Source organism: Muscardinus avellanarius (genome assembly GCF_963383645.1).
Source record: "Muscardinus avellanarius genome assembly, chromosome: 19".
Classification (NCBI taxonomy): Eukaryota; Metazoa; Chordata; class Mammalia; order Rodentia; family Gliridae; genus Muscardinus; species Muscardinus avellanarius.
The window spans coordinates 34,845,470-34,915,563 of record NC_137805.1 but is presented as its reverse complement, the minus strand read 5'-3'; the positions used below and the strand labels follow the sequence as shown (position 1 = coordinate 34,915,563).

At 53.2% G+C, this 70,094-nt stretch overlaps 2 protein-coding genes across 2 annotated transcripts; one reads left to right on the top strand and one right to left on the bottom strand.

The window, feature by feature from the left end:
- Window positions 1–18,327: 18,327 nt before the first annotated feature.
- Window positions 18,328–22,930, top strand: PKIG (cAMP-dependent protein kinase inhibitor gamma; the record flags this gene model as incomplete). Its single annotated transcript, XM_080716562.1, has 2 exons — window positions 18,328–18,481; window positions 22,851–22,930. The coding sequence occupies exons 1-2, from the start codon at window positions 18,334–18,336 to the stop codon at window positions 22,928–22,930; spliced, it is 228 nt and encodes a 75-aa protein (XP_080572688.1). The 5' UTR covers window positions 18,328–18,333.
- Window positions 22,931–24,483: 1,553 nt separating this feature from the next.
- On the bottom strand, window positions 24,484–45,961 carry ADA (adenosine deaminase; the record flags this gene model as incomplete). Its single annotated transcript, XM_080716502.1, has 12 exons — window positions 24,484–24,497; window positions 24,874–24,970; window positions 25,803–25,932; window positions 27,356–27,420; window positions 27,570–27,671; window positions 27,765–27,836; window positions 28,305–28,432; window positions 30,726–30,841; window positions 31,609–31,752; window positions 33,565–33,687; window positions 37,736–37,797; window positions 45,929–45,961. 12 exons carry the CDS (start codon window positions 45,959–45,961, stop codon window positions 24,484–24,486), a joined length of 1,086 nt encoding a protein of 361 aa, XP_080572628.1.
- Between the last annotated feature and the right edge of the window lie 24,133 nt (window positions 45,962–70,094).

Genomic DNA, 70,094 nt, shown 5'->3' with positions numbered 1-70,094 from the left:
GAAGGCACCACCCTGAGGAAGGTGCGCTGAGCGGGTGCGGAGGCGCAGGTTCAAAGGTTCAAGGGCAGCTGCAGCCATTCAGCAAGCCCCTCAGCAACCTAGTAAGACCCTGTTTCAAAACAAAAAATAAGCCGGGCGTGGTGGCGCACGCTTGTAATCCCCCTGCTTGGGAGGCAGAGACAAGAGGATCGCGCGGGTTTGAAGCCAGCCGCGCTGGTGTAACAGACCCTGTTTCCAAATAAAAATATAAAAATAGGTCTGGGAGTGTAGCCCGGAGGTAGAAGGGCTTCCAGGAACCCCAGTATCACCAAAAAAAAAAAAAATAAATAAATAAAAAATAAAAATAAAAATAAGAAGGTGGGGTTTAGCTCAGAGGTAGAATGCCCATGGGTTCAGTCCTCAGCAATATGCACACACACACACACACACACACACACTCACAAAGGTACACTGAGTGAGGAGACACAGACTCAAGTCTTGATTCAGTCTCTAACCTGAGTCAAGTGGGGGGACCTTGGGTGATCCTCACCATTTCCCTGAGCCCTGGGCTCCCCACTTTGAGGATTAAATACTACAGTGCTTCTAAACACTACCTTCGGGATCTTTGCTGGATAATGTTTAAAGAAGACCTGGCAGGCTGAAGCCACATTCTGTAGTCTTCAGAGAGGAACTGTAAAGGGTCAGCCGGCCACATGCAGACAGCTGTCAGCGAAGCTCTGCTCCTCCTCGGTTCCCCTGGGCTCAGCCCCTTTGAGCTCCCCGCGCCCAAGGGCTGCCACTGCCAACTCTGAGTGTGCGTGCGCGCGTGTTGCTGGGGATTAAACCCATCGGCATTCTGCCTCTGAGCTACACCTCCAGCCTGTTTTGTTTTTTTTTTTTTAAGTTTGAAACAGGGTCTTGCTAATTTGCTGCGGCTGGCTACAAACCTGTGATCCTCCTATATCAGCCCTCCCAAGTGCTAGGAGTACAGGCGTTTTGCTACCATGCCGGGCTGAGACTATGGCTTTTGAGGTATTGAATCCAGCAGCCAGCCAGTCTTCCAGCTGCTCCAGGATCCAGTTCATCCTGGCTATGTGTAAAAAGGATCTAGTTCTACAGAGCCACCGGGAAGCTTAACTACGTCCATATGCAGGAAACACCGGCCACCAGGCTTGAGCATCGCATATACGTCCCCTAAGTGGTAATCATTCTTCTTACATTTCATTTCTCTTACATTATAAATAACTTAGTTTCAAACAAATTCTTATTTTATTATTGCTGTTGTTATGGTTTGCGTGGTTAGGAGGCAGAACGCAGGTGTTTTTTGTGGGGGGGGGGTGTTGCTGAGGACTGAACCCAGTGCCTTGTGCGAGCCAGGCAGATGCTCTACCACTGAGCCACACTCCCGGCCCTCAGATAGCTATTTTAGTCATTGCTTGAGCGTGCTGAGACTGTTAAGTTCCTATTTTGTCGTTTGGTTGGTTACGTTCATTTATGGGCTTATTTCCGCCGCGCTGGTATGGCTGTTGGCTGGCAGTTGTATGAAGACTCCAAACTGCAGGGTTAGCCGAGCGTGGTGGCACACACTTGTAATCCCAGTACTTGGGAGGCTGAGACAGGAGGATCGTACGGTTCGAAGCCAGCCTCAGCTACGTAACGAGTCAGTCCCCACATCAGGCTGCGGACTCCCCTCCTGGGCATGGTGTGTCTTACTGTTTTTGTATCTGTGGCATCTAGTCCCAAGCCTGGTGCACACTGAGCGATCAGTAAGATGCTGTTGAATACATGAATTAATACTGGGGAGGCGTTTCTGTTGGACGGCAGCCCGGTGAAGACTCATGTTGTACTTAGCAGATGTCCCCTAAAGAGCTCACTTACTAATGTTTGGGGCTGAGGCTATTGAGTCATGAGGGATGGATTTACCCGGGTGGTACCCAGGAGCCGGTAGGGTGTGGCTGGAGGGCGAGTCCCTGGCCTGCGGCCTTGGCGGTTACCTGTAGCTCCTCCTGCCCGGCTCACTCTCTTGTGGCCTCCATGCTGTGAGGAGCGAGGAGCGCAGTCGAGTTCTCTCTCTCTGCCTCCCACCACCATGCCCTGGGACCCGCGGTCCCCGGCCCCACATGGACCGAGCCTGAAACCCTAAGAAAATAAATCTTCTAGCAGCCGGGCATGGTGGCTCATGCTTGTAATCCCAGCATTTGGGAGGCTGAGACACAAGGATCGTGGTTTGCAGACAGCCTCAGCTACTTAGTGAGAGCCTGTTTCAAAATAAAGAATAAAAAAATAGGGCTAGGGGTGTAGCTTGGAGGTGGAATGCCCCTGGGTTCTATCTTCAGTACTGCAAAAAAAAAAAAAAAAAAAAAAAAAAAAAAAAAAAAAAGAAAGAAAAGAAAAGAAATCTTTCCTTTAAATGACGTGGTCAGGTCTTTTGATTATGCGTACAAGAGTGCTGACGGGAGCAGCTCAGTACCTGAAGAGATGATATCTTACTTCTTTTCCTTCTCTGCCGTGTATTTTGGGGATGCTTTTTATAGGATCCCAGAAGACCTGGAGAGGAAGCCCTGCGCTGGATGTAGCTAGGGATTGCTCTAGTCATCCACCGCCGCATAACACAGCACCCCAGCACCTCGCAGTGTCAAACAGCGGCAGTCATCCGGTCTCCCTCATGGCTTCCGTGGGCCAGGAGTTTGGGAGAGCTCGGCTGGGTAATTGTGGCTGGGTCTGGCGTGCAGTGCAGCTGACGCACAGGCCTGGAGCAGCGAGGGACCTGCAGGCCCGCTCAGCTCTGCATGCCGGTCGGCCTTCGCATGTGCCACCTCGTGGGCTCCTCTGGGCTTCCCCACAGCATGGCAGCCTCAGTTTCCAAATACAGCTCAGCCTCCAAAGGCAGGTGTCCTGCCTGAGCCAGGTGAGAGCTCGATGAGCCTCCTAACTTCATCTTAGAAGTCACACCGTATCCCTTGCATTGCATTTTATTTGTTAGAAGTTAGTTAGGAGCCAGGCGTGGTGACGCATGGTTGTAATCCCACCATTTGGGAGGCTGAGACAGGAGGATCACGGTTCGAGGACAGCCTCAGCTACTTAGTGAGGCTCTTCGCAACACAGTGAGACCCTGTTTCAAAATAAAGAATAAAAAATAGGGTTGGGGGTGTAGCTCAAAGGTAGAATGCCCCTGGGTTCCATTCTCAGTACCACCAAAAAAAAAAGTTAGTCAGGAGCCAGGCATGGTGGTGCACACCTGTAATTTCAGGGAGGCTGAGACAGGAGGTTTGCAGGTTTGAGGACAGCCTTAGCAAGTGGTAAGTTCCTCAGCAACCTAGCAAGATACTGTTTGAAAATAAAAAAAGTTGGGGTATAGCATGCACACACACACACACACGTTAGGGGTTCGGGTGTAGCTCAGTGGGAGGGCCCTTTCCTAACATACACAAGATGCTGGGTTCAGTCCCCAGCACAAGAGACAGAGACGTTACACTAAGGCCGACATTCAAGAGGACTGGATGAGTCTCCGCTCTTGATAGGAGGAGTGCCAAAGAATTTGCAGACATGTCTGAAAACCACAGAGATGGCCAGGTGACCCTTCATTCACACTTGCGACCCTCGGGCTGGTGGGGCAAGGGCCTGGCGCAGAGGCGCCCAGCCTGACACCGCAGTGGGAGCTCGGCCCGCCCTGGGCGCTGGGCAGGCCAGCTCGGAAGTGATCTCACCTGCTCTTCCTGCCCCTCCCTGCGCGGCGGATGGAGGCTGCCACTCTCTGCTTGCCTAGTGTGCGCAGGGCAGAGGCCTGAGGAGGCCAGCGTGCACGGCCAAGCTGCAGCCCAGCGGGCCCCTTCTGCTGCGCTCCAGAGACCTGCACACAGCACAGACTCTCGTCGACTAGGGAGCCGGGCTCACAATGCCAGGGCCCCGCTCTGTGTGAAGTGGTAACCCTGCCCTGCCTGGCATAGGGCTGCTCGGGAGTGAGGCCTTTAGACGTGGACACAAATACTTGTTTGTACTATCTCTGGGAAGTCAGATGCCAGCAACTGGATTGGGTGGCAGATTTCACAGGCTCAGCCCAGCATCACTGAAAAGACTCAGAAAAATTTTACTCCCGCTTACAAACCGAAGCCGGGGTTGGCAGATCATGGGTAAATCGTACCTGGGTATTTGTCTTGGCCAGCGTTGTAGAATGCTTTCTTGGGATTCTTTGCTTTCTTGACCTTCCTTCAGAAATGCCTTTTGTGTGTGTGTGTGTGGTGCTACTGGGGTTCCTGGAAGCCCTTCTGCCTCCGGGCTACACTCCTAAGACCTATTTTTATAGGTTTTTATTTGGAAACAGGATCTCATAAGCCAGTGCGGCTGGCTTCCAACCAGCGCGATCCTCCTGTCTCTGCCTCCCAAGTGCGGGGATTACAAGCGTGCGCCGCCACGCCCGGCAGAAATGACTTGTTCTGAGGCTGAGGACTGGGAAGCATCCATTCACCTCTTCTATCCTTTCCTTGAACCCAGGGGCATCGACTTCTGAGCTACACCACCAGCCTCTTTTATTTTTTACTTTGAAGCAGGCCATCACTAAGCTGTTGGGGCTGGCTTAGACCCTGCGATCTTCCTGTCTCAGCCTCCCAAGCACTTAGATTATAGTGTCACGCGCCTGGCCAATGGACGCGTTTTAACACGCTCTGAGCAGATACCAGACACAGTGGCGGTTCCTATCTGTGAGTTATGGCTGAGTAGGCTCAGTCCTGCTCCAGGCTCGGGGTGTGCTCTTGGGATTCCCTGGGCAAGCTGCTGATCCCCTGCGCCTCAGCTGCCTCTTCTTTAAAACAGCAATAGTGAAGCTCTGTTTTATAGCATTAGTTCAAAATTAAAAGAGATAATGCCCATAAGAGGCTTAGCACAGCCTGGCACGCAATAGGCCTGCATGAATGTGGGCTCTGATCAACCCCCACAGCCACGGTAGGGGATCATTAGGATCCCCGTTTCACAGAAATTTCATCCGCGGTCAGATGAGTCGTCCAGCAGCCTCGGGTTACAGCTGTAGGGCAGGGGCTGAGGCCCCAAAGCCCTTGCTGTATCCACCACATGGGCCTCCAGGCACCTGAGCCTGGGCCTCCTTGACATGCAATAGCGGGGCTTGAGGAGGGCAGAGCAGCCCTGCAGGTCCTCCAACGGGAACATTCCAGAAGCCAAAGCCCGAATCCCAGCTATCCACGTCAGAGGCTCTCAGAAGAGCAGGGTGCCAGAGACGCAGGCAGAGGGAGTCGGTAGTGGAGGCCTCGAGGTCAGGACGTAAAGCCGATTTGAGGAATGGAGAGGCCACTGCAGCCAGAGCAAAGTGGGCCAAGAAGAGGGTGTGGTTAGAGGGCTGCCGGAGGCAGGGCCGGCGGTGTGTGGCTTCGGGCTCCCTTGATGTGGAATGGAGAAGCCACGGAGGTTGAATGAAGCCGGCGAATCACTCTGAGAGCATCGTTCTGGCACTGCGTGGAAACCCGCCTTGGGCCGGGCTGTGGGGCTGCGGCGCGGGGCCCTGCAGGGGCCAGGTGAGACGGAAAGGAGCCTGGGTGGGACACGTGGAGGAGAGAGGTGGGCAGACTCGAGCTGTTTTCCAAGTAGAAACGACAGGGCCTGGTGACAAACTGTCGGTGGGTGGTGAGCGAGGAGGAGGAGCAGAATGGCTGCAGATTTCCTGCCCCAGCAGCCCGGGCAGGCGTGGAGCTGCACCGAGCTGGAGAGGGCTGGTAGGGCGATGGCTGCTGGCTACATGGATGAAGTGTGTTGTACTGACAAGGTAGCCCAGTGACACGCAGAGTGGGCGGTGAGATTCTGAAACCCGGAGCTCCTCAGAGAGGCCTGGGGCTGGGCACATGGCCCAGTGCTGAAGCACATTCACTTGCCCAGTGTACATGCGACCCTGACTCCCATCCCCAGCAACACACACACACACACACACACACACACACACACACACACAATAAAAGTTTATGCTGGGCACGGTGGTATACACCTGTAATCCCAGTACTTGGGAGGCTGAGGCAGGAGGATCACAGGGTCAAGGGCAGCCTCAGCAACTTAGGCCCTCAGCAACTTAGTGAGACCCTGTTTCAAAATAAAAAAATGAAACAAGGGGTGTAGCTCAGAGACAGAGTGCCCTGGATTCAGTCCCCAGTACCAATAAATAAATAAATAGCAAGAGAGGTGTGGGGCTTTTTGGGGGACATCAGCATCTACGACTTAGGGAAAGGGTAAGACCCTCCAGGGAGCAGGCAGAGATTAGAACCGGGGACCTGGGGAAGGAAATGTGGCAGAAAGGTCCCAGCAGCGCGCCTGCCTTGTGGAGTGGCCAGAGAGGTTGGGAGGCCCAGAGGGTGCGTGTCCGGAAGCCCCACAAGGAAAGCAGCGTGAGAAGCGGGAAGAGGAGGACGTAAGCTGCCCGTGGAGCCCTGTGGGCCCTGCCTGGCTCCTGTGCCCCGCCCTGCCCCTCCCTTGCCCCCTCACCATCGCCTGCCTGCGACAGGCTTGTGGGCTCCGGGCCTTCCCAGTGCAGAAGCCAGGGCCAATCCTCAGCCTCCAGGCAGAGCCTCACCCAGGGCTGCTCTCTGCAGTTTTGGGGGGTGATAGTGCTGGGCATGGAACCCAGAGACATTCTACCTCCAAGCTGTGTCCCTGGCCCTATTTTATTTTTTATCTGGAAAAAGCGCTTGCTAGGTTGCTGAGAACCTTGCTGCGTGGCTGAGGCTGGGTAGGAACCTGCGATCCTCCAGTCTCAGCCTCCCAGTGCTGGGATCACTGGCTTGCACCACCACGCCTGGCTTCGGGGCTGCTCTGAACGGGCAGCGGGCCCTGCTGTGGAGGGCAGCAGGCTGCTCCCTGGTGGCCCCACCCTGGGCGTGCCTGCAGCACTATAGCCTCAGTGCCAGCCACAGCAGGTGCGCGGGGCTCGGCCCAGCAGCCCTGACCTTAAACGGCTTCCTGGAACGTACTCCGCGTGGGCCTCTCTGGCTCTGGCAGCTCTGGGCCTCTCTGGCTCTGGCCTCCCCTCACAGAGAGACGCCGCTGCTTTTTGAATTTGGGAGCTGCCAGTTCAGTGGAGCCTGGTGTTTGCATCAGGTGTCCGCCGCCCTTTCTTCCCCTAGAGAAGCCTGACAGAATGTTTTGCCCACCCTGAGTTGTCCTCTCCCATGGGACCAAGTCTCCCTCTTGCGCTCCGTGTTCGCTGCAAAAGTCGGCCTGCATTCCGTATGCTTTCTGGAAATATTTAATTTTTTACAAAGAAAAAACACAGGAAATGACCTTTCAAGTACTATTTGGAAAACAATTTGCAACTGTAATGGAATCTGCTGGAGCAATGAGGGCTAATAGCTGTGGACTTGGAACAGACCATGTAGCTCTTGGCAGAGTCCAGGTCTCTTCGGTTTACAAGGCTGGAGAGAATGGTAAAACCCAAGGGAGAAGTGGCTTCCTGTGGGGAGACAGGGCAAGCGCCTGCAGCTGCTGCAGCTCGGACCCGGCCCCTGAGAGGCCTGGGCGTGCAAGGTCAGCCAGCACCCAGACCCCACAAAGGCCCCAGCCACCTGGGGAGGAGCCGAGAGCTTCGTTCTCTGCACCCCGAGGGGCTCAGGCCGAGACAGGAGGCATAGACTCATGGGTTCCTGGCTCTGCCTGGATTGCTCCCCATTCGCCTCTTCTGTAACTGTCGCCAAACCACTGTGCGAGGAGGCCATCCCTGACCACACAGCAGAGACGCCTCTCCTCTCCTCCGCAGCGCAGCCCGCCATCTGTCACGAGAGTCAACTACGTGTGCAGTGTCTTCTTGTGTCGGGTCGTGAACGTCTTGTTTGGTCTCTGGTGTGCGCCCCACGTCTGGCTCACCTCTGGGCAATACAGAAGGTGCTTGGTGAACGCTGAGCAAAGAAAAGGCCGGCCCTGGAGATACTTGGAGTGCGTCTGTCCACATTTATTACTCAGATGGAGAGAGGAAGGGACTGAGAGGAGGGGCTCCCGTTGGAGGGTAGAGCTAGACCTTTGACCTCCTGACGCAGGACCTCGTCCTTTGCTCCTTCTAGCCTGGGATCTAGAGCACGTGACTGACTCTCCATCCGCTCTCCACCACACTCCCATGGCGTGCTGGGTCTTCCAGGTAAATAGTGCAGGTGCCAGCCAGGCGCACTGCTTTTGCGGAACTTACAGTCCACTCAGAAGTAGAAGGCCCAAGCCGGGTGTGGTGGCACGCACTTGTAATCCCAGGATTCGGGAGGCGGAGACCGGAGGGTCATGGTTCACGGACAGCCTCAGGTACTTAGGCCCTTTGCAACTCAGTAATACCCTGTTTCAAAATAAAGACTAAAAAATAGGGCTGGAGGTGTAACTTGGGAGAAAAAAAAAAAGTAGAATGCCCAAAAGAACCAGATAGAAGTTTTGACCTTCTCCACCACCATTAAACGTAGAGTAAAAACAAAGGAGTCAAATGAAATGTCAAAAGGAAATTTTTGCCACCCTACAACTGGGCCATACTGCTGTCTTATTAGTTGTGCACTTCTTACGTTCCGCTGGACTCATCAGACTCTAAGCATCACTGTCTCAATCTGCACGAAGGCCCGTGAGCTGCGGGCTCTGCGCTTGTCCTCTTTGCTGCGGTCCCTCAGGGCTCCCGCGGGAAGCAGGAAGCAGGGAGGCTGGCTGCCCACGAGTGCCTCTGCCAGGACATGTTCCGCCCTGGAGGCTTGCAGTGTCAGTCAGGGGCTTGCTGGGGCCAGCACTGAGCAGGAGAAAGCGCCGGGGGCCGGGAATTAGGACCCTGAGATTCAAGAACCCTCTTGAGCCTCCGTCTCCCCAGCTAGGGAGAGGCTTGCTTGTCTGGATGAGCCTGTGTGCATAGGCCACTGGGAATAAACAGCGCAACCCAGAGAGGAGAGACTTACAGACTCGTGTGTTGGGAGGTGGTAGCGACTGTTTAGTGACAACGTTCTTCCATGTCAGTATGCATAAACAGATCTGCCTTATTCTGTGTGTGTGTGTGTGTGTGTGTGTGTGTGTGTGTGTGTGTGTTCCTGGGGATTGAGCCCAGGGCACTCTACCTCTGAGCTACACCCCCAGAACCCCTTCTTTTAGTTTCATACAGGGACTCACTAAGTTGCTGAGGGCCTCACTTGATTGCTGAGGCTGAGGCTGTCCTCAAACCTGTAATCCTCCTGTCTTAGCCTCCTGAGTGTATGCCTGGGATTACAGGCATGTACCACCACACCTCGCTGAGAGAATTGTTTACTAATCTCAGAGGAAGGAAGACATTTCTAAGTATGTTCCAAAATCTAGAAACCAAAAAATTAAATATGGATCAATTTGAATATAAAAAATGTGTGTTGGGATAGGAATTTCAAAAATAAAGTCAAAGAACAAATGATAAACAATTTAAAAATACTTGTAGCCAGACATGGTGGCTTATGCTTGTAATCCCAGTTCTTGGGAAGCTGAGACAGGAGGATCACAGGTTCAAAGCCAGTCTTGGCAACTTAACCTGGCTTTCAGCAACCTAATGAGATCCTGTTTCCAAATAAATAAAATCTAGCTGGTGGTATAGCTTGACAGTAGAGTGCCTCTGGGTTCAATTCCTAGTACCAAAAAATAATAATAATAATTCCTCTTAAGGCAAAAGACTAATTACCTCAATATAGTAATAACTCCCACAAATCAATAACAAAAGAGACCTGCAGTCGTCTATTAGAAAAATGAGCAGAATCCAGGGATGGTGGCTCACGCTTGTAATCCCATTACTTGGGAGGCAGAGACAGGAGGATGGCAGGTTTGTGGACAGCCTCAGCTACTTAGTGAGGTCCTCCACAACTTAGTGAGACCCTGTTTCAAAATAAAGTATAAAAAATAGGGCTGGGGGTGTAGCTCAGAGATAGAATGCCCTGGATTCAATCCCCAGTGCCACAAAAAGAAAAAAAGAAGGAAGGAAGGAAAGAAGGAAGGAAGGAAGGAATAAAAATGGGCAGAAGCCAGGCATGATGGCATGCGTTTATAATCCCAGTACTTGAGGGCCTGAGACCAGAGTATGGCGGGTTCAAAGACAGCTGTGGCAACTTAGCTAGGCTCTCCGCAACTTGGTGAGACCCTGTTTCTAAATAAGAAATAAATCAGGCCGGGCGTGGTGGTGCACACTTGTAACCCATGCACTTGGGAGGCGGAGACAGGAGGATCGTGCAGGTTCGAAACCAGCTGGCTTCCAAGACCCTGTTTCCAAATAAAAAATATAAAATAGGTCTGGGAGGCCGGGCGTGGTGGCGCACGCTTGTAATCCCCGCGCTTGGGAGGCAGAGACAGGAGGATCGCGCAGGTTCGAAGCCAGCCGCGCGCGCTGGTTTAGGAGACCCTGTTTCCAAAATGAAAATGTAAAAAATAGGTCTGGGAGTGTAGCCCGGAGGTAGAAGCGCTTCCAGGAACCCCAGTACCACCAAAAAAAAAAAAAAAAAAATAGGTCTGGGAGTGTATTCCAGAGGTAGAAGGGTTTCCAGGAACCCCAGTACCACAAAAATAATAATAATAATAATAATAATAATAATAATAATAATAACAATAATAACAATAAATCAGACTGGGGTATAACTTGAAGGTAGAATGCCCCTGAGTTCAATCCCTAGAACCCCCCTCCAACACAAAAGAAAAGAAAAATGGGCAGAAGGATTTGAAGAAACAGGAGACGTGTCCACGGAAAGATGTTCAGCTTCACTTACAGGAATGACGCAAACTAAAACAACCAGATATGGCTTATTTCACATTATAAACAAAACAGAACAGCGTGGTTAAGAATATAGTGAAACCAGCCGGACATGGGGGCTCACGCATGTCATCCCAGCACTCGGGAGGCTGAGACCGGAGGATCGCGGTTCGCGGACAGCCTCAGCTACTCAGTGAGGCCCTCTGCAACTCAGTGAGACCCGGTTTCAAAATAAAGAGTAAAAAAATTGGGCAGGGAGTGTAGCTCGGTCAGATACCTCTGGGTTCCATCCCCAGACACACACACACACACACACACACACACACACACACACACACGCACACACACACACACGCACACCACGAATATAGTGAAACAAGCCGGGCACTATGGTGCACACCTGTAAATCCTAGCACTTGGGAGGCTGAGACAGGCGGTGGCAGGTTCGTGGGCAGCCTCGGCAGTTTAGGGAGGCCCCCAGCAATCTTGTGAAACCCTGATTCCAAATAAAAAATAAAGTCAAATAAAATAGGGCTGCTTGAGGCAGAATGTGCCTGGGTTAAGTCCCCAGCAGAGGAGGAGGAGGAGGAGGAGGAGGAGGAGGAGGAGGAGGAGGAGGAGGAGGAGGAGGAAATGTCTTTGGGCCTTGGTGTTCATTGAGGAAGAGGAGGAGGAGGAGGAGGAAGTGGTGGCGGTGGCGGCAGAGCAGCGGCAGCAGCAGTGGCCTTTAAGATATAATTAGGCCAGGAGGGCCCCTGCCTTGTGACCAGGACAAAACCCCCCTGTGCCCTCTGCCTCTGCCACAGGCCCAGGGCCCTCCGCCCCTCCAGGAGCATCCTGCAGGAGCCGCCTTGAGAGCCACAAACAGCCCACCAGGCGCCAGCGTGGCTCTGGGGCTCCCCAGCCTGCAGAACTGTGAGAAGGAACCTTCCCTTCTTTACAAATGATCCAGCCTCAGCTATTTTTTTGTTTTGTTTTGTTTTGTTTTAGCTGCACAAAGTGGACTGAGACGGGCATTTAAAAAAATCTCTCTGGAGGGAAATTTGGCAATACTACAAAAAAAATCACAGATCCTTTGATGTGGGAATTTTACTTTTAGGGAAACAATCTCAAAGCCCATCCGTAGGGAAGTACGGAAATCAGTCTACAGCAGGGAGAAGGCAGAATATCATGGAAGCCAAAGAACAACTTAGTTCCATAAGGACTTTGGGTTTGTTGCCAGTGTTTTTATAATGTTACAATGGTGTCAGGGTAATTTTGAGATTGTTTCTAAGACCTACACACACACACACACACACACACACACACACACACACACACATTTTTGGTGGTACTGCGGTTCCTGGAAGCCCTTCTACCTCCGGGCAACACTCCCTGACCTATTTTATACTTTTTATTTTATTTTTGGAAACAGGGTCTCTTAAGCCAGCGAGGCTGGCTTCGAACCAGTGCGATCCTCCTGTCTCTGCCTCCCAAGTGCGGGGATTACAAGCGTGCGCCACCACGCTCGGCTCTAAGACATATTTTTAAATGAAAAAAGCAAGATGGAAAATAACATTTTGTTTGAAATAAGAGAAAAAGGAAGGGAAGGAAAGAGTGGACTACCTCAAGAAGGTGGGTGAAGGCCGGCTGCGGTGGCGCACGCTTGTAATCCCAGTATTTGGGAGGCTGAGACAGGAGGATCGCAGCCTCAGCTGAAAAGGGCTTGCCTTGTGGAGGGTGTCTGGGGCAGGGTGGGAAGGAGACTGAACGCTGTGTCTTTCCTTTTGTATCTTCTAAGTTTTATTTAAAAATTAGGTACTTACGGGCTGGAGAAGTAGCTCAGTGGTAGAGTACTTACCTAGCACGCAAAGCCCTGGGTTCAATCTCTAGCACTGAAATTAAAAGAAAATAAGTAATTTAAAAACAGTGAGTGCTCGCCGGGCGTGGTGGGCACGCTTGTAATCCCCGAGCTTGGGAGGCGGAGACAGGAGGATCGCGCTGGTTCGGAGCCAGCCTCTCTGGCTTAAGAGACCCTGTTTCCAAATATAAAAATACAAAATGGGTCTGGGAGTGTAGCCCCGAGGTAGAAGGGCTTCCAGGAACCCCAGTGCCACACACACACAAAAAAAAATGAGTGCTTTCACTATAAGATTTTTATAAAATAAAGAATATTTATTCTTTATTTTTACTCCATTTAGTTAAATATTAATATGTGTGATGGTATGATTGAAATTTTTTCATTTAACATACATAAACATTTTCTCATGTCTTTAAAAATATCCACAACATCATTTTAATACTTGAATGGCGTTTCATTTGGATAAAATTAATTAAATGTGCAGCTATTTTTCTGTGTCCATCAGGACACTTGGCATGTCTATTGGGAGCTCATTTTGGTGTCTTCAATATTTTGCTTTTTCTTTTTTTCTCCTGGGGATCGACAGGTACACTCTACCCCTGAGCTACACCCCCAGCCCTATTTTTTATTTTTTGTTTTGAAACAAGGTCTCACTGTGTTACTGAGGCCGTCCTTGAACCTGTGACCCGCCTGTCTCAGCCTCCCAGGTACTGGGATTACAGGTGTCCACACACCCAGCTTGGTAGGTTTGTTGTTGTTGAGGGTTTTTTTTTTTTTTTTTTGCATTTTAAATGACACTATGGTGAATATCTTTGTACCTTTATCTTTATGAAGTTTGGACTATTTTCTTAGACTAAAATTACTATAAGCTATTAGAAAATTATTATAAATTATTATAAAATTAGTATTTCACATCCCAAGGATGTGAAAAAAGTTGAAGTTTCTTGATACATATTGTCAAGAAACTTCCCGGGAGAGGTGCTGGTAGTTTACACTCTCAGCAGACCATTGTCCAGCATAATTTGCGACTCTGAGGAATCTTCCTTTTATCTCCCCGTTTGCTGTTGACTGTAAAGAGCAGAGTGTGAGTGAAGAAGCTTACCAATGTGAAAGGAAAATGAAGTGCTGGCCGGCGGCGTGCTGGCACACGCTTATCATTCCGGCACTTGGGAGGCAGAGACAACGGAGAATCACAGGTTTGCCGTCAGCCTCAGCTACTTAGTGAGACCCTGTTTCCAAATAAAAATTTTAAAAAAGAGGGATGGGGGTATCGCTGGGAGGTAGAATCCCCTGGGTTCAACTCCCAGCATAAAAAAAAAATAAGAAAGAAAGCGAGGAAGGGAGGGAAATTCTGTGTTGTACCTTGGCTAGCGAGCTCCCCAGGCCCTCCTCTGGAATCGCTGTGGCCCCGGCTGGGCGGGTGTTTCCCAGGATTGGGCTTTGAGCTCGGCAGAGTTCCGTCTCTGCCAGGAGAGGCAGCTTGTAAGGGCACACAGTGCCGGGCTGGTCAGAGCCCCAGCCATCTGCTGCAGCCTGCGGCTGGCCTTTAGATGACAGGGTAACTCCATCCCTGGGGTCAGATGCTCGAGATACCAGACCACCAGCAGGCGGCGCTCTGCTGCGCAGAGGCCTTTCCCAGGGCGCCACCCTGCACCCCCAGATCCCGCGTGGTGGAGAGGAGGGATGGATGCAGGGACAGATGGAGAGGGCGTGGCGCGGAGCGCATCTCGGAGCCTCTGTGGGGGCGGGGTGCAGTCAGAGCGCTGGCCCAGCCGGGGTTGGGCCTTTCAGTTTGGTATGGTGAAAATGCAGACCAGAATCCCTGCTCTCAGGAAGCTGGCTTCCTTTCTTTCCTACCTTCTTTTCTTCCTTCCTTCCTTCCTTCCTTCCTTCTTTTCTTTTTTTCTTGTTATTTTAGAAGTAGGTGGATTCCAAAAACACACGTATTTCCTCTCCTCTTTACCCAACACTCGTCCCAGTTGAGGTGGAGTTATCCAATAAAAAGTACTTGATGCCTTTTCAACAAGCTTTGGCTTTGGGGTTCATAAAATTGGGTAAGAAATGGTAGATACATTCCACTACATTTTCAAAAGCGTCACCACTCCTGCGTGTCTGTGTCTCTGGTACTGAAGGTCCAACCCAGGGGCGCTCAACCATTAAGCTACATCTCCCGAGCCCTGGTTCTAAATTTTATTTATCTATTGACAATTTTATTTATTTATGGTACTGGGTATGGAACCCAGGAACATTCTACCTCTGAGCTATAGCCTCAGCCCTATTTTTAAAAAATTTTTAGCCGGGCGTGGTGGTGCACGCTTGTAATCCCAGGGCTTGGGAGGCTGAGACAGGAGGATCGCGCAGGTTCGAAGCCAGCCTCAGCTACTTAGCGAGGCTCTCAGCAACTTAGTGAGACCCTGTTTCCAAATAAAATATAAAATGGGTCTGGGAGTATAGCCCAGAGGTAGAAAGCCTCTGGTTTCCACCCCCAGTACTACCAAAAAAAATTTTTTTTGTGTGTGTGTGGTGCTAGGGTTGGAACCCAGGGGCATTCTGCCTCTGAGCTACACCCCTAACCCCTTTTTTAATTTTTATTTTGAAACAAGGTCTTGCTAAGTTGATGAGAGTCCCACTGCCTGCTGAGGCTGTCATGGAGCCGACTTTCTAACTGGGGCTCCTGGAGGATGGCGTGGCCTGCTCAGAGAGTGCCGCCTCTCACGGGCAGCCGGTGGACTGTGACGGAGCCCCTGGACCTAGCACCCCATGAGTCCGCTGAGACTGAGTCGTGCTTAGAAACTTAACTCAGAGGGCGGTGTGGCCATAAGCAAGGAAGAAAACACAAGCGCCTGCTGAACATCATTACTTAGCATCCGCGTCATAATTCGTACTTGTTATTGCTCTCTTATCAGTATTGCAACAGGCCATTCCCTGTCCTGAAGCTCTGAGTGGCTTCCCCAGAGGGAGAGGGCTAGAGTAAAACTGTGACCTGCAGAAGGAACCGCCTGTGGGAATTCCTTTAGCTGGGGAGCGGGAGCGGGCGCAGCTGAGAAAGACAGGCGGGTGCGCCATCTGCTGGAGCTCGGGGGAACTGCCGCGCACAGAATTTTGGCCCTGCCTTTAAAGATGGGCCGCCAGAGGCCCAGGGAGGGGAGGGAGGGGTCTTCTAAAGAGTAAGCTATACAACACAATTTCTGGTGTGCTCCCCCAAATAACATATTTTTGACAATGGGTATCAAACTCAGGGTCTTGTGTGTGCTAGGCAAGCGCTGTACCCCTGAGCCATACTCCCCCCCACCCCCACCCAGTAATTCCTAGACATAAGTGGTTCTTTTCTGTTTTTCCCCTAGTCTATATTATCAGCCACCAGGGCCGTTAGCCACTGCCTGGGCACCAGGAATTTCTAATGTCATGTCTTCCCTCCCCCTCTCTCTTCTGAGCCCAGCCCCTTTGCTGGTGTTCCTGCTCCGCCTCTCTCTTCGGAGGCTGGGGCAGTGGGAGAGACGGGCCGGCTTCCCGGTGCGCTCTTCATCTCCACCTCACCGCCACTCCCCCGCGCCTCCTCCTCTGTTCCCCATTTCAGTAGCACACCACCGTCCCACACCGCCCCCACTTACTCACGTCAGAGTAAATTCCCCACCAAACACTATTGGTTGGCTCCAGGTGACACCTGGGGTATGTCTCAGCACTGCACTGCCTAGCCTCACAGGAGTGTGCGTGTGTGTGCGTGCGTGTGTGTGTATTAAACACAGGGCCACTCTCCCTCAAAGCTACACCCTCAGCCCTATATTCTTTCTTTTTAATTTATTAATTTATTAATTAATTTATTTATTTATTGGTGGTCCTGGGGTTCCTGGAAGCCCTTCTACCTCCAGGCTACACTCCCAGACACCTGTTTTTTATATTTTTATTTGGAAACAGGGTCTCTTAAGCTAGCTGAGGCTGGCTTTGAACCTGCGCGATCCTCCTGTCTCTGCCTCTCAAGCGCAGGGATTACAAGCGCGCACCACCATGCCGGACCTTTATTTTATTTTTTTAGCAAGACTCCTGCTAAGCTGCCAGGGGCCTCACTAGGACGCTGAGGCTAACTGAGAACCCGCAATCCTCCTGCCTTAGCCTCCCAAGTGCGGGGATTACCGGGGTGCACCATCACGCCCAGCTCACCGCAGCCTCTTCACTTCCTCCCAGGCCTGGCTCTACCTATCTTTGAAAGTGCTCGGCTGCCCAGTGACCGCGAGGGACCAGGTTTTGGATGCAGTGTGGCCTCGGCCACCCCAGCAGCGTCCTCTGTCACCGCCCTCCCCACGCGCCAGGCTGCTGGCTCTGCTCTTTCTTGCTCCGACCCTTCACACATGCTGTTCCCTTCCTTGCAACACGCTTCCCCTCACTCTTTGTCCACGCACTGCCTGTTCACTGTGGGTCTCAGCTAGAATGTCACTTCCTGACCAGCCCTGGCCAGGTCCCGTCATCTCCTGAGGCCCTGAGCTGGTGGTGATGAAGCAGGTCCCAGACAGTTTGACCACACTTCCCGCAGACTGCAAGTGGGAGAGGGCGGGACCGTGGCCGACAGGCTCAGTACCACCCTGCAGCTCCCAGCCAGTGCCTGGCCTGGCGTGCCACTCTGACCAGGCGAGTGCTTACCAGTGTTAGAAATAAATGTCCATGCGTCGTAAGAAAAGACACGTATTCTAAAGCAGCTCGGCAAGGGGCATTCTTCCTCCGAGCTACACTCCCAGCCCTATTTTTTATTCTTTATTTTGAAACAGGGTCTCACTGAGCTGCAATGGGCCTCACTAAGTAGCTGAGGCTGGCCATGAACCGCCATCCTCCTGTCTCCGCCTCCCAGGTACTGGGATTACAAGCGTGCGACACCACACCCGGCATGGCAGGATGAATTTTACTATTTGCAGAAAGGGATTCTGCCACCAGTGAAGTCAGCATGAAGAACACTGTGGTGGGATGCTTTGCTTCCAGCGCTCTGCTCCTATTGGTGGGAGCGCAGCCTCACAATCTTTACGCTATTGGCTGAACGGGAGGCAGGGGGAGGGGTTGGCACTCAATTTCCAGAAAGTGCAATTTGTACAAAAATACAAGCACGCATAAGGTTACACAGTAGCAGTTCTACAAAATGGAGCCTAAGCCAGGCTATTCCTTTGATAGAAAAGATGTAAGTATATCCTCGCATCAGTAACTTTACTTAGAATAAAGGTGACTGTGTAACCCCAGTACTTGGAGGCTGAGGCAGGAGGATCACAGGTTGCCGTGCCGGGCGTGGTGGCGCACGCTTGTAATCCCAGTGCTTGGGAGGCAGAGACAGGAGGATCGCGGGTTCACAGTCAGCCGCATCTACTTAGCGAGGCCCTTTGCAGCTCAGTGAGACCCTGTTTCAAAATAAAGAATAAAAAATAGGGCTGGGGGTATAGCTCGGAGGTAGACTGCCCCTTGCCGAGCTGCTTTTGAACACGTGTCTTTTCTTATGACGCATGGACATTTATTTCTGACTACAACCTCAGCAACTTGGCAAGACTCAGCAACCTAGTGAGACCCCAGTACAACAGCACAAATTAATTGATTGATTGGTTGATTAATTACAAATAAAAATAAAGGCTGAGAGCATAATTCAGAGGTAGAATGTCCCTGAGTACGATCGACTTCTAGTACTACTAAAAAGAGGGGGGCGAGTGTGGGTTCTCAGTGTTGGTGGCCGTCGGGTGGCGGGTGCCTCGCTGTGTCCTGTGCTCTCTGCTGCCCACGCTGGGGACAACAGTGAGTCTCACCTCTGCCCTCCCGCCCCGCAGGCCTCAGGAGCAATGCGACAGGCGTGATGGAGGTCGAGTCCTCCTACTCGGACTTCATCTCCTGCGACCGGACGGGCCGTCGGAACGCCGTCCCCGACATCCAGGGCGACTCGGAGGCTGTGAGCGTGCGGAAGCTGGCTGGAGACATGGGCGAGCTGGCGCTCGAGGGCGCAGGTCAGAGCCAGCTCCCGGCCCTGCGGCCTCCCCACGCCCTTCCGCAGAGGAGCCGTGTTCACGCCAGGCCTGGCCCATTAGTCGCAGAGTCTGGCCAGTCTGAGGCCCTGAGGACTCTCTGGCCGGGCATCCAGTCTGCCCACAAACTCCCTTTCCCTCTCCCTCCCATTCCACAGCCACACCCCTGCCCAGCCTCCCTGCACCCACTCCTGCCCCCGCCCCTCCTTGCCACCCTGTGCTGTGTGTGTGTGTGTGTGTGTGTGTGTGTGTGTGTGTGTGTATGTGTGTGTGTGTGTGTGTGTATGTTAGTTACTGGGTACTGAACCCAGACATTCTCCCTCCAGCCTACACTCCCAGCCCTATTTTTATTTTATGTTTTTTATTTTGAAAAAGGGTGTCACTGTCCTCTTTTCTCAGCCTCCCAAGTACTGGGATTCCAGGTGTGCACCACACGCCAGCTTGTCCAGTGCTTTTGCTCCCCAAGTCCCTCAGTGGAATCTCACTGAGATCAGAGCCAGCTCTTCAGTGCCCTGCAGCATCCTGCTGTGGCCCAGACTGGCTGCCTGCTCTCAGATTCTCTCTCTCTCTCTTCCCCTCTCTCCCCATCCAGTGCTGTGGCTGCAGTCCCCTTACCTAGGCCCACACCCAGAGCAAGTAGGGCTCCCCCACAGCAACGCACCGCCCCAGTCACGTGACTCTCAGCAGGTCTCATTTGTGTGTGTGTCGCTGCTTCAGGACAGCAGGGCCTCTGTTCTGTGTGGCACAAGCCGGTGTGGTGGCCACAGGCGGAGTGAAGACCTAGAAAAGGTTGCCTCCAGCACCCAAGTGTTGCCTAGGGCACCCTGCCTCCTCCTCCTTCTCCTCTTCTTTTTCTTCTTCTTGAAACTGGGGATTAACCGTGGGGGAATTTTACCTCCAAGCTACGCCCCCAGCCTTATTTTGTTTTTGATTTTGAAACAGGGTCTCACTAAGTTGCCAAGGGCCTTGTTAAATTGCTGAAGCTGGTCTCGAACCTGTGATCCTCCTGTCTCAGACCTGAACCTGTGATCCTCCTGTCTCAGCCTCCCGAGTGCTGGGATTACAGGTGTGCACCACCACGCCCAGCTGCTCCCTTGTCTCCCTCTGCCCTCCCGAAGGACGTTGTTTGTTGGCTCAGCCCTGGGCCCTTGGCCTTCCTGACCCTGCCCTGGCTGGGAGTTTCTCCTGCTGGCCTAGCACCACGGAGACCGCCTCTGTCACGCCCCTTCCCACAGTGCACTGCAGCCTCGAGCCGTGGGCCTGTCTCCTGCGCTGCCCCAGGCTGGAGCGTTTGGTCCCTGCTGCTCTGAAGTGACCTACCTGGACAGAACAGAAAAGACTTTCTTGTTATAGATGGGCCAGCTAAGGCCCGGAGAGGTGGGGTGGCTTGCTCAGAGTCCCCCAGCAAGTCAATACAGTTAGCACGACAATTTCTATGCCCCAGAGCCAGCCCCCGGCCCCGGGAGCCGCACCCCGCCCCTTGTCTGCAGGTCTGTGGGCTCTCCCCTGTGGCCTGGCCAAACTCCTTACCAAATGCAGACGCCTCCTTAACTAGAGCCCGGCTCCCTGCTCCAGCCTCAGCGTCCTTCCCAAGTGCCCCTCATCCAGACAGAGGAAAGTCCTCTGGTTCTCAAAAGCCCCCGACAGGCCGTGGCACCCGCCCCCTCTGTCGCCACAGTCCATTAGCACGGCGCACAGGCGTCTGGCCCTCTGCCTGGCCCGTCCCTCGGGGGCTGTCCACCGCCCCGCTGAATGAGCGGCCTGCTCAACTGTGCGGCCGGGCAGGCCGCCCGGAGCTTCCTCAGGCTCTGCTTCCTTCTCCTCAGCTCTGGTAAACCTGGCTCTCTGTCCCCTCTGCCTCCGCCATTGTGGCCGCCCGTGCGTGTCCCCGGGTCTGGCTCGGGATCCTTGAAGTGTCTAGGTACGTGCCATTTCCCTGCCAGGGTGACTGACAAGAAAGAGACCCGACAAGCCAGGCCTGGTGGTGCACGCTCGTAGCCCAGTACTTGGGAGGCCGAGTGGAGAATCGCAGGTTCGTGGCCAGCCTCAGCAACTTAGCGAGACTCTGCTGTTTCCAAGTAAAAAGTGAAATAGGGCCGAGGATGTGGCTTAGAGGTAGGATGCCCCTGGTTTCAATCCCAGCACAAGAAAGGAAGGGAGGGAGGGGGAGAGAGCCAGAGAGACCACAGGCAAACTGGGCCAAACCAGAGACCTGGAGATGGCACTGGCACGGAGGCAGGCAGGGCTCACGGCAAGAGGCGCCCAGGCAGCCGGGCCAGGCTTGGTCTAGGACTCTCTGGGGCACCGGGCAGGCGCCATCCCAGGGCCCCGAGGAGCCTCCTCTGCCCAAAGCTCCCAGGAGATGGCGGGCGGCCAGGGGAGGGGCTGCAGCCCTGGCCCGCTGCGCCTGTGGCCTGTGTTTGTTAACACTCCCCGGTGAAGCTGCGTGGTAGCCTCCAACTAGCCTTGCTAGAACCTTCGGTAGGGAACAGATGTTTCCCTACTTGCCTGTAATGAGAAATGGCGGGCCAGGCATGGAGAAGTGAGTGCCCTGCCTGGCTGCCAAGTGTTTTCGAATCCTGCTCTGCAGCTGGCTGAGGGAGGCCAGGTGGGCTTGGAGCCTTCTCCCTGGCCAGGGAGCGCCGAGGCTGCAGAGGAGGGTTGCCGAGGCCGAGCCATTCCCACATGCCAGGTGACCGCGTGCGGCCCTAGCCCCCGGGGACTGGGGCAGAGGTGTCGCCACCCTGGCTTTATACCTCAGGAAGCCGGGCTCTGAGGGATTCGACGTGTGAGATCCCCTCGTGCAGCAGAGCAGAGGTTGCGGGACTTAGAGAGACTCTTCCTGCCTGTCGGGGCCAAATAAGGTGTCACAGGTGGAAACTTTGCCAAAAGTACAGCCTAGTTAAGTAGACCTCCAGAGGACCGAAGGAACCTTCTGGGACCCGGCCTTTGTTCCCGGAGCAGGCATCCCGGGGAGGGGTGGGCCAGGCTAGGCACAGAGGTCAGTGCAGGCTTGAGAGCCAGACAGCAAGCCCTGCACACACCGCCCACCATTGCTAGCGTGTGTGCCCGCCGTCAGCGAGGCGGTACAAGGCTTTCAGAAACACGAGAGTGCTGCGGTTTGCAGGAGGGTAAACGTAGAGGCGGGGTGGGGCCCTGGCTCTGCTCTCCACCCCGCCATCTCAGGTGGAGCAGTCACCCTCTGAGCCGCAGTTTTCTCACGCACAGCGTAACCTAATCACACCTCCAAGTTGCTGTGAGGACTGTGAGAAAGTGTCCACCGTCCAGACCCGGGCGCTCAGAGCAGGGTGGGTTGTGGCTCTCCTGGGTCATAGGAAAGCTAAGGGAAGTGTAGTCCTGTGGGGCTGGAGCTGCCCTTGGCGAATTGTAGGGCACCCGGTGACAGTGCAGTGTCGCTGCAGTTTAAGACCCGCATTGTGGGGCTGGAGGTAGAGCTCAGAGGTGGAGCGCCTGCCCACCTTGCAACAGGCCCTGGGTTCAATCAGCACCGCAAAAACAAACAGAACACTCAAAGCCGGAGCTCTGCACACAGGAGGGACGCTGGGACTGGAGGGCCTGGAGGGAGCCCAGCGCCCCCCGCTGGCTGAGTGGGTGATGGCAGGGCCTGCCTGTCCCACTTTCCTCAGCGGGAAGAGAAGTTGGGAGTCAGGAGAGCGGCTCACACCCACCACTGGGCAAGTCGCTGTGCTCTCAGCCTCCCCACATCCCCGTCCCTGCGCAGGTTTCTGGGAGGCTGCCAGCAGTGTGCTGGGTTAGGGTGTGTCTACACACACACACACACGTACATGAGGATGTGCCGTGGGCGTCCATGGGCCCTGCTGCAGGCCACACCGGGCTCTCCCCAGCTGGCCTGGTTCCATGCCCTGTGATATCTTCTAAGAACAACTCCCTGAGCCCCTACTGCAGCGCGGGGTACATAGCATTCACCATGTCCTTTGGGGGAACCTGCACACATATTTTAATCTCCCTTTACCTAGTGCTTTTAGCACTTGTCCACAATCCTGGCCTGTGTGTGTGTGTGTGTGTGTGTGTGTGTGTGTGTGTGTGTGTTACTAGGGATGGAATCAGGGACATTCTACCTTTGAGCTATACCCCCAGACTTATATTATTCTTTTATTTTGAAACAGGGTCTCACTAAGTTGCTGAGGCTGTCTTTGAACCTGTGACCCTCCAGTCTCAGCCTCCCAAATACAGGCATGTGCTTAGTTATACCGGCAACACTGCATATGGTCTCCGCTCCGCAGGGCTCGCTGCACTTGGAGCGTGGCTGGGCCCTTCAGCCCCCACCTGTGCTGTACGCTGGTGTCAACGTGCCCTCTCTCCTCCCCAGAAGGACAGGCGGAGGCGAGCACCGCGGACAAGAAGGCTGGTGGCCAGCCCGAGGGCAGCGACGGGACCACCTCATCCTGAGTCAGACCTTGCCCCCAGAGGCTGGAGGAGACCTGCTGTCACTCCCGGAATGGGAACCCTGGCGCTGGCCCAGCGGCCTCTTCTCTGAGCCAATGTCCCAGGCCAGCCAGGCCAGACTGAGAGGCCCCCACTCTGGGGCAGCCCTTGGCCCCCACCTGCAGGCCCCACAGCCCACCGCCTCTCGCCCTGCCCAGGTACGCTCTGGAGACCTGTAACCGGGATGTTATTTATTCAGCTGGTGCAAGTGCGGCCAGGCCCTGCCACCGGGCAAGCAGCCCTGCAGGCATGCTCCGTGCAGACGGCCTGCACGGGACCATGCCCTGGCACCACCGCCTTCCCAGCCCCAGCCTTCTGGGGCAAGACCTTCTTAGCCCTTTTTTAAAAGATACTTTTAAACTTTGTAAAAAATTTTAAACCTTTTTCAGCAGAGAGGGAGGGAGCTGACAATCAATTCACTTTCCTTTGGGAAGCCGTTTTAAGCTCATCTCTGACCATCTGTGCAGCTCTGAGGTCCCTCGAGCAGCTTCTAGATCCAGGTTTTGGGACGGGATTTTGACCCAAAACTCACTGATCAACTTTCTTTGTCCTTTCCACCAAGACAAATGACACTTAGGCCCCAGGAAATAAATGCCGATGATTTGTGTGACTGGTTTAAGATGATTTCCCTCTTACCCTGTAGAAACAGAGCTGGGCTCTGTTTTCTAGAGTGTGTGGGCAGCTGGGCTCCATCACACCCAGGCTTCCGGAGAATGCGCTACCGAAGAGACCTGGTATTCCATGGCGGCTGGCACCACACCCAACACCCTGTCCTCTGATGGGTCCTCCTCAACCTCACCCTCTGTCACCCCGCCCACAACTTCAAGAACTTGGAAGGAAGGTTTCCACCAAGCTTGTAATCCCAGTACTTGGGAGGCTGAGACAGGACGATTGTAGTTTCAAGGGCAGTCTCAGCAAGTAGTGAGACTCTCATTAGCTTAGTGAAACTCTGTTTCAAAATAAAAACATAAAATAGGGCTGGGGGTATAGCTCCGAAGTACAATGCCTCTGGGCTCAATTCCAAATACCAAAAAAAAAAACCTAGGGAAATGCAGAGTAGAGGGGCCTAGAGTAGGAGAGCCTCTAAGACAGCCCACAGGAGAGGCCCCATCTCCCCTGGAAGAACCTGGGGCTCCTATCAACAGCCACCCCGAGCACTGCGGCCTGACCTTGCAGGCTCCCGGCTTACCCACGCGAGCCACCTGGCCCGAGACTACAAGCCCCACTCCACGGGCTGCCTGACATCAGCCATGGCTGCTTTATTAGCACCAGATGTTGAGTGTGAGTCACCTGGAAGGAGGGCTCTAGAGTTCCCCCCTCCCCGTGCCCAGGGCCTGTAATCACAGGAGAGGTGTGGCCACGTCCAGGTCTGTGGGTACAAACGGGCACGCAGGCTTCGAGAGCAGCGGGAGCCGTTCGCTCCTAGTCTTCCTGGAGGGAATAAGGTGTCACTTGCTCCCACGAGGCTGCGAAGACGCCATCCACAAGTGAGGCTCAGGCAGGTGGCCACGCCGCCCTCAGGGGTCCCACTCTGCTGGTCAGGTCAGAGAAGCAGAGAGATCAGGACACTGGAAATCACAGAACCCCAAAAGCAGAATGGAACTCTCTTCTACACCCCAGAAGGAGGGAGCAGAAGGAGCTAGGCCCTGGCCCAACGCCCGCAGCGTGGAGATGCCCAAGACACCCAGGCCGCCGGGACTGGCCTTCACGGTCTCCCCCCAGGCCAGCCTCTCCAGACAGCAATTATACAGAAAATAAGCAAACCAAGTGATAGGCCGCCGCCAGCCGGGCCCTGGGCGCAGCCAGCGCAAGTTCTTTGTGCTGTCTGAGAGTGGAAGGCTCTTGCTAAAAGTGGCCGAGGAAGCCAGGTAGGAGCCAGGGCAGAGCACTGCCGGGCGGGGACGTACCAGCCGGGAGGGGCATCTTATAGTCTCTGTAGAGCCGGGCCAGGAGCTCCCTCTTCTCGTCTTCTGGGAGGAAGCTGGACTTCGCTGCATTGATGTTCTAGAAGGGTCGGAGTGGCAGACAGTATGGAACCAGAGCGTGAGGAAGGGAGCCCTGGCCCCAGTGATGAGTGACGGGCCGTCCTGTTTACGGGATGTGGGCAGTGGACTGCGGGGTGGGGGCTGCCCCGCATCACACAGCAGCAGTGCCAGACAGACCAAAAGGTTTCGTGGCCCTGTGTGTGTTACTAAGGATCAGACCCACTGAGCTATATCCCCAGCCCCTTTTTCTTTCTTCTTCTTTTTTAAAATTTTTGTACTGGAGATTGAGCGCAGGGGCATTTCTACCTCCAAGCTACCCACCCCCGGCCCTTTTATTTATTTATTTTTAATTTTGGAACAGGGTCTCACTAAGTTGCTGAGAGTATCGCTGAGTTGCTGAGGCTGGCTTCGAACCCCAGTCCTCCTGTCTCAGCCTCCCACGTACTGGGATGAGAGGTGTGCACCACCACCTCCAGCCAGGTCCCGTGTTCTCAATGTGGCACTGCCTGGACGGGGATGTGTGGAGGAGCTCGGGGAAGCCTTTGGGGGCAGGGTGGGCATGTGGGGCCAGAGGGACCCTGCAGGGACCGATCCGCACACACCCCAAGGCCCAGGGCTGAGCCTGAAGGGAGCAAGCTTTCCCAGCGAGGCACAGCTTTCTGGGGAGAGGGATGTTGGAGGGCGTTTGACCCAAGCAAAGGCTGGACCCCGTGGCACCAAGGCGTCTTCTCTCTGGAGGACGTCGGCTAGCAGGCCAGCTCCTCTGTCTAGGAGGCGCAGGCCCTGGATGTGAGCTGCAAGCTTCACACTCCCGGGGCTGAGTCCGGGCGGCGCAGCTCACACCCACTCACCAGCCGCATGAACTCGTCCTCGGTGAAGCCCATGCTCCGCTTGGCCATCTGGTAGTCAGTGTCCAGGGTGGACTTGAAGATGAGCTGGTCGTCGGAGTTGAGCGAGTAGTTGGCCTTGTCATTCTTGAACCTGGGGAGGGTGACAAGAGCTCCTTTTACTCTGCCACGCTCACTGAGCACGGTTCCTGTCGCCCCACCGCAGGCCTGCAGGAGCAGGCTCTGGTCCAGAGGAGGAAACATATTCAGACTCGGGGACTTTGGCTAAGGCCACCTAACTAGCAGCTCGAGACCAAACCCATCCCACCGGCCCATAGCCAGCAAGGTGGAGGAGGGCCTGACGTGATGAGGGGGCTGGGCACGGCCAGCCCAGCCCGCGACCACCGTCCTCCAGCCGTCCCCTCCACGACGGCGCTCCCTCCCCCCGGACCTCAGTCCCCTCACCAGGCTTTCAACACACCGTGGGAACTTCTTGGCACCAGCAGCCAGCAGTTAAGTCTGGTGGGTTTCCGCCAGTGCTTACCGTACTTGACTGTGTAGCAGAATCGGACACCTGTGTGCTCCTAAAGCACCTTTGCTAGATTTTCCTGACACCACACTTTTGGTTTTCCTCTGACCTGTTTCTTTCTGCTATCCCCTGGATGCCACTGTCCCTCTGAATTCTGTCCTAGGCCCTCTGGCTCCGCCATTTCCTGGGGGCACCCCCCCCCCTTTGGTCCTAGGGACTGAACCCAGGGGCCTTCTGCTTCGGAGCTACACCCTCAGCCCTGTTTTAGTTTTCATTTTTGAAACAGGATCTCACTCAGTTGTGGAGGTACTTGCTAAGTTGATGAGGCTGGCCTCAAACCTGCAATCCTCCTGTCTCAGCCTCCCACATTCTAGGATTATAGGTGTATGCCACCGTGCCCAGCTTCACTTCTCCTCTAACCACCTTGTTGGTGCAGATGACTTGAACCTTTCCACCTATGAGCTGTCCTCGCGTGTCAGCAAGAACCTCCACTCAGCTGACCCACAGGCACCGTACTCCGTGTTTCCAGGCCAGCCTGAGGACCCCTTGCCACCGGAAGTCACATAAGATAGGCCAGCGCTGGCCTGGCCACGTCACCCCAGGTTTTGCTGTCTGTATCCTGCCTTAGGAAGGCAGCTTTGCACTCCTGAGGCTACACCATGTCCCAGGGCTCAGTCACGGGGCAGAAGGGCCCTTGCCTGGCCAGACTGCAGGACAGGGACAGGGGAGAGTGGGAGACATGCTCCAGGGAAGGGCGTCAGGTGGCGTCGGAGCGCACCAGGGGCAGGCGGGGCTCCTCTTCCCCAGTCTCAGGAAGCAGAGCTGGGAGGCGCAGGAGAGTGGCTTCCCTGGGGGTAATGTGCAGTTCTGCCGTGGCTGAGGGAGCTGTAGGCCCCCTACTCTGCTAGTTAGTGGTCGATGACCTTGGTCCAATCCCAGCACATCTGAGCCTTGCCTGCTTCCCTAACTTTTCCCAGGCCCTGCGTTTCCTTCCCATCCTTGCTTTCCAGGAACAAGGCTGAGCAGGTCTCACGGGGCCAGGCCTCACCGGACGACTGCGTGCTCCGTGTCCGGCTTCCAGGCTCCTGTGAGGTAGCTGGACCAGGGGCAGACCTGCAAGAGGGTGTACCTGGCAGGGCGGCCCAGGCTGCGCCCGCTCCCACCCCACCCGTGTGTACAGCCGGCTGCCCGCCGGCCGCCCCGCAGACTGGCCTGACCCCCGGGCTCCCGGGACCGCCGGGGACCCACTCCACAGCACTCACCTCGAAGTGCACGTTCTCCTGCAGCAGCCGGTGGTAAAGGGCCTCGTCCTCCAGGGTGTGGTAGCCATGGCCCACCCTTTCGGTCTTGAGTCTGTCCACGGCCTGTAGAGAAGCAGAGGGGAACTGAGCCGGGGGAGCAGGGGTGGGAGGAGGCAGGAAGGGTTTATAGCTCATAGCCGGGGCCCACGCTCTCACCTCTCGGACCACCTCGGCCGAGCCCACCTCCCCGGCGTGGACGGTGCGGTGGATGCCGTTCCTCATGGCCTCCTGCAGGGGAAGCGCAGGTCAGGGAGGGCCTGCCTCTGGCTGTTAGGGCCTGAGTTTGGCAGGTGTGAACCATCCTTACCCCAGGCATGTTCACAGTGGTACCTAGCACACTGATTACAGTTACCAGGTGTCAGGAACTGTTCAAAATGGCCTATGTAAACATTGCTAATATTCGTAAGCATTATAATACCCATTTTACAGAGGGGAAGCTGAGGCTCAGGGTAGTTAAGTAACAAGACAAACAGGAAGTGTCGAACCAAGGCCCAGAGAGTCCTGCCCAAAGTCACATGGCGAATCACAGACAGCAGGCTCAAACACAGGACTCCAGCACCACGGGAAGCCTTTCTTCATACTCAGCCCTGAGCCCCCAGCCCCAGCCAAGTCACACCGGGGAACCCAGGAGGCCCCAGGCTCCCATCTGTGTGAGTCCCACCATGGGCTCACCCGGGGCCGCCCCCCCAAACTTGCCTCGTAGGCCTCCAGGTGCTGTGGGAAGAAGCTGCTTCCCTTGATGGTCTCGTCGCCAGCCAGGTCAATGCCCACCACAGTCTGCTGCTGGTACTTCTTGCACATCGCCACAACCTCGGGGGACCAGCCTGTGGCGAGATGCCCGCCAGGGGTCCGTCAGCAGCGCCAAGGAGCCCGGCCTCTGAGGCCCAGGCTTGCTGTGCCATGCCCCACCGAGGCCAGTGGGCCCGGGGTCTGTCTTCATATCCTGCAGCCTAACCACATGGCCTTTGGCAGATTGCTCTGCCCAGAGCCTCAGATTCCTTCCTTCCAGGGAGGACACCCCCACTCCCCTGGGGCCTGACAGGGCTCTGCTGAGGCCAGGAATCAAGCACAGAAGATGGGGCCTGAGCTCAGTAATGACAGAGGGCAGTTCCCCCACCCAGGGCCCACAGCACTCCTCGAAGAGGAGGAGATGGTCTAACATTTGGTCTATTTTATAGCTCACACTGGCATTTATTACAAAACCTGTCGCTAATGTCTTGTGCACTCCGAGCCCATAAAGTTACCATAATGTGTTTACAAAGGAATGCGAGCCGGGCGTGGCGGCCACACTTGTGATCCCCGCGCCTGGGAGGCGGAGACAGGAGGATCACGCGGGTTCGAAGCCAGCCTCAGCTACTTAGTGAGGCTCTCGGCAACTTAGTGAGACCCTGTTTCCAAATAAAATATATAAAAAAAGGGTCTGGGAATATAGCCCGGAGGTAGAAAGCCCCTGGGTTCCACCCCCAGTACCACCAAACAAACAAAATAAAAACCATACAAAGGATGAACAGACACAGGCTTTGGGACCACATGGTCCGGATTCAAACCAGGGATTTGTGTCTTCTGACTGAGGAGCTAGAGGCTGCATCGTTCTCAGCCTCAGTTTCCCCATCTAGCAACTGGGAATAAACAACGGGAGTCAGACCTCACAGGCTGCTTCCAGGGTCAGATAAAACGCATGCGAATCACTGCCCAGCGCGGCCCTGTTGGTTGTCACTGACCCTTGGCTTTGTTCACACGGATCCTTGGGGTAGAGGCAGGAGGTGCGCCAGCCGTGACAAAAGAGGGTGACAAAGTGACAGAGGGTGACAAAGGCGCGGGGAGGCCCAGGGAGAGGCCTGACTTGCCCAAGGTCACATAAAGGGGCCTACCCGGAAAGCTCAGGCCCCAGGGATCTGATTGGGGTCAGCGACAAGGGAGCAGGGGAGACCCCCGAGTATTCTCAGAAGTTAGACCCAGGCAGAGGGTCCGTGGCCCGACAGGGTGAGCCCGGCCCACGGGCTCTCAAGGGAGGACCGGGCTTCAGTCATTGTGTTGTTGTCTTGTGGTCCTAGCAATTGAACTCAGGAGCATTCTACCTCTGAGCTACATCCTCATCCCTGTTTTTGTTTTAATTTTTTTTATTATTTTTGTGTGCAGAACTACAGATTGAACCCAGGGGCATACTACATCCCTAGCCCTAGTTTATTATTATTATTATTATTATTATTATTATTATTATTATTTTGGTGGTACTGGGGTTCCTGGAAACCCTTCTACCTCCGGGCTACGCTCCCAGACCTATTTTTATACTTTTTTTTTTTTTTTTGCGGGTCTGGGGATGGAACCCAGGGGCATTCGAGCTCCGAGCTACACCCCCTGCCCTATTTTTTTATTTTTTATTTTGAAACCGGGTCTCACTGAGTTGGCAGAGGGCCTCACTTAGTAGCTGAGGCTGTCCGCAAACCGCAATCTCCAGGTCTCAGCCTCCCAAATGCTGGGATTACAAGCGTGCGCCACCACGCCCGGCTATTTTTATACTTTTTTATTTGGAAACAGGGTCTCTTAAGCCATCACGTCTGGCTTCAAACCTGCGCGATCCTGTCTCCACCTCCCAAGCGCAGGGATTACAAGCGTGCGCCACCACGCCCGGCGCTCTAGTTTATTTTTGAAACAGGGTCTCACTAGGCTAATGAGAGTCTCACCACTTGCTGCGGCTGGCTGTGAACCTGCGACCCTCCTGTCTCAGCCTCCCAAGTACTGGGATTACAGGGATGTACCAACAGGCCTGGCTTATTTTTATTTTTGAAACAGGATCTCGCTAGGTTGACAAGTCTCGCTACTTCCTGAGGCTGGCCGTGAACCTGCGATCCTGCCTCAGCCTCCCCACTAACGGGGCTACAGCCACGCGCCACCAGGCCCCTCGTCGTCCTCAGTGGTTTCCAATTTTCAGGCTCCTTTGGTGTGGGGCTTTCTACAGGTCACGGGCCGTCAAGGCCTGGTCTTCCTGGGGAGGGGGAATGTGTTTCCAGGCCAGCCCGCAGGGCCGGTGCCTTTGGGGAGCCCCCGGATCCTGCCGGTATGCTCGGGGACTCCAGCGGAGGGACACAGGGAGGCCGGCCGGCGGGGGTCACTCACTGGGCTGGTGGCGCATGCAGCACAGAATGGACCGGGCCTTCACCTTGAAGTCCTTCTCCCCTTCCTGCAGGCCCTGGTTCACCAGATCCACCACCTCATCCGGCGTGAGGTCCCCTCTGTGTGGGAGAGGAGCAGGGACGGCTTGAGGCCAGGGAAGGCCTGGGGACGACCCTGGGACTGGGGCTGCGGACGAGGAACTCTCCCTCGGACCCACCTCCTCTGGGGAAAGGCTGGCGACAACTGGGCCCTCGCGCCCCCTCCCAGCTTTCTCAGGGTGGCCGGGACGCTGCTGGATCCCAGTGTGGGGGTGTCAACATAGCCCTCCACACCCTGGATGCAGACCTGTGGGAGCCAGGCAGGGCAGGAGTCTCTCTCCAGCTATAGGAAGGAGCATGGCCCTTAGCGGTCGCTGGCTGGGCAGGCTAGCGTTCCCAGACAACAAGCCTGTGTCGGGAGCTACAGGCTGAGACGCAGCATGCGCTTCTGCCCAAGGGGAAGCGCCGGCCTCGAGGTGAGGGATGGGAGCCGTGTCTCCTGGGCCAAGTAAAGCCATCTATTTTTTTTTTTTTTGCAGTACCGGGGATGGAACCCAGGGGCCTTCTATCTCCAAGCTACACCCAGCCCTATTTTTTATTCTTTATTTTAAAACAAGGTGTCACTAAGTTGCAGAGGGTCTCACTAAGTAGCTGAGGCTGACTGTGAACCTGTGATCCTCCTGTCTCAGCCTCCCAAGTACTGGGATTACAAGCACTGACTGCCAGCCCAGGTTAAGCCCATTTTTCTGAGGCCATGGGCCAGATTGCGGTCAGGGCTCGCAAGAGTCCACCCCTCTGGCCTCAGGGTCAGGCCGCCCAGCCACCCCCCCCCCAGGGCTGCCACTCACTCGGCCTGGTTCCAGGGGATCGGGTCCACTTTGGAGTTGGCCAGCAGGTGCGGGCTGTAGCGCACCTCCACGTAGACCACGCCCTCCTTGGACTTCATCTCCACAAACTCATAGGCGATCCTCTTGATGGCCTCCCGGCAGCCCCTGGGAAGGGGAGAGAGAGGTTGGGGACAAGCCCCGGGAGCTCCGGGAGCAAATGAAACCTGCCCCTATGCCTCGAAAGCCACCCTCCTGGGACCTGCTGGCCAGGATCCCAGGCCCTTGGCGGGTCCTGCCATCTCTGCTTCCAAACCCCAGGCCCGCTCTCACCGCCATGTCCCTCTAACTGGCTGTCTCCATGTCTGACCCTACTCTGTTCTCTGCACAGCAATCTTTTAAAAATGTAAATAAGAGCTGGGGGGGGGTAGCTCAGTGCCAGGGCACCTGCCTTGCCTGCCCAAGGCCCTGGGTTCCATCCTCAGCACTGCAAAAAGAAAAGGAAAAAACCAAACCAAACCAAAGAAACAAAAAGAAACCAGCACATATATGTTGCTCTGCCCTGGGGTCCTGCTGGCTTCCCACCCTGTGACTGAAATCCCACTCCAGGCCCAGCCCAGGGTGCATAATCAGGCCCCGCTTGCCTTCCCCACAGTAATAGGTCTGGTGGCACACACCTATAATCACAGTACTTGGGAGGCTGAGACAAGAGGATTGCAAGTTTGAGGACAGCTTCAGCAACTTAGGGAAACTCTCGACAACCCAGCAAAATCCTGTTTCAAAATAAAAAATAGAGCCGGGCGTGGTGGCGCACGCTTGTAATCCCCACGCTTGGGAGGTGGAGACAGGAGGATCGCGCAGGTTCGAAGCCAGACGCTCTGGCTTAAGAGACCCTGTTTCCAAATAAAAATACAAAAACTAGGTGTCTGGGAGTGTAGCCTGGAGGTAGAGGGGTTTCCAGGAACCCCAGTACCACCAAAAAATAAATAAATAAAAAATAGAGAATAGGTCTGGGGACATAGCTCAAAGGTAGATGTCCTCGGTTCAATCCCCAGCCTGCAAATAAATAAGTAAATAAAAATAAAAGGGACCAAGGATATAGCTCAATGGTAGAATACCTCTGGGTTCAATGCCTAGTACCAAAAAAAAAAAAAAAAAAGTAGTGAGAGAGGGAATGCACAGGTGCCCGACCTGCTGCCAGTTCAGGAGCAATTAGCAGACTCGTTGGAGCACACCTGTAATCCCAGTACTTGGGAGGCTGAGATAAGAAGGTTGAAGGTTCAAGGACAGCCTCAGTAAGGTAGCAAGACTTTCAGTAACCTAGAGACCCTGTCAAAAAAAGAAAAAACGAGGAAGCTGGGCATGGTGGCGCACGCTTGTCATCCCAGCATTCGGGAGGCTGAGACCTGGAGGATCGCGGTTTGTGGACAGCCTCTGCTACTTAGTGAGGCCCTCTGCAACTCAGTGAGACCTGGTTTCAAAATAAAGAATAAAAAACAGGGCAGGGAGTGTAGCTTGGAGGTCAAATGCCCCTGGGTTCCATCCCCAGACCCAGGAAAAAAAAAAAAAAGAGAAGTGCTGGTGGTGAGGCTCAGAGGTACCCAGTACCACGAAATAAAGGGGGGAAGCAAGTAGTTTCGAAGCATGCGGGGCTCGCTGAGGACAGTGCCGGGTCCATCCCAGACCTTATGGCACTGCGGATGGGCCAGGAGGCCCAGGTCAGCCTGCCCGTGGTGCTGTGACTCCACCCAGCAGCCTGGAGCTAGGAGCCGTGTTCTGAGCTTCCACATTCTGCACCTCTCTGCAGATGTTGCCAGGGTTTCTGTGCATCAGAAGGGACAAGTGAGGCCCAAAGACGCTGGAGAGATCTGCTGCGGTGAGAGCCCGGGCTGGGATGGCCAGCACCTCCCGCCACCCAGGGCTGGTCCTCGCTGCTGCGGGACAGAGGCTGCCCCAGGGCGGAGGGTGGGGTGGACTCACGCAATGGTGGGCATGTAGAGGTCAAACTTGGCCAGGAATTCCGGGAGGGACTGCGGTTTGTCCATGCACACAAGACTCTGCAGCTCCTCCACGGTGTTGGCCGGGAGGGGGATGCCTCTCTTCCTGGGAACAGAAGAGTGAAGTTGGAGAGCCCGCCCAGGGCAGGGTCGGCCTGGCCATTGAGGGAAGATGACTCAGGAGCCCCTGCAGGAAACGTGGGCTCCTCCCAAGACAGGTGGGAAGGCTGCGGTCCAGGGCCCAGAGGACCAGCTCTGGAATCCTGGCCCCACGCCACAGCAAGTCAGCAAATCTCATGAGGGCCAGGCAGGGGTTAAAGGGCATTTGTGTGAGTGCGCGTGCGTGCACACACACACACACACACACACACACACACACACACACACCCTCCATGTCTCTGGTGGCTGATGCCTGGAGATATAGTATCCCTCAGGGCAAGCCCGAGACTTCCTCCTCAGCCAGCCCCAGGGAGGGCAGAGCCAGCTGGTCCTGTGGGTTATCAGGACATAACCATAGTCTCACAATTCCCGGGGCAGGAGCCAGAGCTGGGACTCCCCCTCCACCCACCACCTGGTGGCACATCAGAGTGGCCACTGCCCTAGCATGCTGGGCGAGGGTGGACGGCAGTCCTGCGTAGGGCCCAGCGAGCTGGCCAGCCAGCCCAGAGCTCGGTCCCCTCTCTTTCCCAGCACAGGCCGGACCGAGGCAGCCTGCCAAGGACAGCCCCTCTGGCTTGGACCCTTCCTTTCCCCGGAGCAGCTCTGCCTCCCCACAGCTGGCCCCAGGAAGCAGATGTGAGCACAGGCGGCCTCCTTCCCCAACTGCTCCTGCCTCCTACCCCCTCCCCCGCTTGGCCCCTGTTTAAAGCTGGGGGGGCTTCAGTTTCCCCACTTTTAAGATAAAAGGGGCACCCAAAGAAATGTTCCAAACCTGAGAGAAAGCCCACAAGGTAGCATATGCCTTTAATTCCAGCAGTTGGGAGGCTGAGACAGGAGGATTGTAGGTTTGAGGCCCAGCCCCAGCAATTTAGTAAGGTCTCCCATCAACTCAGTGCGACCCTTTTTCATAATAAAAAGGGTTGAGGGTGTAGCTTGGAGAAAGAATGCCCCCTGGGTTTAATCCCAGTAACAGAAAAAGAGACAAAGGTACTCTGAAGAAATAATGCAGAAAAAAAGAAATTTTAAAATTCTAGACTGACTAATCTTAGTATAGGGAGATTAGTCAGTCACAAAAAATAAGAAATCAGATGCTTTCCCTAATATGTGAAAGCTAAGGAGAAGTGGGTCATAGGAGGAACTCTAGATGAGAAAGGAAATCCTATAGAGGAGCAAACAAGACAACCTAAAGGAGGAGAAAGGAGGGGGGAAGAAGGAAATTCTCTAAAACACACAATGTACTTAAACATATCGAAGTCAACCACTAAGCCAAGCAAGGGAAGGAGGGATGGGGAGGGAATGGGGTAGGAATTGGGTAGGGGTTAAATTGGTGATGTGTGCATGTATGTACACACAAGTTTTTTACCCCAATAGGATGTATGCACCAATAAAAAATTTAAAAAAAATTCTAGAGTGAGCCAGGCATGGTGGCTCACATTTATAATCCCACTACTTGGAAGGCTGAGACGGGAGGATCACAGGTTAGAAGCCAGCTTTAGCATCTTAGTGAGCCCCCCACCCCGATTTAGTGAGACCCTATTTAAAGAAAAAACAAACAGGGCTGGAGAAATAGCTCAGAGGTAGAACGCTCCCTGGGTTCAATCCTCAGTACCACACACACAACGTTTTTTTGAATTAAAAAAAATTAAGAAATGAATACCTTTAACACATGAGAAGATATACCGCATCCTTGAAACAAGGAAGTTCCTTGTTAAAAGGGGGCCATTCAGCTGGGCGGGGAGGTGCACGCTTGTAATCCCAGCATTTGGGAGGCTGAGACAGGAGGATCATGGTACATGGACAGCCTCAGCTACTTGGTGAGGCCCTTTGCAACTCAGTGAGACCCTGTTTCAAAATAAAAAGAAAAAAAAATAGGGCTGGGAGTGTAAGCTCAGAGGTAGAATACCCCTGGGTTCCATCCCCAGTACCACAAAAAAAAGGGGGGTCTCGCTGGGCATGGTGGCGCACACTTGTAATCCCCATGCTTGGGAGGCGGAGACAGGAGGATCACGCAGGTTCGAAGTCAGCCTTGCTAGCTTGAGACCCTGTTTCCAAATAAATACAAAATATAAAATAGGTCTGGGAGTGTAGCCCGGAGGTAGAAGGGCATCCAGGAACCCCAGTACCACCAAAAAAAAAAAAGGGGGGGGTCTACCATTCAGGGGCTGGGGCCATAGCTGTAGCTCAGTGGTGAGCGCACGCACAGGAGCCTGGGCTCCATCCCCAGCATGGGAAGGGGGGGGCAGTCAAGTGTTTCCCTATGTAAATGCCTGTACCCTAAGCCCCCATGAATAGGCCTCCTTCCCTTTCTGGCAGCTCCAGTCCCTACAGGTATCCAGCAGACACCACCGAGGTCACCCTGGTGCCCCACAGTCAACCAGGCAGCTCTCCATGGCTCCTCACCAGGGTCCTGCGGGGTAGCGGGCGCTGCAGGCCTGGCATGCAGGGACAGCCATTCCGTGCCTGTTTACCCCCAAGGTCAGCCTGCTCCAAAGGCCCCTCGAAGGCTGCGTCCGTGTGCCCGGCTTCTGCAGAGCCCGGGGGGAACACGCCATCAGATGGTCTTAGGGCACCGGCTCTGGTCCAGCACTGTTGCCAGGGACAGAGGCAGCAGCTCGGAGCAGTACAGGGCAGGGTAGGGGGCAGCTTCAGAGAACCCGAAGATTCAGACAGGACTATGAGAGGCCCCTAGAGAGGGCCAAACCCCAGGAGCTGAAGGAAGAAGAAATGGACGAGGACGGGGTCGCTGGATCAGGACAGGGTGTGGGACGGGCCAGCAGCTCCCCTCTCTGTCCCCGCCTAGCCACCCCGCTCACTCTGCAGTGTTTCCAGGACCCATATCTCAGTCCCTGCCTGTGGACTCCAGGTCAAACTGCAGCTGGCACCTGCCAGCTGCCACACGCCCTCGGCAGGGCCCACCGAGATGGCGGCAGAAAGGGTCAGACACGCTGCCCTGCGCGGGTGGCGCCCTCCCCTCGCTGCACCCCACCCTGCCCAGGCTCCGTTCTTGTTCCCACTAACGAGCGCTCTATGACCCTTTAATAGCACTGTGATTAGATCCCATCTGGGTGTCCCACCCCCAGGCTCTCACTGGGGCCCTATGGCGAGAGTCAGCGGTTCCCGGGGGCAAAGGACAGGCGGAGATAAGGCCGGAGCCTTCACCCCGCTCACCCCAGCCCTAAGACCCGAATTAATAATATCACCAGGTTTATGGGGGCGCTTAATGTGCATTGGGCCCTGAGCTCAGCATTTTATAAACTTGACTTCACCGAAACCTCTGGCTGCGGGGTTAACAGCTGGAGACATGGCTGGAAACACACCTGGACTCACACTGCTGCCCCGAGCTCGCAAGGCCAGTCCACCCCGTCTAGTTCCACGCTCTCTACTGAGACAGCAACAGCAAGAGTATCTGTCTCCTGCCACAGCGTGAGGAGCCGCCGGGCCACCCCGGGGTGCACCCACAGGAGCCTGGGTTCCCCGGGCAGTGCAGGGTGCTCATCTGCACGGCTGCATACAGACCCCAGCAGCAGCAGCAGCAGCCCCGCGGGCAGGAGGAGGTGGCCCGGAGTGCGACAACGTGGGGACAGCCTGCTGATGGAACTGTCGCGGGGAGCCCGGATAGATGTGCCTGAGCCGGACACGCTCCCAAGGACACCTAGTTCTGTCCCGACAGACAGGTACCTGCACCTGAGGGGACTCTGGCTTGCGGGACAGAACGACCAAGTTTGGATCCGGAGTTGAACTCACAAGGAAGCCGAGTTCTTCCAAATTTCAACAATGGGTCTGGCGAGTAACTAAAGGATCCTGGAGCGCCGGGCAGCAGAGGGGGCGCTGCGGGAAGGCCCGAAGCCCGACTCCATTACAGAGGCCAGCGTCAGAGGGTCCCCACGGCCGCCTTCTCCTGGCGGGGCTGGCTTGGTTCCAGTAGAAATGCCCGAGGAGGCCGGGACCCTGTACTTGCTCGGGGGCCTCGGGGGCGCTCTTGCCCAGGGGCTCACCTGCTGTAGTAGAGGATGGTTTCAGGCTTGATGGACCCATCTAAGTGGACATGAAGTTCCACCTGCAGGGGGCAGAGGGAGGGGAGAGAGAGATTCATGGATGGCTAAAGGAGCTTTCAGGAGGTTAATGTGAACCCTAGCCATGAGGACCATTGGTCACCATTCCCTGGACGCTGACTGTACGTTCCGCTAAACCCTTTCCATACAGTCTTGTTTAATTATCACCCATGGAGTGGATTCAACTGTTAACTGTTCTCTCTTTCACAGTGGAGGACAGTGAGGTCCAGAGAGGTTAAATATCTTGTCCAAAGTCACACAGCAAACAATGGAAAGAAGAACTTAATCCCGGGGTGTGTGTGTGTGTGTGTGTGTGTGTGTGTGTGTGTGTGTCCCCTAATTTATTTTTAGTTGTAACAGGATCTCGCTAAGTTGCTGAGGCTGGCCTTGAACCTGTGATCCTCATATCTCGGCCCCCCAAGTACTGGTATCGCAGGCGTGCACCGCCACACCCTGCCTATGACTTCGTTCTTAACCACAGTTGGGAGTGGCAGAACCATAATTCTAACTCCCAAGCACAATTCTAGAGCTCGTGCTCTTAACCATGAGGCCAGCCAGGGTCCCGTGGGAGTTACCAGCCTCCATCAGGCAGAGAGGATGGACCACGGACTTCCTTAGCTATCATGTGTGTCTGGTCTGTGTTTCAAAAATCAGGCTCCACCAGCACGGGGAAGCACACCTGTAATCCCAGGACTTGGGAGGCTGAGACAGGAGGATCGAAAGTTTGTGGCCAGTCTCAGCTACTTAAGGAGGCCCTCCACAACTTAGTGAGACCCTGTTTCAAAATTCAAATAAAGCCGGGCGTGGTGGCACACACTTGTAATCCCCACGCTTGGGAGGCGGAGACAGGAGGATCGCGCAGGTTCGAAGCCAGCCTTGCTGGCCTAAGAGACCGTTTCCAAATAAAACTATATAAAAAATAGGTGTCTGAGAGTATAGCCCGGAGGTAGAAGGGTTTCCAGGAACCCCAGTACCACACACACAAAAATCAAATAAAAAATTAAATAGAACTGGGGGTATAGCTCATTGGTAGACAACCTCTGGGTCAATTCACAGCACCACAAGAAAAAAAAAAAAATCAGGGTCCAAGCCAGGGGTATAGCTTAGGTATAGCATGTGTGTAGCAGGTGAAAGGCCCTGAGTTCCATCACCAGCACAATAAATAAATAAATAAATAAATAATAAAAACACGAGTCCATAAATAAAAATCAGGCTCCATTCTCAAAAGCAGGTGTGATTCACACCCACCAGCTGTCAGGAATCAATACTTGATAACACCAGGTCTTTCCAGAGCTCTAGAGAGGGGACTTGGTACTGGGAGATAGCCATCTCCTTTTCCTTCCACCAGCTCGTCTGGCCTCCTGGCCTCTCTGGAGAGGAATCCTACACTCCCTCTCTGAACTCATCTCCGAGAGGCTGACGCACAGCTGGACCAGCATCTGACAGACCTCAGGAAATCCTCCTGGAGCTGCAGTGAGCAGGAAGCAGCCTTCGTTACCAACAGATATTTGCCACGTGCCGGGGAAACACACCGAGTCCTTGCTGTCAAGAGATGGCGAGCAGATAAGAGAGGCCCAGGGAGCTGCGGTCACCGGGCATCACCCGACTTCACATGCTTGTGGGTGGCAGAGCCAGGGTGAGGACCCAGGTCCTGGACTCCTCCACCAGATACTCCCGGATCTGACTGAGGCTCACGGCAGTCAGGGGGGTCTGGTGCCCAGTCAGACCCTTCTCCCCAGGGCTCTCAGCACCCCAAAGATGCCACTCTATTTTCATTTCACCCCACTGAATTTTTGGCTCACGCCTTTCTCTCTCCTTCCTTTCTTTTCTTCCTTTTTGCGGAACTGGGGATTGAACCCAGGGGCATTCTACCTCCAAGCCACACCTCCAGCTCTATTTTTAATTCTTTATTTTGAAACAGCCTCACTAAGTTGCTGAGGCTGGCCTTGAACCTGTGATCCTCCAGTCTCAGCCTCCCAAGTACCGGGGATTACAAGTGTGCACCACCACGCCTTGCTTCCTTCCTTTTTTTTTTTTTTTTCTTTTGTGATATCAGGGATTGAACCTAGCTAGAGGCAATCTACCTCTGAGCTACCCCCCCAGCCCTCTTTTACTTTTTATTTTGAAACAGGGTCTCACTACATTGTGGAGGGCTTTGCTAAGTAGCTGAGGCTGGCCACAAACCTGCGATCCTCCTGTCTCAACCTCCCGAGGCCTGGGATTACAAGCATGGGCCACCACGCCCGGCTCATTTCTATAACTTATCCGTCTCCCCATATCAACTTCCTGAGCGCAGGGCCCTGGTCTGTGGCGCCCTGTTGCAGATTCTGTGCCTCCCACGGCACCTGGCACGGAGAGCTGTGCTCTACACGTGTGACCGTTTTCTCTCCCCGGCCCCCCCGCCCTGAGTCAGTGACACCCGGTCCTCTCCCTGCTTCCAGGAAGAGGCTGGTGAGCCCGTTGGGCTGGCAGAGAACACAGCAGGGCACAGTAGCCAGGAATCCTGGCCGGTCCCAGGGCTCTGAGCACTGCGGCCAGAAACCAGATGAGCCGCAGGTGCCCACTGCAGCCTCGACCCCTCTCTTCTAGCTCTGCTCTTGGCAATGCGCTGGGTGGTGCCGGGTCAGTGCCTCACACCCCCTGGCCTCTCGGCTGACTCTCAGGGTTAGGTCAGGAAACGGAGCAACTCTGGGCCAACGAACGGCCTCGGCCCTACCTCCTCCAGGAAGTCCTCCATGCTCAGCCAGACCTAGGCTCCCGTGGCTCAGAGGCAGAGAACGGAAGGGTCTGGCTGAGCAGTCCCTCAGGCTCTCCTGCTGCCTCGGGGTCTGACCAAGCTCCCCAGAGGTTTCCCAGGTGGCAAGATGTGCCTTCCACCCGAGGAAATCGCCCGGGCCAGGGCCGAGTCACCCCCTCTTTATGGCTGACCAGACTGAGGCTCCGAGATTAACAGAAAAGACTAACGTGCGTCACAGGTCAGTGAATACCACGGCCAGAAGCCTGTTTACCCATGTTTCCCCCACCGCAGCAGGATCCCTGCATCGGGGAAACGTAAGCGGGATGAGTAACCACCGCAGCACCGCGGCCGTGGAGGCCACGCCTGTGAGCCTAGTACTTGGGAGGCTGAGCTGGGAGGATTACAGGTTCATGGCCAATTTAGCAAGGCTCTTAGCAACTTAGGGAGACCGCTTCCAAAAAAAAAAAAAAATTAGGGCTGGGGGTGTAGCTTAGAGGCAGGATGCCCTGAGTTCAATCCCCAGCATCACACACACACACACACACACACACACACACACACGCACGCACACATATCCTACGTATACATATGATGCTGCCGGGCGTGGTGGCGCACACCTGTGATCCCCATACTTGGGAGGCTGGGATAGGAGGGTCACAGGGTTGAGGACAGTCTCAGCAACTTAGATCCTCAGCAAGTCTGTAAGACTCTATTTAAAAAAAAAAAAAAAGGCTGTGTGTGTAGCTCAGAGGTAGAACGCCCCTCCGTTTAATCCTCAGGGCCAGCCAACAATATTCTGCCGCTGCCGGTCAGCAATGACCAGCACTGGTGTCCACCCTGAGCCAGGCCTGGGCTGGGTGTTTGTGAAATGGGTTTAGGTGTGATTCCCATTTTTCAGGGGTAAACTGAGGCACCGGGAGGGTAAGTAACGCATTGAAGCGTCCCTTGATAGTGAGTGGGAGATCAGGACTCAGACTCGGGCAGTGTAACCCCAGCTGAGGGCCCAAGTTCAAACTCCTTGGCTATTGTAGCCCCCTGGGCCCCAGAAACACAGAGGCTCTGCGCCCTCACAGCTGCTCGGTGGCCTCCGGGCACTCAGGGGTGAGGCTCAGCCTCCCCCAACACCGTGGCTAAACAGAGCATCAACCCTCACTTGGGGCTCCCCTGCCCAAAGCCAGAGCACACCCCCCCCACCCAGGGGCAGCAGAGGGACCCTCCCAGGATGCCCGGCCAGGTGGACGGGGCTCTCCCAGCTCGCAGGTCCCCCTTCACTGCTGAGGTTGGATGTGAAATAGGAGGCTGGCCTCCTTGCCTCCCCGTGTGACTCACAGGTCATTTCCCCTCTCTGGTCCTTGCTCAACTTGGCTTTGATGAAACCCAATCTCTTCCCCTCCCCTCCCCCACCTGCACTGTGACAAGTGGGCAAGGCGGGCGGTCCCCAGGCATTTTTGTTTTGACAGGTGGCTCTGGTAACTGAAAGGCACAGAGCCCAGAGAAGAGCCACAGGGGCCTTTGTCTCAGCAAGAGGTGGGGAGCAAGTGCAGGTGGGAACTCCCAGAGACCACGCGGCCGCACACAGCACCTGGAAGGACAGGACACCCCAGGGCTGGCCCGCCCGCCAGTCACAGAGAAGTGGTGTGCACTTCGGCTTCCCCAAGAGCCCGGAGAGCTGTTGTCTTCTTATTTGGGTATTAGAGATAAACACGGGCCTCATATATGGACGCTGTATCACTGAGCTACATCCCAGCCTGGGTTATTGTCTTTTTTGTTTGTTTTTGGTTTTGTGGTTTTTTGACATAGTTTCACTAAGTTGCCCTAGCCTGGAACTTTCAATCCTCCTCCGTCTCCTGAGGCCCTGGGATTACAGGTGTGCCACTGTGCCTGGCAGGGCATTGGTTATTTTTGGTTTTGGTGGTACTAGGGGATTGAACTCGGGGGCATTCTACCTCTGAGCGACACTCCCAACCCTATATTTTTATTCTTTATTTTGAAATAGGGTCTCACTAAGTTGCGGAAGGTCTCACTAAGTAGCTGAGGCTGGGCCAGAACCTGTGACCCTCCTGTGTCGGCCTCCCAAATGCTGGGATTACAAGTGTGCGCCACCACCCCCGGGTAGGGTATTTTGCATCCGGTCAGAGGAGGAAGCGGAGGTCTGAGACTTGCCTACCAGGGCACTGGTAGCTGCTAAGGGTCGAGGCAGGGATTCGGGCCTGCTCTGTGTGAGCCACGCCGCGGCGCTGGCCCCCGATGCCACCAGCTCCTACCGCCTCTCACCCTCCTGTCTTTTGTGCAAAATGAGAATGGCAACTGAGCAAGGTGCTTCCTAGCACTGATTGCAGTTTTAGGGCCATCTGGGTTCAGGTCTAGCCTTGCTGCCTCCGGGCTGTGTGGCTTTGGCAAGTTCCTTTCCCTCTCTGAGTCAGTTTCCTCCTAAGTAAATGCAGATAACAGAACGGCCCTCAGAAGGCTGTGAGGAACATAAAATGAGTTAAAATGAGCTAGTGTATGCAAAGCAGCTAGAACAGTGTCTGGCACCGGCGAACACTCAGATGTGAGGAAGAAAAGATGCACTGGCGGTTAATTTAGCCCCTGTTCCCCTCTGCCTGAGGGAGGGGCGGCTTTGAAACCACCATCCGACCTGGGCCAGTTCACTCGCCATCTGCGGCTTCAAGGCTCTCCGATTCTGTACAGCCCTGGGCAAGTCCTTTCATCTCCCAGGCCTCAGTTTCTTTATCTGCCAAAGGGGATGAAGACCTGTGCCTTGTTGAGTCACCCAGCATTCTGAGATAAACTGCTGGGTACCTGCAACCCAGGAAAACTCAGAGGCCGGCCTTGCTTTTGTTTGTTTTGCGTTACCCGGGATCTAACCCAGGGACATTCTTACCTCTGAGCTACAGCCCCAGCCCTATTTCAGTTTCTATTTTGAAACAGGATCTCACTAAGTTGCTGATGCCGACCTCCAACCTGTGATCCTCCTGTCTCAGCCTCCCAGGGACTGGGATTTTAGGCTTGCCCCACCATGCCTGGCCCAGCCTTTGTGACTGTTACAAGTTAAGTCAGCGTTGCCCTCCAGGACACAGAAGGCCTGGAAGCCACGGGATTTTCCAGCCCAGCTGCGTGTGGACATAAAGTGATAAGGGCCACCCGTTTTCCTCCCCTTTCCACCTTCCCCCATGTTTGGAAGCGTTTGTTGGACTGATACACTCAAACAGGCTAGCAGTGAGCTGGGGCCCGCGGTGCACACCTGAGATCCCAGTGCTTGGGAGGCTGAGCCAGAGGATGTCAGGTTTGAAGCTAGCCTCAGCAACTTAGGGCTAGAGGTGGGCAGCTTGGAGGTAGAATCCCACAACCACTGGGATTCAATCCTCAGTAGCATGCGTACACACACACACACACACACACACACACACACACACACACACCATGCTCCGCAAAGCTGTCTGTGGACCAGCAGCTTCAACATGGCCTGGCAGCTCCATGGAAGCACCCCAGCCGCACCTGAACCTGTGAAACCAGAGCCCGGACGTTCAAAGCCAAGTTGCTGGAGAGCACACAGTGTTTAAAAAGCTCCATCCCCTGCCCCTGTGCTGGTCAGGCTCTGGGCCCCCGGCACGTGGGAGAAGCTAAAGGACCCAGTGAAGGCCCGGTCCCAGGAGGCCTGCACGTGGGCACCGGCAGCCCCATCCCCGAGGCCCCTCGAGGTGCCAGGAGTGGAGGCCAGCGCCCCCGGGCTCGCCCTGACTTGGCTACCTCCCAGCTGGATGATCTTGGGCCTGCCTAGGCTCTCTGTGCCCGTTCCTTCATCTATAAATGGGGATGACACTGGCCGCCTCCTCGGGTCATTGCCAAGATCCAGTGAATTCCTGTAGTTATGGTGTTTAGGCTGGCGCCTGGCACACAACAGCCCGCCCTCCGTCGGCTTCGGCAGCCACACTAACAGCGGTGCTTATCTGACCACCCACAGGAAGGCCGGGGCTGGCTCTGGGCACAGCAGTGCCCTCCCAATTCTCCCGCCAGCTCCGTGACGTGAGGTCCGTCATGCCAGAGAAGACAGTACCTTACTCTCAAGCCTCCTTTTCTGGCATCAGACCCCCATGCTAGAAAACGGTGCCCCATTCCCCAGGTGTGGAAACTGAGGCTGAAAGGGAAGAATGAACTGCCAGGATGAATCAGATGAGAGGATTAGGTGAAGCCCCCAAACTGGCTTCCCTAGAGGACTGTTAGAAAACTATCCAAGAGCTGGGTGGGCACGGTGGCCACACTTGTAATCCCAGTACTAGGGAGGCTGAGACCGGAGGATCGCGGTTCGTGGACAACCTCAGCTACTTAGTGAGCCCCTTGGCAACTCGGTAACACCCGGTTTCAAAATAACGAATAAAAAATAGGGCTGAGGGTGTAGCTTGGAGGTCGGATACCCCTGGGTTCCATCTCCAGACCCGCACAAATAATAATAATAATAATAATAATAATAATAATAATAATACATAAGCCTTTAAAGGCAAGAGGCACTAATGAGGGGCAGAGGCCTCCAGATAAGATGTGAAGGCTTTTGTGGTGCTGCACACCTGTGGCCCCAGTATCGGGGAGGCTAAAACAGGGGAATTACAGATTCAAAGTAGCAAAACCCTCAGCAATTGAGTAAGACTCTATTTCAAAAATAAATAATAGCTTGTCATCCCCGCGCTTGGGAGGCGGAGACAGGAGGATCGCGCAGGTTCAAAGCGACCCTGTTTCAAACACACACACACACACACACACACACACACACACACACACACGCTTCTCACTAACACACTGACACCTTTGCGATGTCTGCCACTCTCGTTCACACCTATTCTTAGAGAGCTAAGTTGAGACGGCCGGCAGCAGCCTCCGCCCCCGGCCCCCGGCCTCGCACGCTATTGGCCGACTGGCGGCCCTGGGCGGGCTCCTGAGCCGCACCCCTCCCTGGACAGGATCCCCGAGGGCTGCAGAGCAGGACCCCGGCCCCGCGGTCCCGGCGCCGCGCAGCTGGGCAGACGCCGGGCTCCCGGGGGGTCCCCGGCCCGGGCGCCCTGCCCGCCGCCCGCCCCCGGGCTCGGCCGCGGCTCTGCCCGGGGCTCCTCCACCGGCCCGGGCTCCGGGCGCTCGCGAAGCCATTGTGCTGAAGCCCGGCGCCGCGTCCACGCGCAGATCCTCCGCACGCCGGGCTGGACCCTGGGCGCGGGCTTCCCAGACCCGCGCTGCCCGCCGCCGAGGCCGGAGCCGTCCAGCCCCGCCGAGCGCACGCCGCCCGGGGTCTGGACGCCCCTGGCCCGCCGCCGCGGGTGCACGGTCCAGGCCGGTGCCCGGACGGAGAGCGCCTGGACGGGTCCCCGCGCCCCCGGGGCCAGCCCGCCCGCAGCCCCGGCCGCGCTCACCTTGGAGTTGGCGAAGGCAGGCGTCTGGGTCATGGTGCCGAGCGTGCGCGCCGCCGCCAGTCGGTGGGTCTCCGCGGGATCCGGGGCGGGCCGCTTCCCCGTGGCCCTCGGTGGCCACAGCCCGCCACGCTGCTCTTTACGGGGCCGGGCCCCGCCCCCGCCCCCCCCGCAGGCCAAGCCCCTCCCACCCGGGCCCCGCCCTCCCGCACCGGCCCCTCCCCTCCCCAGGCCCCTCACGCATCCCCCAGGCCCCGCCCTTGCCCCACCCATCCCCAGGACACGCCCCAAGTCCCCGCCCTCACCATCCCCAGGCCCCGCCCCCATCCGAGGCCCAGCCCTCAACAGCCCCCCTCGCCCCTCCTTTTCCCCAGGCCCCGCCCCGCGTCCCGCAACCCCCTTGTTTGTAAGATTCCAACCCCGAGACCTCCCCGGATGCCACCAACCCAAAATCTCCCCGAGAGCCACCTGCGGGCTCAGCCCCGGTCCGGCTCCTCCAGCGACGCCGACGCTCCCTTCCTCTGCTGCCCCGGCGCCTGCCGTGTGCAGACCCGGGCTGGAGGCCGAGGACCTGCGAGCGACCGAGGGAAGCTTGTGTCTGCGGCTGGGCCCATGCTCGCGGCGGAATCGCACGGCAGAAGGGTGTAATTAGGGTATAATTAGGAGCTAGGACCTGCTGGGGTTCACCAGGTGAAGGGAGCCGAAGGGTGGGGTGTGCTAGACACCCCAGGGAGCTGGGAATGAAAGGAGGCCGCGAGGGAGGGGACACGGAAGTCCAAGAAATCTCCCCAGGTGCAGAGACCCGTGCAAAAGCTCACACCAGTGCTGCTGCTTCAGATGGTCGAGGGCACGCCATGCTCTCCCACAGGAGCGGGCACATGAACTGGACTGTTCATTCAACCATGGAATATTACAGAGCAGCGAAACTGCATCTACTGACATTCAGCAGACATCTGCCAACAGTGTGGTACATCCCTGTAATCTCAGCCATCAGGGAGGCTGAGGCAGGAGAATCACAAGTTCTAAGCTAGCACAGGTAACTTAGAGAGATCCTGTCTCAAACAAGCAAACAAACAAACAAAAATTCCAAGCCAGGAGTGGTGATCAGGCCTGTGATCTCAGGGCAGGCTGAAACAGGAGGATCTCGGGTTCAAGGCCAGACTTAGCAACTTAGGTAGCTCCCTCAGCAGTTTGCTGAGACCCTGTTTCAAAATAGAAATGAAATAAAATAGGGCTGGGGGTGTAGCTCAGCAGCAGAATGCCCCTGGGTTCAGCCTCCAGTACCAAAACCAAAAATAAAACGAGAAACCAGGAAACCAGGCATCTACTGAAAACCAATGTTGAGTAAAAAATGAGTTTTAGAAAACTCCATATGCAACTTTTAGAGTATAGGAAAGCAAAACCCAGAATGTGAGGTTCAGAAAAATGTGCCTCAGTGGGGGGGGGGGGTGAGGCCAGGGAAGGTAAGGACGTTACCATGATGGTCCTCACCGTCATCTTCCCACTATCATTGTACTGGGGATGGAGCCCAGGGGCGTTCTACCTCCAAGCTACACCCCCAGCCCTCTTTTTTATTCTTTATTTTGCAACAGGGTCTCACTGAGTTGCAGAGGGCCTCACTAAGTAGCTGAGGCTGTCCGTGAACCGCGATCCTCCTGTCTCAGCCTCCTGAATGCTGGGATTACAAGCGTGCGCCACCACGCCCGGCTCTCCTATAAGTAAATTAATCCCATAAAAAAAGAGAGGGTGGGCAAGCCTGGAGGTCGGGAGCTAGGGAGTCAGGTGGGAACTGGATCAGGAGGGGCCTGTGGAACGTGGCTCTGGGCTCTTCCTCTGAGAGTGCTGGGAGGCGTGCAAAGGTAGTTTTAAGTGGTTGCCAGACAGGATCAGACTTTTATTTTTGGGGAAAAAACAAAAACCAAAAAAACAGCTGCTCAAAATGTGGTCTGGTAGCCTGCAGCAGGGGCCGGCAGGGGCAGTGTTAGCACCGCTCACCCTCAGGCTCCACCCCACCACCAGAGTCCCCACGTTTTGTTTTTGCCTTTTGGTTTTGAGTACTTGGGATTGGACCCAGGGGCCTTCTACCTCCAAGCTACACCCCAGGCACTTTTTAGTTTTTATTTTGAAACATAGTCTCAGCCCGGCATGGTTGTGCATGCTTGTAATCCCAGGATTTGGGAGGCTGAGACTGGAGGATTGCAGACTGGCGGCCAGCCTCAGTTACTTAGGGAGGCCCTCTGCCATTTAGTGAGACCCTCTGCCATTTAGTGAGACCCTGTTTCAAAATAAAACAGAGTTGGGGGTGTAGCTCAGAGGTAGAATGCCCCTGGGTTCATCCCCCAGTGTTAAAAATAAAATAAAATAAAAAAGGCCTGTGTGGCTCAGGTACAGTGAGTGGACTGCAGAACTGGGATTTGAACTTGAATTATCTGACTCTAGAATCTCTGTGGCCCACCTCATTACCGTCTCCTCAGGCTTAAGTCCCTCTCTAAAATCAGTCCCTTTACTTCTCAAAGAAGCATATTCCCGAAGCCCCAGGGAGCCCCGATGACTGGTTAGCTGATTAAAGTGACCACAGGCTGGGTGTGGTGCTGCACACCGGTAATCCCAGTGACTCGGGAGGCAAAGGCAGGAGGATTGCAAGTTTGATGCCAGCCCCAGCAACTTAGGAAAACCCTGACTCAAAATAATAGGTAGAAAGGGCTGGGTGTGTTCGGTAGTAAGCATGCCTAAAGTTTGAACAAAAGTAAAATAAACAGGTGAACAGGTGACCACAAGTTTTTTTTGCTGTTCCAAAGAGACTAATGAGCCTCTGTCCATCCACGCCAGCCCATAGACCTGCTGAACCCCAACTTCCACCCATCCTCACCCAGAAGTCAGATGCCTTCATGAAGCCAATGTTAGATGACCAGAGTGGCTTTGAGCTGGAAACCTGACGTTAGTCACCTCCATGTGGAACCGGCTGAGCCCAGCCCCGGTTCCTGACCAGCAGGAGTGTGCTACGTAACATCACAGTGGGTCTGTAAGCAACGGAGTTTGGGGATGGACTGCCCACAGCGGTAGGTGACAGGAAGGCTGGTTCTTACCTGTCCCAGCCCTCCAGCCTCTGCACCCTGTCCACTCCAGCCCAACACCTGCAAAAGCCTTTCCCAGGTGATGGAAATTCTGCCTTCCAGGCAGATAGGATCAGGGGAAAATAGGCGGGCCACGCACAGCTCTTGGGCGCACGCTCCACGCTCTGCCGCCACTCTGTGCAAACCCCCGGGCCCCTCGTCTCTGCAGTCTTCTTTTATTTGACTGCAATGGGCAGGGGCCAATGGGCAGAAGGTGGGGGAGGGCAAGCCTTCATTCCCTCCCCCTCCCCGTGCTGTCAGGGTGGGGTAACTGTGTCTCTCTCCCTCGCCCCAGCTCCTGGCAGGCCTTCCTTTCCCGGTCCCCACCTGCCCCTTCACCCAGGGCAACACTCCTCTCGCCCCAGGTTCTACACGGCCTTTTGCCGTTTTCCCTAAACTCTGCTCTCTGAGTGTTTCCCCAGAAGCAGAACTCGAGACACTGGGGTGCAGATAGTTTATTTAGGGGGAGATCCCAGAAAACTGGGCAGGGGAGTGCAGAAATAAGACAGGGACTGAGTAAAAGAGTCCAGCAGGGCGGGCCGCTGCACCTGCTCTTTAGCTCGGGCCCTCCATCCCTCCGGAGATGATGGAGACTATGTCTTGGAGTTAACGGGGCTCATCACCTGCTCCCCTTTGGCATTGGGGCCTATTTGTTATTGCGGCGGCTGCTGCTGTTGCTGTTGGTTGTGGTGGTGGTGGTGGTGGTGTGCATGTGCGTGTGCGTGCGTGTGTGTGTGTGTGTGTGTGTGTGTTACTAAGAACTAAACCTGGGAGCATTCTACCTCCAGCGCGCTCTCTCTCTCTCTCTCTCTCTCTCTCTCTCTCTCTCTCTCTCTCTCTCTCTCATTTCCAATACTATTTTATTTTTATTTTGAAAGAGAGTCTCTCTAGGTTGATGAAAGTCTGACTATTTGCAGGGGCTGTCCTCAAACCTGTGATCCTCCTGTCTCAACCTCCCAAGTACTGGGATTGCAAGCACGTACCACCACACCCGGCTTTATTTTTTCATTATGAAACAGGGTCGTGCTAGGTTGATGAGAGTCTCACTACTTATTGAGGCTGCCCCTGAACCTCCTGTCTCAGCCTCCCGAGTACTGGGATTACAGGTGTGCACCACCTCGCCTATCTTGGTTTGGGTTTTTACAGGGCTGAGGATGGAACCCAGGGCCTCCACATTGCTAGGGGAGAGCTCTACTTCCAAGCGACAACCCCAGGCCCTCTCTGGTATTGTTTGAGAGGTACTTCCAGGATATTAACCTCCTGGAACTCTTAGTTTGTTCAGCCTATCTGGCTAAGCTTGCTTGCATGGAAAGACGATACCTGTAGCAACGAGAGAGAAACTGACTCTCGGGTGTTCAGCAGTAGGAGGGCAGGCGCTGGCCTCGACTCCTGCCCACACCTTTGTAAACAATGCTTTCATTTAACTCTCCTCTGTCACTTCATTTCAGTGTGTCTCCTGGCTGCTGCCAGGACCCCGGAGATACAGGCTGGTCTCAAGCTTCTCCATGCAACCCCCAGGTGGCTGGTGTCTATGGAGAGTTGGAGGAGGGATGGAGAGAGATGCCTTCCCCCCAATTCATTATGCGCACAGCATGAATTTGTTTAGGAAGGCATGAGAGATGGTTCTCTCAAATGCGCAGTAATTCTAACTCACATGGATAAGTCTAGTTCAAGCTGTAATTCTAAACCAGGCGTGGTGGCACACACCTATAATCCCAGTACTTGGGAGGCTGAGACAGAAAGATCACGGGTTCCAGACCAGCCTCGGCAGTTTAGGGAAACCCTTAGCAATTTAGTGCAACCCTGTTTCAAAATAAAAAAAAAAATATGCCAGGGGGAGGTGGTGCACGCTTGTAATCCCAGCATTCGGGAGGCTGAGACAGGAGGATCAGGGTTTGCTGACAGCCTCAGCCACTTAGTGAGGCCCTTTGCAACTCAGTGAAACCCTGTTTCAAAATAAAGAAAAAAAAATAAGGCTGGGATGTAGCTCAGAGGTAGAATGCCCCTGAGTTCCATCCCCAGTACCACAAAATAAATAAATAATAAATAAATAAATAAATAAATAATATAAAACAGGGTATGTAGCTCAGAGAGAATACTCTGGGTTCAATCCTCAGTACTTACTACATAAATAAACCTAATTCTAGCCAATAGCATCATCAACAAATCAACAGTAAAATCCCCCAGAGAACTAATGAATCCCAAGTGAAAGAATACAGAGGAGGAATCATCTCTCTAGTTAAACAAATTAAGTCTTGACAGCAGCATTGGTAACTTAGTGCCAAGGCACCATATGTAACTGCTAAGCCTTTCAAGGCTGATACCTTGGCTAGGGAACCCTAGCTACTGTAGCACATAGACTGTTACAAACACGAAGAACATGCGCCCTGCTCTTGTAAACATTCTGGGCCGCCAGTCCTTGGGGCTCATGCTGAGCCCACAGCATGCAAGCCTCACCTCAACCCTGGGCATTATCTTTATTTCAGCCAGCCAGAGAGGAAGAGAGTGTTTGGGATTTAGGGGACCCAGGCTCTGAAATGACATGTATTATTTCAGCCTGCCACCTCTGGGTCACGTGACCTCCTAGAATTGCAGGGGAGCCTGGGAAATGTAGTTCAGCAGCAGCCCGCAGGGAGAGAGGGCGGACCTTCTCAGAGGAAGACCCTTACTCCTCTTACCTGGAGGCTTGTCATCTTCCTTACACCAAAAAGCCAATACCAGCTGGGCGTGGTGGAGCACGCTTGTAATCTTAGTACTTGAGAGGCGGAGACGGGAAGATTGCAGGTTTGGGCCCGTCTCGGCTACTTGGTGAGGCCCTCCACACCTTAGTGAGATCCTGTTTCAATATAAAGAATAAGCCAGGCGTGATGGTGCAGGCTTGTAATCCCCACACTTGGGAGGCGGAGACAGGAGGATCGAGGAGGTTTGAAGCCAGACGTGCTGGCTTATGAGACCCTGTTTCCAAATAAAAGTATAAAATAGGTCTGGGAGTGTAGCCCAGAGGTAGAAGGGCTTCCAGGAACCCCAGTACCACCAAAAAAAAAAAAAAAAAAAGAGTAAGGCTTGCTGTGTGCTGGAGTAATGTAATGTATGTGGGCACTTCAGGGAGGTCCCCATCACAGCAGGGCCTTGTGTCCACCTCTGTGAAAGGCTCAGGCTGCCTTGGCTTAGAGGCAGACAACTTGATGCCCAGAACAAGGATTTCCAGACATCAGCAAAGGAGCCTCTCCCCACCGGACACATCCACACAAAACAGGTCACAACCGCAGCTGCTATTTATTGAGCACCTATTATGCGCTGGTCACCATGATAGGATTGCATGTATGTGATCTCAGCAAGGCCTCTCAGCAGTGCATGTGAGGTGGGTACCTTGAGCCGCTCCATCTCTGGGGAAGGAGCAAGGCTCAAAGTGGGCACAGCTGGCAAGAGGTGCAACTGGGGTTGGACATGAATACAGCAGACGATAGAGCCTGTACACTGGATCTCTGTGAGTTGGGAGAAAGGAGAAAGCAGGTTAGGTTGTACAGCAGCCTGAGCAGGCGGGCAGCAGCCCTAGGTATGGATCCCAGCTCTGCTCTGGCTCCATGTGACCCAGGGTTTATTCAGCTCATGACCTAGGCCAGCCACCTAGGCTGGCTTCTTACCAGGCACTGACAACAAAGGAGACAACCCACTCTATTTGCTGGCAGAGCCGCAGAGGAGGCAGCATCCCAATGTGACATATGATGACATTGGCTGTTGAGGATTAATGTCTTCCTCTGTGAAACTGTGAGCAGGCTTAGGAAGATTGCAAACTCCAGTGCTGACAGGGTGGGCATGGAATGTGGGTGTGCAGGAGCATCAGCTCTACCTCTTACAGCTTTGAAGCTTTGAGGAAATTCTTCTGAGTCTCAGTTTCTTCATCGGCAGAGTGGGGATAACAAGCATGCATCCATATCATGGGATAACCTGTGAGTATCCCTAGTTCATGGATAGGCCATGGGCATCCCTAGTTCATGGATAGACCATAGGTATCCCTAGTTCATGGATAGGTTGTGGGCATCCCTACTTCATGGATAGGCCATGGGTATCCCTAGTTCATGGATAAGTCGTGGGTATCCCTAGTTCATGGATAGGTGGTGAGCACTCTACTTCATGGATAGGTCGTGGGCATCCCTAATTCATGGATAGGTCGTGGACATCCCTTGGTCACAGGGTAGCCCGTATATATCTGAATCATGAGATGAGGAAAGCATGCATGTGCAAGGGGGGAGTGAGGTATTATTACAAAGGAGCATATGCCCCATGTCAATACAGCAGTGCAGAAACATTGATCCAGTGTTGCCAGGTCCTCCACAGATTCAAGAAAAGCCAGAATCCCCAATTTCAATGTGTGTGTGTGTGTGTGTGTGTGTGTGTGTGTGTGTGTGTGTGTATCTGGGGATGAAACCCAGGGGCATTCGACCTCTGAGCTACACCCCCTGCCCTATTTTTTATTCTTTATTTTGAAACAGGGTCTCACTGAGTTGCAAAGGGCCTCACTAAGTAGCTGAGGTTGTCCGTGAACCGCGATCCTCCTGTCTCAGCCTCCCAAATGCTGGGATTACAACCGTGCGCCACCATGCCCGGCTCCCAATTTCAATGTTTAAAATGTATCCAAATACCTCCCAATTCTTAAACCTTTGAGCAAAAGAAAACACCTGTGCACCAGATTCTGCCTCTGAAACTGTAGATGCCACGCAGGTAAGTTTCCTGCTGATTCTGATCTTTCAGGACCTCTGCACGGAAAGAGCACGTGGGATTGTCCCCTTGACTTACGGTAGTGTCACTTGCACATGACAGGAAACCTCAAAATGATAGTGATAAGATAGAAGTCTGTTTCTCTGGCATGTAAGAGAAGTCCTAAGGCAGGCCCTGCAGGGCTGTGAGCAAGTCATGAAGATGTGTCCTTCTGTCTCTCTGCTCTGCCACCCCTAATGTGTGGCCTGTGTCCTCAACATGTAGAATGGCTCTGGAACAGTGGGCATCGCATCTCCTGTTCAAAAATCAGAGTGAGCCGGGCGTGGCGGTGCACGCTCGTAATCCCAGCCTTCGGGAGGCTGAGACCGGAGGATCACAGTTCTCGGACAGCCTCAGCTACTTAGTGAGGCCGTCGCAACTCAGTGAGACCCTGTTTCAAAATAAAGAATAAAAAACAGGGCAGGGGGTGTAGCTCAGAGGTCGAATTCTCTGGGGTTCCATCCCCAGACCGGAAAAAAAAAATCAGAGTGGAAGAGAAAAAGCTGCTAGTGCCTTCTTCTTTGTGTATATGGGGCAGGTATAGGGATTTGATCCAAGGCATTCTCCCTCCGAGGTACATCCCCAGCCCTTTTTATTTTATTTATTTATTTTTGTGGTACTGGGGATTGAGCCCAGGGGCATTCTACCTCCATGCTTAATCCCAAGCCTTTTTTTTTTTTTTTTTTTTTTGAGGGTCTGGGGATGGAAGCCAGGGGCATTCGACCTCTGAGCTACACCCCCTGCCCTATTTTTTATTCTTTTTATTTTGAAACCGTGTCTCACTGAGTTGCAGAGGGCCTCACTAAGTAGCTGAGGCTGTCCGAGAACCGCGATCCTCCTGACTCAGCCTCCCGAATGCTGGGATGACAAACCTGTGCCACCACGCCCGGCTACCCCAAGCCATTTTTATTATTTTTATTTTGAAACAGGATCTTGGTAGTTTGCTGTGAGTCTCACTATGTTGCTGAAACTGTCCTTGAACCTGCAACCCTCCTGCTCAGCTTCCCAAGTACTGGGATTACAGGCATGTGCCACCATGCCCAGCTTTGTTTGTTTATTTTTTGTTTGTTTTGTTTGTTTTTTGGTGGTACTGGGGTTCCTGGAAACCCTTCTACCTCCGGGCTACACAGACTTATTTTTATACTTTTTTTTAATTTGGAAACAGGGTCTCTTAAGCCAGAGTGGCTGGCTTCGAACCTGCACGATCCTCCTGTCTCCGCCTCCCAAGCGCGGGGATTACAAGCGTGCGCCACCATGCCGAGCTCCCAGGTTTGTTTTTTATTTTGAAAGAGTTGCTGAATTGTTCACCAGGTTGCGGAGGCTGTCCTCGAACCTGCCACTCTCCTGCTTCCACCTGTCAAGTACTAGGACTATGGGCACGTGCCACTGTGCCCTGCCAATGCCTCCCTCTTTTAAAGACTTAGATCCCTGGATTTCCTCCTCTTCACTTAAAAAGTCACGTGGCTTTATAAAGTCACATAATTGCAAGGAGGCTGAGAAGTATTGTGTAGCTGGGATGCAAGGAACCCAGCTTAAAGGTGGTGCTGGGGCTTGTGATTAAAGAGGAAGACAGCCATACTGGGGGCAGTAGCCATTTCAGCTACTTCAAATAGCTGGGGTGGATGAGACGGGTGTGTGGATAGGAGGCCAGAGGCCAGAGGCCACTGTCGGTGTTGCCTCTTTTGCACTAGGTATCTTTGAACCCCTTTGTGACCGGAAGGGGGGAAGGAAGGGAAGCCAGGTAGGAAGACGCCATCTGAGTGCAACAAAGGGAGCAAGGACTGACCACAAAACTGCCCGCTGCCGGCTCAGTCACTCCGGCAACCTCTGTGGTGTGCTGGCCTCCTGCCGGGGAGGGAGGAGCCCCTTCCTGCCCAGGCTGGCATAGGAGGCTCAGCCCTTCAATCGCCTCTTACTTTTATTTATTTTTTTCAGCACAGGGTCTCACTAAGTTGCAGAGGCCCCCAATAAGTCCCTGAGGCTCTAACCTGCAGTCCTCCTGTCCCCACCTCCCAGTACTTGGATGGCCACTGGCTCGGCCCTTCCCTGTGCGGTCCTCCCTCACACATCTGGGGCTCTGGAGGCGCCTGGTCCCTTCCAACCCGGAGCAGGAGCCGCTCTGAGGCTCTGCGCGCTGAGGTCTGTCTGGCGCTCCCTGGGCAGCCAGGCTCAAGGCTCCTAGGTCCACGCCAGCCCCTCTTCAGCACCTGCTCACAGCATCCAGGCTTCTGTTGATTCCTCTTGTTTGCTATAATTTGTTCACTTTTTATTATTTTTTGTCCCGGTAGATAGATGTGCATTTGTAACAAGTTCCTTGTGTCATTTTCTTAGAATTCTAGAGAACAGCGGAGAGAGATAAGCGTATGCAACCTGCCTCTTGTAACTGGTAGGCTCAGTCTGAACTTCTAATTTTTTTTTTTTTTTTTTGGTGATACTGGGGATAGAACCCAGGGGCATTCTACTTCCAAGCTACACCCCCCCACCCCAGCCCTATTTTTTATTCTTTATTTTGAAACCTGGTCTCACTGGGTTGCAAAGGGCCTCACTAAGCAGCTGAGGCTGGCAGTAAACTGTGATCCTCCTGTCTCAGCCTCCCAAATGCTGGGATTACAAGTGTGCAACTCCACGCCCGGCCCTGAATTTCTTTTCTGCCTCTTTTGCCGTACTTTGGATTGAGTCAGGGCCCATGGAGACTGAGCCCAGGGACATTCTACCTCTGAGCTACACCCTCAGCCCTCATTAATTAATTAATTAATTTATTTATTTATTATTTTGCATTACTGATGATGGAACCCAGGGGGATTCTACCTCCAAGCTACACCCCCAGCCCTATATTTTTATTCTTTATTTTTGAAACAGGGTGTCACTAAGTAGCAGAGGGACCTCTCTAAGTTGCGGAGGCTGGCTGCGAGCCTGCGATCCGCCTACCTCGGCCTCCCAAGTGCTGGGATGACAGGCGTGCACCACCACGTCCTCCCCCAGCTCTTTTTCTATTTTATTTTGAGACAGGGTCTCGTTAAGTGGTCCACGCTGGCCTTGAGCCTGCGGTCCTCCTGCTCAGACTTCCAAGTTGATGATGTAGGCTTGCACCACCACACCCTGCTCTTTTGGCCCTTTCGCTTTGAGCCATGGCAGCACACCCTGGCAAGAGTGGTGAAGCAAAACCCAAACCACTCAGCTCCCGACCAGGAAGCAAAGCCAGGGCTGCGCCATCTCCCTCGGGGGCCCTCCCCAGGAGCCCGGACACCGCCCACTAGGCCTCACCGCCTCCTCCAGGACCCCCGCCTCCCAGCAGTGCCACCCAGGCAGGAAGCCTTTATCGCACGACTGTCAAGGGAAACAAGCCCGCAGTATAGCAGTGGCTGAAGCTGGGGGTTTCTCCTGAAACCCAAACCTCTCAAAAGTTTTGGTGGAGGAGGCCGGACTTGATTTCTGTTGTTATTAAACGCCCTGCAAAGACAAAAGCGCCGACCATCCCCTCTCTCCGCTTCTTTTCACAGGATTGGTGTGATTTATATTTTATGTCCTTTTTATACTTTTATTGGTGCACTGTAATTATATACATCATAGTGAGATGCCAAGTGATGCAAACGTTCACACACACACACACACAAACACACACATCTATACCTGCCCCTTCCTTGCCTGCCCTCCCTCCCCACACATGTTAGTGAGATTGGCCCTTGTATGGATGGAAACTTATTGTTTGTTTGTTTGTTTATTTATTTATTTATTTATTTATTTATTTATTTATTGGTGGTACTGAGGTTCCTGGAAGCCCTTCTACCTCCGGGCTACACTCCCAGACCTATTTTATATTTTTATTTGGAAACAGGGTCTCCTAAGCCAGCGAGGCTGGCTCTGAACCTGCGCGATCCTCCTGTCTCTGCCTCCCAAGCGTGCACCACCACGCCCGGCCAGAAGTTTACTTTTGAATGGTTCCCTTCCCCAAACCCTCCTTTTCTCCTTTATAACCTTCCTTGGATTTGAGTAATTTAAAATCCTACAGTGGAGCTGGGCGTGGTGGTGCACACTTGTAATCCCAGCATTTGGGAGGCTGAGACGGGAGGATCCCGGTTCACAGACAGCCTCAGCTACTACTTAGTGAGGCCCTCTGCAACTCAGTGAGACCCTGTTGCAAAATAAAGAATAAAAAAATAGGGCAGAGGGTGTAGCTCAGAGGTTGAATGCCCCTGGGTTTCATCCCCAGACACACACACACACACACACACACACACACACACACACACACACACGACTGCCACAGCCCTTTGTATTATTTAGCCTGTCCCTGGATGGTGACCAGCTGTTTCGTTTTGCCCCTTGGCATTACCACAAGCAACCTCTGCTCCAAATAGAGGAGCCGTAGTTTCTTCCAGCATGGAGCAGCATCTTAGATGACTAGCGTCTCAATGGAAGGGTCAGGACATTGGTTGTGAGCTGTGGTGGTCTTTAGGGATTGCCAATGGAGGAACGTGTGTGTGTGTGTGTGTGTGTGTGTGTGTGTGTGTGTGTGTGTGTGATTGGGGATTGAACCCAGGGGTGTTCTACCTCCGAGTTACACTCCCAGCCTTATTTTATTTTTTATTTTGAAACAGGGTCTCCCTAGGTTGATGAGAGTCTCACTACTTGCTGAGGCTGTCCTCAAATCTGTGATTCTCCTGTCTCAGCCTCCCAAGTACTGGGATCACAGGCGTGCGCCACCACTCCCCAACTGGAAGAACATTTTTTTGGAAACTTCTGGCTCATCTGGGAGGTACACAGAAAGACTGGTCGCCTGGCACCTTGAGCATCCCACTTATCATAAGGTATCTGGGTCCCTGAGACACAGACAGGGTATTACTGACTTCAGAGTGACAGCTCCAGGCCCGTGCCCATCAGCAGCACACTGCCCAGACCTGTGATTACAAGAAATCAAAATTATGGGACGTGGTTCCTCCGGTGATGGTCCTTTGCTGCTGCAGAGACCTTGTCTATGGTGCCAGTGGTGGCACTCACAGAGCCTCATCTTAGGGTAATGGGTTCATCTGACTAAGGACGATCTTAATCTCTAATTGCCAAAAAGGGGATCTTTGGCAACTTGGTATATTTGCTGACTCATTTTGAAAAAAACCCAGGTTTTTTTTTTTTTTTTTTTTTTTTTTGTGGTACTGGGGTTCCCGGAAGCCCTTCTACCTCCGGGCTACACTCCCAGACCTATTTTTACATTTTTATTTGGAAACAGGGTCTCCTAAGCCAGCGCGCGTGGCTGGCTTCGAACCTGCGCGATCCTCCTGTCTCTGCCTCCCAAGCGCGGGGATGACAAGCGTGCGCCACCACGCCCGGCCAAAACTCAGGTTTTTTAAAGCAAAGCCAAAAAAAAAAAAAAAAAAAAAAGAGGGGGGGGGAGAGGCTTGATTTTTGTTGTTGCTGCTTTTTCTGTTTTTTTTTTTTTTTTTTTTTTTGGTGGTACTAGGGATTGAATCCAAAGGCATTTTACCTCTCAGCTACACCCCAGCCCTATTTTATTTTTATTTTGAAACAGGGTCTCAGTAAGTTGCAGAAGACCTCACTAAGTTGCCGAGGCTGGCTGGGAACCCGTGATTCTCCTCTCTCAGCCTCCCAAGTACTGGGATTCCAAGTGTGTGCCACCACAACCAGACTTATTTTTGTTTTTGGTGTTACTGGGAACCCAGGAGCACACTCCACTTCCAAGCTATGCCACTAGTCCTATTCTGAGACATAGTCTCACTAAGTTGCTGAGAATCTCACTAAATTGCTGAGGCTGTCCTTGAACCTGAGATCCTCCTGTCTCAGCTCCCTAAGCACTGGGATTGTATAGGTATATATCACCATGCCCAGCTCAGAGGCCTTTTTTTTCCCCCTTTGGTACTGGCAATTGAACCCAGGTACACTCTACCTCTAGAAAACAAAAATCTATTTGATTTATAAGCCTAGCCCTTTTATTTTATTTTATTTGCAGGTCTGGCGATGAAACCCAGGGGCATTTGACCTCCGAGCTACACCCCCTGCCCTATTTTTTTTTTTTTTTTTTTTTTGGTGGTACTGGGGTTCCTGGAAACCCTTCTACCTCCGGGCTATACTCCCAGACCTATTTTTTATAATTTTTATTTGGAAAAAGGGTCTCTTAAGCAAGCGAGGCTGGCTTCAAACCAGCGCAATCCTCCTGTCTCCGCTTCCCAAGCACGGGGATTACAGTCTGTGCCACCGTACCCTACAATTTTTTATTCTTTATTTTGAGACAGGGTCTCACTAAGTTGCAGAGGGCCTCACTAAGTAGCTGAGGCTGGCTTCAAACCGCAATCCTCCCATCACAGCCTCCTGAATGCTGGCCACCATGCCCGGCTTCCTTTTATTTTATTTTATTGTTGTTTAGAAACAGGGTCTCACTAGGTCGCTGAGGTTGTTCTCAAACCTGTGATTCTCCTGTCCTGGGATTATAGGTGTGCCCCACTATGCCCAGCTGGGAGGCTTGGGTTTTTTTTTTTTTTTTTTTTTCAGTATTGGGGATGGAACCCAGGGGCATTCTACCTCTGAGCTCCACCCCCTGCCTTATTTTTTATTTTTTATTTTGAAACAGGATCTCACTGAGTTGCAAAGGACTCACTAAGTAGCTGAAACTGTCCTCAAACATGGTCTTCTGGTCTCAGCCTCCCAAATGCTGGGATTGCAAGCGTGCGCCACCACACCCAGCTTGGGAGACTTTTTTTTTTTTTTTTTTTTTTTGTGGTACTGGGGGTGGAACCCAGAAGCTTTTTACCTCCGGGCTATACTCCCAGAACTTTTATATTTTATTTGGAAACTGGGTCTCACTAAGTTGCTGAAAGCCTCACTAAGTAGCTGAGGCTGGCTTCGAACCCGTGCGATCCTCCTGTCTCAGCCTCCCAAGCGCGGGGATTACAAGCGTGCGCCACCACGCCCAGCTTGGGAGACTTGTTTTTTTTTTTTTTTTTAATGGCACTTAGAAGCTTCTAAATGCAGCTGAGAGAAAGAGTGCTACCCTGCAAATGGAACATCAAGAAGAAAACAAAATTGTGTGTGTGGTGCTGGGGAAGGACCTTAAAGCCATGCACGTTCTAGGCAAGTACTTTACCTCTGAGCTATATCCCCAGCCCAGTAAAAAAAAAAAAAAAAAAAAAAAAAAAAAATTAAAGCAACTATCTCTGAACTCAGAATGTTCTAGAGCTTCTTCTTTTTTATTTTTTTAAATTAAAATTAATTTTTTAAAGCTTCTTCTTCCTTCATGTGATCTGCTCCTGTGGTGACCTTCCTCCTCTCTCCCCCTCACTGCCGCCCCGACACCAAAGCAAGCCCACTTGAGCTCCCATTTATCTGCCGGTTGTGGGAACTAGCGCGGGTCCAGGGGGCCGTGGGTGTGACCGTGCCTCCCTGGACTGTGGCTGAGTTAGAGGCCATCGCTAGTGGCTCCCCATTCCTTCCACTGACACAGTCGGGTTTGCCAAGGACTTTGATTATTTGATTTATAAGCCAGGTCATTCTGGTCCCGGTTCACACCAATGTGGACAGCCTCAGCTACTTAGTGAGGCCCTTTGCAACTCAGTAAAACCCTGTTTCAAAAATAAAGAATAAAACATAGGGCTGGGAGTGTAGCTCGGCGGTAGAATGCTCTGGGTTCCATCCCCAGTTCTGAAACAAAACAAAACAAACAAAACAGTCCCCAGAGTCCCAGATGACCAGACTGGTTGAAACTAGCTAGATTCAAGATGGCCGCCTGCATGACCCCTAATACACCCCAAGTCCCATCTGCATGCTAAGTGACCCCCCCACCCAGGGTCAGGACGGTTGGCAGTTGCCATGGTAACAGCTGGAAAGAACTGTGAAAAGGAATAAAAAGTGGTAGTATTTGAATTCCTGGAAACATCTCCAGGTCTTCTAAGAAAAGGCATGAACAGCCCTCCCTCTTATTACCCTACTGGCTCCTTCATTTTTTCCTCCTATGTGCATGACTCCCCGCCCCTGGGGGACTGAGGCGTTGGTTTGCAAACTCTCCTGCTCCTTCTCACATTCTCTGGCCGCTGAATAAACTTGTGCTATTGGCGTTCAGCCGCCGTTTGGTCTTTGGCTTTGAGACAGTGCGTGGGAAAAGATCCCCCTTGGAGAGCCTCCCTCGTAGGAGAGGGGCCAAGGCGTTGCTGGCAACGGTCCCAACACTCGGTGCTGCAAGCGGGCCTCTCCTGGGCCTTCGGCCTCCCGCGTGTCCCGTCCACACTCATCCATCTTCTCTGCAGGCAATTCTTAGAAAATCACGATGAGTGCGTTTCTTTCTCTAAGAAGGAAGAGTTGTTTTATAAACCGAGAGTTAGTAGAGCAATTAGGAACGAAATCAACCAGGACACCTAGATTTAGACGTCTGTGAAGATCTACAGGGTCTAAAATCCCTTCCTGGCAAGATTCTCTTTCCAAAAAGACTAACAGCTGGTATCTTCCCCAAATGACTAAAACCCGGTATTAAAGCAAGAAAAGAGGTCGCGCGTAGTGGCGCCTGCTTGCAATCTCAGCATTTGAGAGGCGGAGACCCGAGGATCGCGGTTTGGGGACAGCCTCAGCTACTTAGTGAGGGCCCTTCACAACTCAGTGAGACTCCGTTTCAAAATAAAGGATAAAAAACAGGGCTGGGGTTGTAGCTTGGAGATGCAATGCCCCTGGGTTCCATCCCTAGTTACCCCATACCGGAAAAAAGAGAGACAGAGAGAGGGAGAGAGAGAGGGAGAGGGAGAGGGAGAAGAAAAGATTTAAAACAAGAAAAGAAAATATTAGAAAGCTCTGAAGGCTTTTGCAAATATTCCTTCAAGTCAAGCCAGCATGAAAAATACTCTTTGAGCGAGGTGTGGCGGTGCGTGCTGTAGTCCCGGCTACTTGGGAAGCTGCGACAGAGGATTGCTTGAGCCCACGAGTTCGAGGCCAGCCTGGGCAACATAGTGAGACCTGTCTGAAAAACAAAACAGCAGAAGTGCTCTTTGCCCTGTTTGTTGAAGGACGACTCCCTAAAATCAGCAATCTTAAGGAACAAACTACATGAAAAGAATTTAAACCTATCAACCGAATCGATCTTTTCGATAATTTTGGTAGTGGTGATCACTTATCAGTTCTTGCAATGGAAAGATCTTGATGAAAAGGGGAAAAAAAAAGATATAAATAGAAGGGGGCCCGCCAGTTGCCACCGGGCCGGCGGGCATGGCTTGCGAGACAGCAGCCACTCCTGGGTTCCAAAGTCTCGTGATTAGGTTAATTAATCTCCAACCATTTCAGCTTAGTTCCTGGTAGACTTGCTGACACCACCTGAGTAACAAATGATTTGGTGAGAGATCTGTCCTCTTCTTCTCTAGATCTTACCTGAAATGTGTGAGCGGTTGATGACTATGCCATTTTTACTGTCCAAGCAATTGTAACCCATGACCTGATGTAACCCCTAAAATGCTGTTCTTTTCCTTTCTATCAGTAGGGCCTGACCCCTGGGGCACCACCGCAGAACACTTATTCTTGGGCAGCTAGAGTATGTGTTTTCTTGTGTGTCCATCTGCAGTCCCGGCTCCGATGCCTCCTCTCACGTGCTTACGGGAGATTTAATGTTTCCGGTTGGCAACCGAAACCCTGACATTTCAAGGCCCCAGTGCATTTTGGGGTTTGAGTGTTTGGGGTTCTGGAAGGCACATGGCACATGTTATAATACACACTGATGGGGTCTGACTTAGTGTCCCATAATTCAGTAGGGCAATATTCCAAGAAGAAGAAGAAGAAGAAGAAGAAGAAGAAGAAGAAGGAGGAGGAGGAGGAGGAGGAGGAGGAGGAGGAGGAGGAGGAGGAGGAGGAGGAGGAGGAGGAGGAGAAAGGGGAGGGGAGGGGAGGGGAGGGGAGGGGGAGGAAGAAGAAGAAGAGGGGGGAAGGAAGAGGAAGAGGAAGAGGAAGAGGAGGAAGAAGAAGAAGAAGAAGAAGAAGAAGAAGAAGAAGAAGAAGAAGAAGAAGAAGAAGAAGAAGAAGAAGGGGAAGGGGAAGGGGAAGGGGAAGGGAAAGGGGAAGGGGAAGAGGAAGTAAGAGGAGGAGGAGGAAGAGGAGAAAGAAGAAGAGGAGGAAGAGGAGGAGGAGGAAGCAGCCAGGCATGGTGGTGCACGCTTGTAATCCCAGCATTTGGGAGGCTGAGACAGGAGGATCAGGGTTTGCAGACAGCCTCAGCTACTTAGGCCCTTTGCAGCTCAGTGAGACCCTGTTTCAAATAAAGAATAAAAAATAGGGCTGGGGGGTGTGACTTGGAGGTAAAACACTGAGTTCTATCCTCAGTACCACAAAAAAAAAGAAAGAAATTAAAAATAAATGGGGTAGCTCAAGGTGGGCCAGCGGGAGCTCCCCAGGGCCATGGAGGAGCCCCAGGTCCTTTCAGTTGGCTCCTGGGGTCTAGGAGTTTCCCTGCTTAGACTTCCACATCTGGTTGGCAGACAGAAAGATTATAGAGGACAGGGAGGGAGGTTTAGGGATGGCACAAAGAGGTGCATAGGACTTCTGCCCATAGTCCCCTGACTGGACCATGGTCCCCTGGCCCAACTAGGGAGGCCGGACAGCAGAGGCCAGCTGTGTGCCAGGAGAGAGAGACCTGGTGAAAGCCGCCCATCGGGCCGCATCCTGAGATCTTAGGGGCACAGAGTGCCGTAGACAGATGTGGCCTCCAGCTCCGTGGGGTGGGTAATGGGACAGGGACACGGGCAGGGAGCCTCTTCCGGAGACTTCCTGGAAGAAGCGATGCTGGAGGAGGATGAAGAAGAGGAGGAGCTGCCGGCCTCCGTCCTTGGGGCGGGAAGTTGGATTCCTTCAGGGGAGCTACGGAGGTGGATTCACTTGCAGTGAAGGTCACGGAGTTTAAGCCTGGGAGCCGCGTCCTGGCAGGAGCTTCCCGTGCCCAGGGAGGGACGGGGCAAGGCACCCACAGAATCACACGCTTCTGCAGAATCTGCTCAAGTCAGATATTTTAATAGTAATTGATGGAAAACACTGTCTCTTTCCACTCTCACTTCCCCTCTTTCTGGCTGTCGCAGGAGGGCGGTGGCACTTTTGGGGAGCCCGGCTAAGGGGAAGCTCCCTATCATAAAGTAGTGACGTCAGTGACCATAACAAGTCAAAGCATGTCATCGCACCGAGGCCGTTCCCAACAAACCAGCTAATCCACAGCACCAGTGTAAAAGAGTTTGTAAGATTCATAATCAAGGAAACGAAACTTTGTGTGTGTGTGTGTGTGTTGGTGCTGGGAATTGAACCCAGGGGTATTCTACCTCTGAGCAATACCTCCAGTCCTGTTTTTTGTTTGTTTGTTTGTTTTGTTGTTTTAAAACAGTGTCTCTAAGTTGCTGAGGCAGGACCTGAATCTGCAGTCCTTCCATCTACACCTCCCAAGAACTGGACTACAGGTGTGTGCCACTACGTTCAGCGACATGAAAAGATTTTGTTTTTGCAGATGGAGCCCAGGGCCTTGCACATGTTAGCCAGAAGCTCTACTACTGAGCTGCATCCCCAGCTCATGTGACGAGTCTTGACATTTTACAGTTTCTATTTCCTGGTGTTTCTGTGGTGCTAGGAAGAGAACGGAGGGCCCAGGGCTACATCCAGTCTAACAACCGTTGTCTTTGGTTTATTTGTTTTGTTTCTTTTTTTCTTTTTTGGTGGTACTGGGGGTGGAACCCAGGGGCTTTTCTACCTTCGGACTATACTCCCAGACCTATTTTTTTTTAATACTTTATTTGGAAACAGGGTCTCACTGAGTTGCTGAGAGCCTCACTCAGTAGCTGAGGCTGGCTTCGAACCTGTGCGATCCTCCTGTCTCAGCCTCCCAAGTGCGGGGATTACAAACATGAGCCACCACGCCCGGCATTTTTATTTTTTTTATTTTTGGAGAAAGCATTTTATGCCCAGGCTGGCCTCTAGAGAGTATTCCTTCCTCAGCCTCTCAAGTAGCTGGGATTACAGACATAGGCTATCCTTACAGATTAAAAAAAAAAAAAATCTTTTCTGAGACAGGGTCTCACTGTGTCTACTTCATGATCCTCCAGCCTGAGTCTCAGCCTCCAGGTATTCTTACACTTTTTTTTTTTTTGGTGGGTCTGGGGATGGAACCCAATGAAACAGGGGTTTCTTCTGAGCCCCCAAGATGAAACGGAGGGCTTCTTGAGAAGAAACCTGGGGTTTCATCATAGATGAAACGGAGTTTCTTGAGAAGAAACTCAGCGTCTCCTTACCGGGTTCTTGTCTACGGTGAGCAAAGAATGACACCCGCAGACCTCAGGAAGGGGAGTAAAAGGTTTATTGGAAGCAGCAGGGAATGGGGAAAGGTGGCTGAACACCCCCAAAGGGGCTGGAACTCTGGGTCCAGCAGCTGCCTTCAGGACAATACTTGAGAGTAGCTCAAGCCGAATTGCCTTCAGGTGCAGGCTGCTTTCTTCCAGAGTCCGTGTGACCCGCCAGAAGGGAATAGGAGAAGAGGCAGGACACCACTCGGGCTGTCGGGTCTCCTGGTGTCCAGTAGTTGCCTTTAGGTCACCACCCGAGTGTCGCCCGAGCCAAGTGCCAAACTACTTTGGCAAACTACTTTCTCCCAGAGTCCACGCAATCTGCCAGAAAAGAGGTGCAGGTCACCCCTAGGGGCCCTGGTCAGGCTTGATGTCCAGCAGAGGCCTTTAGGTCACTACCCGAGAGTAGCCTGAGCCACGTGCCATCAGTTGCACTCTGCCTTCTCTCAGGGCTATCACGACCTGCGAGAGAGAGAACAGCTCCCCAAAAGGGGAGGGGTCCCGAGAGGAAAAAGCCCCAATTTGCCATCCGACTGAGGCAAAGGCCTGACCATTGCGACCTCTTTTGGTTAGGGTGACTTTGGGAATTCTGGGAAGCAGCTCTCAGGATTTGCATAGGGTGTTTGCAAGTCCTTGAAGAATCTCCTTTCAGCAGTGCCAGACTTGTTTGGTGGGTTTGTTGATTAGTAAACAGATGGCTTTATGAAGCTCTGGTCCTTCTTATCTCTGAGCCTTTGGAATTCCAGGTATTTGTCGCCCCTCAGGAAACCCAGGAAATTAATTTTTTCTACGGAGGCCTTTTCCCTATCTGCCTATTTCCTTTCTATCTCCTCACCAGGGGCATTTGACCTCCAAGCTACACCCCCTGCCCTATTTTTTATTCTTTATTTTGAAACCAGGTCTCACTGAGTTGCAGAGGGCCTCACTAAGTAGCTGAGGCTGTCCGCAAGCCGCGATCCTCCAGGTCTCAGCCTCCCGAATGCTGGGATTAGAAGCGTGCGCCACCACGGCCGGCTCTACAGTTTCTATATGAAAGAAACTTGATAGAGGTTTTTATAATTTGAAAGAGGTTTTTTTCTAATTTATAAAAATAATCCTAAAATTTTATGACACTACCAATAATGGGTCATGCAGCTGAAAGAAACTTCTCTATCAATAAAAATGTTTGGTCAGTATGCTAGAGAAAAGACAAAATTAGCTTCTCATTTTTTAAAGAAAATGACATTACAAACTCAATATTCTAAAAGTATACAACCATAATGCAGAAATGAAATTGTTATAGAGATGTATTGCATCAAGGTAAACACTGATGTGAATTTTTTGTAACTAGGGATTGAACCCAGGGGATTCTACCTCTGAGTTATACCTCCAGCCCTTTTTTACATTTAAATTTTATTTTTATTTTTATGGTACTAGGGGTTGAACCCAGGTTATTCTACCTCCAAGCTATACCCTAGCCATATTCTATTTTTTTTATTTGGAAGCAGGGTCATGCTAATTTGTGGAGGGCCTCACTAAGTTGCTGAGGCTTCCTTCAAACCTGAGATCCTCCAGTCTCAGCCTCCCAAGTACTGGGATTACAGCGTGCGCCACCACGCCCAGCTTCTTTTTTTATTTTTTAATTTTGAAACAGGATCTCACTAATTGCTGAGACTGGCCTCCAACCTGCGGTTTTCCTCTCTCAGCCTCCTGAGGCCTGCAATTACAGGCATGTGCCGCCATGCCCGGCTTGTAAATGTTAACTTACATCATTATATAACATAAATGTCAAGTTACTATTACATAAACTATATATATTGTTATATAACATAATCTGTTTAATAGCATATTCTGTTACTGGGTATATTCTGAACTCTTGCTGGCTCTGGTGCCAAATATGTGAAGGGGTTTTGGGACCCTTATGTAGACAGACCTTCCCCCAGTACAGGAATCCTCTCCCAGAAGCAGCAAACGGAGCCTGGGCTCCGCCTCCTTCCTGGGGCAGGGAACTCACCCTCCAAATCCTGTACTATCATGGGTCAAAAGTCTGGCCTGGGGAATTCTTCTGTCAAGCTGACGGTTATCTGACAGCAGTTCCTGCCTGCCTCCTGATCTTCCACTGGGCTGTAGAAAGAATTGGCGGCGGCTGCCACCTCATGATCAGCTCTACAGACACTGAAGGCAGGCTCAGCTGTCTTGTCTCTGCCCCAGATAACCTGGTGTCCTCCTGAGACCTGCCTTCCATCTTTTTTTTTTTTTTTTTTTGGTGGTACTAGGGGTGGAACCCAGAGACTTTCTACCTCCGGGCTATTCTCCCAGACCTATTTTATATTTTATATGGAAACAGGGTCTCACTGAGTTGCTGAGAGCCTCACTAAGTAGCTGAGGCTGGCTTCGAACCCGCAATCCTCCTGTCTCAGCCTCCCAAGCGCGGGGATTACAAGCGTGTGCCACCACACCCGGCTCTGCCTTCCATCTTGACTTTCAAGTTCAGAACCCTCCTAGTCCGTATGTCAAAGATTTATCCATCGCCCTTATATAATAAGAATGATGCCGATTATAGCCAACACGCTCCCTGTGCCTCAGTGCCAGGCGCAGCGTGTGCTTAATCTTTACCGCAACCCTAGGAAATGGGTGGAATTAGGGAACCCAGATGAGAGAAGAGGCTGAGGTTCGAAGAGAATAAACAACTTCCCCAGGTGCTAGACATACAGGTGGTTTCCTCAGACTTTGCGATTTCAGAGCCTGGGCTTCCAATCACGGTGACGAGAACCAGATATTCCAGTCTGTGCGGGTGAGATACTTGGATGTCAATTTTATCCGAAATCAGCAGAGGCCACTTCAGCAGCAGGTTTCCACAGCAACTGTGTACGTGCCCCGTGACAAAAATTCAAAGTACATGAAGCAAGCCGGGCGTGGCGGCGTATGCTTGTAATCCCCGCGCTTGGGAGGCAGAGACAGGAGGATCGCGCAGGTTCGAAGCCAGCCGTGTGCGCTGGCTTAGGAGACGCTGTTTCCAAATAAAAATATAAAAATAGGTCTGGGAGTGTAGCCCGGAGGTAGAAGGGCTTCCAGGAACCCCAGTACCACCAAAAAAAAAAAAAAAAAAAAAACCATGAAGCAAGCCTAGGTAAATGTAAAGGGAGAAATGAAATTCACAATAACAGTAATGGTGTGTGTGTGTGTGTGTGTGTGTGTGTGTGTGTGTGTGTGTTATTGGGAATTGAAGCCAGGAACACTCTACCTCTGAGCTACACCCCAGCTCTATTATTTATTTATTTATTGTGGGTCTGGGGATGGAACCCAGGGGCATTCGACCTCCAAGTTACACCTCCTCCCCTATTTTTTATCCTCTATTTTGAGAGTGTCTCACTAAATTGCGGAGGGCCTCACTAAGTAGCTGAGGCTGTCAGAGAACCGCGATCCTCTGGTCTCAGCCTCCCGAATGCTGGGATTACAAGCGTGCGCCACCACGCCCGGCTCTATTTTTTATTTTGCAATAGGGTCTCACTAAGTTACTGAGGGCCTCACCAACTTGCTGAGGATGGCTTCAAAACTGCAATCCTCCTGTCTCAGTCTCCCAAATACTGGGATTATAGGCATGTGCCACTACACTTGGCTACATAAACATTTTTAAGTCGTGGTAAAATACTCATACAATTTACCACCTTCTCCCCCCGCTCCCATACTGGAGATAGAACCCAGTGGCACTCTTACCACTGAGCCACATCCCCAGCTCTTTTATTTATTTATTTATTTATTTATTTATTTATTTATTTATTTATTTATTTATTTATTTAGAGATAAGGTCACTCAGCTGCTCAGCTGACCTGGAACCTGCAATCTTCATGTCTCAGCTCCTAAGTAGCTGGGATTGCAGCACAGGCTCCTGCACCCGGCATGCTTCACTCCCGTGACCACTGTTACCAGTTCAACGGTGTTAAGTCATTGTCACACGACAGAGCTCCAGCATTCTTTGCATCTTGCAAAACCGAAATCCTGTCCCATTAAGCAAAGACTCCTTACTTC